Below are 72089 nucleotides of genomic sequence, written 5' to 3'. Positions count from 1 at the left end.
CGATTTATGTTTTGTAAGTGTATAAGACCGTAAGATCCGTTCTATATATTACCTGTAAAGTGCATGGAATTTGTCTGATTTATCATATAAAATGCCCTGTCTATTCTGTGTCGGTATGATCTGTGGTCACAAGGTCACTGATGGACCGTGAGCGATCTTGACAAAGTATGCTCTCTTTCAGAGAGATTCTTATGCTACGAAAGAGAAGACCTTCATTGAACTCGCTCAATATTTTTGTCTCCTTAATTTACAAACATTGAACGTTAATCTTAATTTTATATATTTAACTTGCATGATAAAATACATTTAACATTTTATAAAACAAATATTTTCATATAAACCGTTAATTATTCTAAGATTTAGAATATATATTTAGTTAAACGATGTGTGCATCAGAATAAATCCATTCTTGATTCTTTCAACTTATGCAAATGTGTATAACACTTAAAGATTGCACTGATAGGATTGCATTTGTTTTGTTTGGTAACAACTGATGTAGAACCAACTTGTATTAAAGATATGGAAATTACGTCTAATACGTATTAAAGATATTGAAGTTCACATCGACTATGCATGTAGCATGTAATTATACAATTAAACTACCCTCTAGTATTTATGCATTGTTTGTAATAAGAAATGTAATGACAGGTAATTTAAAACATAGTAGATAACTAAATTACTGAAGACATAAAAAACCTCGTTCTAGTTTATAGTATAGTATTGTTAACTTGAAAAAATCTTATAAATGTCCATTCTTAATTGTACCTAATTTGAAAATCGATTATTACTTAAACCGACCGATTATGAAACAATTTTTATTTGTAACAACAGAAAATGTAACAACAGTTTGAGATGCTAAAAGTTTTCTTTTTATTTAAAAAGCAATGAAATCTGTACAAAGCGTCGTAAATTAATCATATAATCGGTATATATCTAATCTTTAATTGATCGAGTTTGATTAATTCATATGTCTACCGTATATACACACCTAATAACAATGCAACAATGTAAGTAACGAGACTCGTTAAACAATTACACCTCTATCACTGAAAAAACAGACTTATTAATATAAGTAGTAAGTACTATTTTCCTCGCTCCGTTGCTTAAACCGAAAAAAACTACGATAAAACAAGCGCATAGTGATAGTACTTCTAGTGTTTGCCTCGCTTATCTTTATGCATATATATGTCTTCTATAACAGTAAAAGTCACTGAACTTTCAAACACTAAATGGATTTTGGTAGAATATTTCGTATACATTTTTATGAGTTTCTGAATTGTTTAGATTCACTTCGAGTGTCAGTAGGTGCCGCTGTAACCGTTTTCTTAGATCTTTTTTTAGCGGGACGTTTATTCAATTTATTAAACTAAGATAACAACTTCGATAAAGTATTATTTAGTACCCAAGCCAGCTGGAATCCTGACTCAAAATACTAAATATTAATACAAATATTGTAATAATACAGACTATTTGTTTTAATATAAATGGTGTTAGAGTCCATAGATTACGACATTTTTAAGTCCTCTTCTGCATTATTCGATATTCCTCTTATGTATACATAGTTTTAATATAGTTCAGCAGTTAAGTTCAGCCTGAATATAACTATACTAATGGTCACAGGCCTCTGTCTTCATGTAGAAGAAGGGTCGTAGCTTAATCCACCACTTATTTACGTTGTTCCACGCTACTTCAGTTTGGCGAATAAATTCCCTACTTTTAGTAACGATCGCTATAAGGTGTGTAAGATAAAGACTGGGACCGACAGCTTAACGTACTCTCCGTAGTAGGATAGGGAGACCCACGAGGAATATATTCAGATCAAAAACAAATAGGTATTTATACAAATACAAATTTCCATCCCCTGCATCATAGACGCTATCAGAGTATTAGGTATATGTTCAATATTTTTTTTAATGTTTATTGTTATATTAAGTACTCATAAGCAGTAAGATTATAATATGACTACATGTTAGCAATTAGATGTGTTTAAATATATACCTTCATAGAGTATAATATTGATGTAAACAAATTAAGTCTAGTGTAATCATTACAGGAATTATTTTTATCGTAAAGACACGGAAAAAAAAAATCCCGTGCTTCGCTTTTTTTTGGACATGTGCTATTTTTTATAATCATTTATACAATATTGAATAATAATAGCTATCAGACTGTTATAAAGCACGATGTAATAAAAATTAATTTTTTACTCTCTCTTTGATAGTAGTGTAGATATTTTATTTTAAAATATTTCAACTAAAAGCCTAGTGCTGATTGATTACATCCATTGAATCTGAGTAGATTTCTTTTTCTAATTCCTAACCACTTATGACGTAAAATAGAATAAAAATCATTAAAATAGGAGAGCAGGTGAAAAAAAAACTAAAAAATTAATACGCAGTGGCTAAACTCGAAGCACGCCATTACACTCATCGGTCCGATAGCTCGATCGTGACGCGGCGACTGCGACGTTCCTTATCGCCGCATCGGTTCGTGCCCGTCGTAAATAATCCGCAACTTTTCCAGGCACGCCCCTCCAGAACAAAAACACTATGCAGTCTCGGTAAACGAAACTGCAAATCTATGATTTGACACGCGCCACAAACATATTAGGCGACTTCACATTTTTGTAATAAGTCTTTAATCAGTCTGGCTTGCAATGGTAATAGACAAGTTGATACTAAAAATTTTTATTTCCTAAAATATTAGCTTCTATAATAATAATTTAAAAACGATATTTTACATAAGACTAACTAATACACACAGTCATTGTCATGAATATGTCTATGTTTTGTTAAAAACAAACTACCACGCACAGAAACACTTAATTATTTTGAACGATCATAAAAAAATGTTTTTCGATAGTGATGACTAACGCATTTCTGTAATAAAAGTCATTCACACACTAATACACACGCACAATCATAGCACCGTGTGCCTAGATGAGTTTAACGATCTGTAAGGATTTTCACGCCTTTTAAAATCGACAATTTAAGTTTTTATTTTACATAAAATGTACGTAAATATAATTTAATTCATTCAACAATTGCTTTTGCTTAAATGTTACTTTAAAAAAATTGTGTTTAAGTGTATATTTTTGCAGAAAAGTCGGATGATTCTTTTGAATCGTCAAAGCGTATACTTAAAAGTTATGATTTTTATCATAATTTTATGGTGATTCTATTATGCATATTAGGCAAGACTGGGCCGACATTGCACTGAAATAAAAGTGGTGGTCTAGAAACTTTCTAATGTGTTTTTGAATCCGCATTTGAGTGGTCACAACGCTAACTAATGCGTACGAGAGACATTAGCGGTCAATCAACTGGTAGAACCAGGTGATGCTTGTTTGTTGCCTAGGCATATTATTAAATTAATTTAACATATTGTTAAATTGGAAACAAGTAAAAACACTCTGTCATTGTCTTGCCAATTGTTTTTAAAGATTATTCGGTTTAAGAACAACTAAGATATTCTGTTTACTTTTTTGTAATCTCATATATGCTCATGGTATGGAAAAACTTTACGTACAAAATGGAAGATTTTTTTTTATCGTTTAAAGCGCACTAAAATAGGTTCTCACTGGTTCAAACGTAAATAAATTAAACTTAAACGACTTAAATTAACATTAGAGTTTTTGTTTCATATTTTGAATTAAGAAATAAAACACGTTTAGAAATGTCTATATTATTGTTGTTGAGCTTTTCGCTTACCTAGTGATCATGTTGACATAAAACACTAATTTTAAATCATTTTGATATCTCATTAACGTAAATTATAACAATAGTTTATTAAACATTATACATATTTACAATTCACAACTTAAGAACCAAATATTTACAGATAGTTTTGGTACAAATCATGTCCGCATAGAATTGGGCCAAGAATGCTGGCAGCATTTCCCCGTTGAATCGCTACGCTGATTCTCTGTGCAAAAAAAAAGCTACAGCTCTCTTGTCACCAGTGGAGGCAATATGGCGAGGAGTTATCTCATTTAAAAATTTTTTTAGCACTGCTACTCCAAGGTCCAAGTGTTTCGACTGCGAACGGCACAAAGATGTAATTTGGAATAGGTGACGAATATTTGTGCCATTTAATCGTCTCAGCTTTTTCCACTGCGGCTCCCTCTTCTAAGGCTGTTTCACTGACATGTGACGGAGCAAATGTACGTAAATTGACGTCATATATTCACTACCCAGTGTATTCACGCTTCCAATAAGTATAAAAAATTTTTTGGATTCCTTTTTACTGTTTCTATAAACATCGTCGAGTTTCAAGTTACACTGCTTTAAAAGTCAAAATATTTTCCTAAATAACGTATCAGCATGAAATATTTCCGTTACGTTCAAATCTTTGCTTGTTTTTTTATTTGTTCACTCACATTATTTTTTTTAGGTCTATATGAATTTCTCGAAAAAAAAATGGTAATGTATTTTTAATTATACTTTAACCAATAGTACCAAAAAGATTGTTATTGTTCAAGATACAAACAAAATTTTCTAAAAACCCGCACCAGAAAATCAGATTCAATCTCATTTTTCTTCTCATCAGGTCTCAATTTTCGATAAAAATAACGGTAAAATCTTTTAAAAACGGAATACTGACGAAAATTTTATTTGAAATAAAATGACCCGGTTCACTCGTGTCATTTTGATTTTTCTCACTTCCAGGAACACTGTTTTAAATTTTTATGACTGTTATATTACAAGCCTACAACTTTACTTAATACAACTAAAATAAAATTCACCGCGTACATCAATCAGTGTTTATTTTACTGTAATCATAAAAGTAATGTATCTTGTATGACTAGCCCGTTGGCGCTGTGTGTAGTGACCATGCTTCCTGCCCCGAGACTGGGAGTAATATATATTATATATTTTTATTTATTTATTTATCATTTGTATATTGTGTATTTGTTTATCGAAAATATGAGTGCATAATAAGTAAAACTAATACGATTCTTATAAATGGTAAGACGTTAAAATTATTTATATTGATATTTAAGAGAGTGATATTTCATTATTAAAATATGAATAAACATGTTTTAATTTTATTTAACGACAATCATAATTATTATTTAATAGTATTTTTATGGTATAAAAAGTAAAATTATTACAAATCATTTAATTATTCAAGAAGAATACAAATTATTGAGACATAATAAATACGAAAAAATTGAACCTAACAATTATTGTAACTTATACACCTATAGATACATATAAATGAAAGTTAATTGTCTGTCTGTGATTTAAAAATAACTATGTTTTTTCAAGTGCATATATTTTTTTACACGATACTAAAACACAAACTAATGATTTCAAATTTTTGTCTGTCTATAAAACTGTCTCTGGAACGTCTAAAATAAGATAAACAAGGTCACATGGCAACATATACTTTTATCCCATATTCGCACGGGACCTGATCATGCCATTAAAAGAATAATGAGTATCCAATTAGAATCTTCCACGCGAACAAAGTCACAGGTACAGCTAGTTATTACGTACAACTCCGTTAGCCATAGCGTATTAAATTTTATTAGTAAAACCGTTACTTGAGTTTTAACATTGGATTGAAATAGCTGGAACTGAGGACCTACAGACTGTCGAAAACGTTGGAATTTACAATAGATTATCACAAATATTAAATTAACCTACCATTGATGACCTTAAAAGCAAATATATATAATTATACAACGTAGAACCTTTTATATGGAACTGGAACTTTTGGCTGTTACCAAAATGTTTACATGTCGTACTAATACTATAAATGCGAAAGTTTGTGAAGATGATCGGATCTTTGTTAATCTTTCACGTAAATACTTTTTTTCCGACGAGGTCATAGAAGCCTGCAACGCCACAAGCATCGTGTGGCTCCACACATATACGGACTTTTTATATGAAAATAATAATCGAACCTCATTTTATGTTTTTATATTTTTTATTAAAATATTTTTTGATAGATGTCAAGAATTTGCATTATGGATTCTTCTTCATAATTTACGTTTTACAATCTATTACGCAGGTTGTTTTGAATTATATTATATATTTTGCTACGTGAACATTCGTTTTGATTCTAATATTCATCAATTAAAAGTCGGTGGAGATATCGAAGATTTTATCATTACTTCATTCGTTAAATAGCTCAACCGCTAACATCGCGAGCGCGTTGCCGACCTTACGCCCGACCCTCCCCAGGAGCTCTGGCTACCTTACGAACCTTATAAACCACGGGAACACAAAATCACTTGAGAGCAGTACTATTTAGCTGTTATTTTCTGTAAGGTTGAAGTACTTCGCCAGACGGGCTGCTACAGATTTTGAGCAGAAGCCGTATAAACAATATTACAGTAATTAATAAAACAATTTTAATTATACTATTATATAATTGTGCGTATGAAAAAAAAGATAATGTTCTAGTCCTCTCCATAGACTCCAAAGGTCTAGTTTACATCGGCCTAACCACGTTAAAACTACCGCGGTCGTGGCGTTGCGTTGTTTTTGACTGAAAAAGGTGCACGCGCGCTTTATGCTTTAAAAGAGCCACGAAAGCAGAGAGTATTCATTTTTTACATATAATATAATGATTCTTTAAAGATAAATTAGTAAGAGGAGATTCTCAATTCGACTCTATTTTTAATATTTTATGGTGTGTACTAATTTTAACAAATCTTTTTAATCAACAACCGGTGCTTGTGGTATTGGCCATTTAAATGATATTCATTAGATTAAACAACATATAGCACATATCATTTCTAAGCATATACAGCTCAGAAATAATTTAGTCAAATAGAAACAATAATTTAAATTCAGTGTTACACCTCTCTGTAGCCTTAGTACACAAAACTACCGTTTCTATTTTTAATGATATTTACAATCTGATAAAATAAAAAAGTGTTCTTTCTTTCTTTCTTTTCTTTCAATCTGTATATTTCATTTATTTCTATAATTACTTTTAGTATTGTATTCGCCGGTTTAACGGTTACAGCCTAACCGAACAGCGTTGTCTAGTACACCTTTGGCAGAGCATGAGCAACTAACGAATTGATGTTTTCAAAATATACGTACATCAGTACTACCAAGATTTCACTTGTTGCTTTACAGTCGAAGACCTCTAGGAATATGTTAAATGTGTCGGGAGCTCTGAAAGACAAAACCCAGCCCCGACTATTATTTATTCCATTTTGTAAAGAATTTTTCATATGTCTTTACACATATGTGTATCGATCATGCTACTATTATTTTCATCAATGGTGTAGGCAACATTCTAAACTACTAGACTTATTTATTTCTTTTTAGTTTTTTTTAGTAACAGTAAAATAAGAGAACATACATAGATACAGATTGTAATATTAGGATCAAAATGTTAACTTTAGTCGAGAGAAATGTGGAACCTGATAAAAAGTAACAACAACAATCCAAAATATTTTAATTAAATTCATCAGTATTATTAATTAGTTCACAGTTTTGTTCGGTAGATAATATCTATTATTACATTTTTAAAGCAAAAAATTAAAACTTGTTGCGTAGTAATTGATATTTAAAAGTTGCATTATTTATAAAATAGAACTTAATTAACGTAAAAACTTGAACAATAAATATTTTATAATCTTAAAAATTTTCTAAATTAACTGAAATGAAATTAACAGCAAGATTAAATTTTTCAGAGAATATGACGTACAGTAAAAATGTAAAAAAGTTTATCATTACATTTATTTTACAATACTAGCGACGCGCCCCGTCTTAGCACGGGTGCAATGCTGGTACTAAATAAACTACAGAATATCTTTATTTATAGTGTGAAGCTAGCTTTTAGCATGGTTATTAACATAATAACAACAACATTCAAATATGCGTCGTTAGATTAAACGTTGTTACAGAATGCGTTAAAGAAATAAAGGTTCACTGCTCGTTCCCCGTAGGTGATAGCGTGATAATATGTAGCCTATATGTTGATCCAACTTCGCCAAATTTGAATTAATCCACGCAGTAACCGCACCGCAACCGCAGTAAACAGTAGTTTGAGTTTATAACAGACATACATACAGACAAACAGCCTAACAGACTAAAATTCTAAAAACCCCAAGTATTAGTTTTAAAAAATATTCAATGTACAGTTTTAACTTTCCTACCATTTTCTTATATGTATAGATTATATGTATAGATTATATAAAGGAACCTTTCTATCTGTCTATTAAACCTTGAGATAAATATAATAAAAAAAATACGTTATATGCTTCCTAAGAAAAATCACTAACTAAAGCAGCACGCTACAAACTCATAAAAATTTAATTTTATAAAATATATATTTTTTTTTATTTCATAAATTAAATTTCCGATAATAACAACAAGTAATACCGCAAGCTGTGACTAGTTTCACGTAATGAATGATGCATGAGCTCTACTTTGGGTAGACGCACTCTACTTCGAACTAGACGCGAAAAAAACCTGAGATAAATAATTATACTTTAAAAGTATATTAGCCATTTCCAAGACATTCAAAAAAAATAAAAGATGACTAATCAAACAAGTTATTTTTTTTTAAATAGTCATAAAACCGTCTGCGAATGTTAAATACATGATAAAATAATTATAAATAAAGTAGAGTGATCTATGACATACTTTAAATATTATATTGATTAAATTAAACGAAAAAAATTATATTGAATTTTAAATTAGTATATATTTTTGTTTGAAGTTGTAAATTGAATGTTTTGCAAAGTGTTATAATAATTGGTAAATTAATAAATACCAATTAAATTATTAAACATTTTCTCTATAAATAGACAAAGAAACGTTTATTAGACAGATAGCATGTGTGATTTTATTTGCCAGTGGTAAACGCGTATGTTACACACACACACAACACGCACACACACTTTGAATTCTCTTGAAACATCAAATTGAAGCCACTTAACAAAGTTTTTACTATTTAAAGTATTTAAAAAATATTATGCAGCAGTAATCAATTGTGCAAATTACTTATTAAAAATGATATTTTACACGTACGTCATAGTATATCAGCTCTTATTGTTATTTTTAAACACAAAAAAATAATGTTTTCCAGTTATATTCTCTTAGGGTTTAAGTGGTACATCATCATTATCATTACAGCCTATACGGTCCATTGCTGGACATAGGTCTCCACAAGTTTACGCCAAAAATAACGTGAACTCATGTGTGTTGTCCATAGTCACCACGCTGGGCAGGCGGGTTGGTGACCGCAGGGCTGGCTTTGTCGCACCGAAGACGCTGCTGCCCGTCTTCGACCTGTGTATTTCAAAGCCAGCAGTTGGATGGTTATCCCGCTACCGTACGGCTTTTTAAGTTCCAAGGTGGTAGTGGAACTGTGTTATACCTTAGTCGCCTCTCATGACACCCACGGTAACAGAGGGCGTGGCTATATTCTTTAGTACCGTAGCCACACAGTACAACGTGTACAACAAGTGGTACAACGGTACCTTTATTTAGTTCCTTATAGAATTATTTATCTGACAGATGTTTTACTTGTGATATATCCATATACAAATAAGTACAATGAAATAAAAAAAAAATGATTTTTGAGAGATTAAGTTAGAAAGTAAGAAATCCTTTTTTTATACCCCCCCCCCACCCCGTTTACCAACTTTAATAAATTATTAATAACCAAGAAAAATATATTAAAAATGAAATAATTACTTTAAAATTTTGATTAAGTAAATATTCATTATACTACCCCTTTTACTTGAAAACTACAAAAAAACTACTACATTTAGACTACAAAAAAACAATATCAACTTGTTTCCTTATTATATTACTCGATTTCTTCAAAATGCTTTTAAGTCGTAAATTTTCCATTATTCATTTTTATATTGTAATATATTAGAGAAAATAGTGTTTAATTAGAATGTTAAACTAAACTTGTTCTTGAAACATTTTTAGTACCAATTGTTTTGGCTGATACGATGCGTATGTCTGCATATCTTGGGTCAATGCTCTATTGTATCTTATTTGAATATAAGTAAAAACTACGTCGCATATGTGAGAAAGTTTAGTTTTAAAAAATGTTTTTTTTTTCACATACATTTTTATATTTTATGTCAGCCTTCTATAGAACCAGGTTTCCCAGATGACATCGCTCTTAACAAATCTCTTACGATTATTTTTAAAAATGTATTAATTAGATAACTTAGGTTACATAAATTATCATTTAGGTTATTAATGACATACATAGTTATAAAAAACTGCGTAAGAACTGTTTGACATAAATTATTTTTTGTACCAATTCTGGACAAGTTTTTCATAAAAATAATTAAACTTAGTATAATTATATACGCGTATTTTAAATAGCGCATTGGTGTTGTTTACAGTGACTCTGCTTTTGGTTTGGGTTGTGAGTTCGATACTTGCTCTCTGGGTGTTATATATAGGTTATCTGTGTTAACTAAAACACAGACATTAATATAGTAACATTACCTCAGGCACAGACAGACAGATCTGTAGGTTAAACATTTTTATTTCCAAATATTTTAACTTCAAATTATTAGTGTAGTAGGAAGTGCATTAAGCAAGTCTAGAACGACGAGAAAAACCTTCACTTAATGCGATAAGACTGATAAGACTGTCTAGCTTGGAGTAAAATCTCACGCTCAGAATATGAGAATCTTGTATCCAAACAGAATGTCACGGTCAAGCGGTAGACTAAACTTCATAGCCGAACTAAAGCAGTCACTAACTAAGAATTGTATTTATTTTCCTAATATAAAATGAACAATAGTCAGGATTTTAACTATAATTTTTACCCTTACAATTCTAGAAAAACATACATTTTTGTACTGATTTTAATGATTCGTTCACCATTAGTCATATTAAAGGTAACATTGGAACGTGCATAAAACTGCGTGTAGACGCTTGTCATACACAAATACATATATTTTTTATAAATAGATTTAATTAATAAATAATGAAATATCAATATGCAAGTGAAAGTAGAACGTAATTTGGTTAACACGTTATATTTTAAAACATTTTGGTGTAATAAAAAAAGCAACAAAAAAACTTGCTCCAGTTATAGTCGAAAACCAGTTTGTTGATTTAAACTGCATCTATCTTTTACATTATCAATATATTTAAATGTCACGCCAACGCTTCTTGAATTCAAAAATTGATAAGTGCGATTGCTTTCATTTTTTTTTTTAAATATCAGTAATATTAATTCGAATTTCAAATTTATTGAGTTGTATTGAAAACTGCACATATATCCATACATGTTTATAGTTTTACTATAAAAAATCGTAAAACACGTTCAAATGATTAAAATACTACCAACTCTAGCCTCTACGCTCATTAAGAAGCATCTCTCCAACTGAAATACTTTATCATCTTTTAATGTCGAACTCTGGCTACAATATTTTCTTAATAGGTGTTAAAACTTGAAATTAGCAAGCTTTCAACTGGTATATATCATTATGCAGCGCTAAAAAACCACATTCTTAACACGCAATTGTTTCTTTAAATATAAGTTCACAGAGGTATTGTCATAAATCAACCGAAGCCTTAGTTGGTACGACGCGACTACTAGCAATCGAATACCCATAGTCGTTTTTCCTATTTTCATAACAAGCAGATGTTTCGAAAGGGCACAGCCCCTGGTACGAGGATGACTATTAACAGTTTTGTGCACACCCTTATTATATAAATGTTTCAATTATACGATCAACCATATTTGGTTAGATTCGAACGTGGCATGTATTGAGATTCCCTATTAAATTTTACGTATAAATACTTCTAAAGTATGTTATAATGGTTTATTTTTTATCGGCAATTGTTATAATTACTTTAGTGGTTAATATCGACAGTTTAAACGTCTTGTACATTTTTGGTCTAAACATTCTTTCGAATAAATATATATGACTCTCATAAATCGATACAATGGATCATTTGTTTTTATACATGTTAGTGGATCGTAATATTTTATTACGTACATTTCAAAGCACATGTTTTTTTCATAGGTGATATGAGGAAGTACACAGCTTACTGTAGTCTGTTAAACAAACTGTCCGATTTGAGAGATACATAAAAAGCGACGAATGAATTCTTTTTGTTTTTATTTTTTGACAATAAGCATACGGCCCGTGTGATAGCGGTTACTGTAGCCTACAGACGCCTGCAACACCAGAAGTATCACAAGAGTATTGCCAACCCTAACCTTGACCCTAACTTACTCGCCGTAGGAACATAACACCACTCGAGAACAGTGTTATTTAGCTGTGACCATCTGGTGGCAAGGTGGAGGTACTTTTCTTCTACCTCAATAAAACTACTTTTGAAATTTGACTACGACGTAGTTGTATTGTACTCGTATTAATCGCTTACTTATTAACCGACTTCAAAAAAAGTAGGAGGTTACTCAATTCGACCGTATACATACATACATAATATATATATATATATATATATATATATATATATTATGTTTGTTCGGGGATAACTCCGTCGTTTATGAACCGATTTTGATAATTATTTTTTGTTGGAAAGAAGATATCCCTAGTTTGGTACCATGATAAGGAAACCAGGATCTGATTGATGATGGGATCCCAGAGAAATCGACAGAAACTCTCGAAAATCCGCATAACTTTTTACTTTGTGTACCGATTTTTATGATTTTTAATTTAATCGAAAGCCGATGTTTATCATGTGGCCACATTTAAATTTCATCGAGATCTGATTACAACTTTTGGAGTAATCTTTGATAATGCGTATTTACTTGAATATTTTTTCATCTACCTACGTTATATTACTTTTCGATATAATTGAAGTCGGTTTTTCTTCGTTTGCCTGCAAACACAATTATTTTAAATAAATAATCACTTTGTAACAGTCACGTATATTTAAAAGAGCGAAATAGAAATTATTGGCATTGTTCTAATTTAATGAAAACGTAACCGGCATTAAACTGTACTATAGTAAATGTAACCAAGTATAATATATTTTTTTATCTGCTTTTTTCTCTTAATTACTTATCGATAACCTTCTAGTAACTAATTAAACTAATATGACAATAGACTTACAAATTCATATTTTCATACTATTGTATGGAGTTGAGCCTTTTAGATTTTGCTGCCTTGTGTGTGTTTTACCGCTTGTATAATTATTTTTATTTCAAGGAATTATTTAACATGGTGTCAACGGCTACGTTTCGAAATGATTTCGCTAAAGAGGTTTCCTTGGAGTGGAAACGCGCTCTTGGTGCTTCTAATAGGCGTCATCGGCTACCATAACCGCTTATATCAGGCGGATTTTACGCTTGAATGCCATCAGAGATATACATACATAAAAATTTAAAACTATTTCAATTAATTTCTTAATTTAATTTTAATTAATTTAGTATGTATTTTAAATTAGTACTATTTTAAACGACGACGCGTAAGCGACACGGTCACAGCACTGGTTTGTGCCTGTTTCACTAGCGTTTGCAGGTTCGATCCCCGCATATGTCAAACATTTGTATTGGCCATACAGATGTTTGGCGTGGTCTGGGTGTTTATGCAGTCTTTGTGGGTCTCCCATTCGTGCCTCGGAGAGCACGTTAAGCCGTCAGTCCCGGTTCTTATCATGTACACCTGATGGTGATCGTTACTCAAGGTAAGAAAATATTATTTATTTGTCGGGTTGCAGTTGAAAATTGTTAGTTCATGTGTCAATACATAATTCAGTCAGAACGATTAGTGCTAATTACAAAGCAATTATGTAATTAAGCAGTTGTATAAGTACTTGGCATTGTTAACACTGAAACTTTAATTAGCATATGTTGTTATGTTTTAAGCACATACTAATTTAAAATACATACTAATTTAAAATAGTCGCTCGCTCGCTTCAGCCTGTAATATCCTATTGCTGGGCATAAGCCTCTTTCCCCATGTAGGAAAAGGATCAAAGCTTAATCCACCACACCCTGATCCAATGCGGGTTGGCCGATATATTACCTACTATGGCCAATGTGAATGTTTGTCATGTGCGGGGATCGAACCCGCAACCTCTAGCGTAACAGCCACAAACCAGTGCTGTGACCGTTGCGTTAACACGTCGTCAAAGTGTTTCAAATAAAGTTTAAAAAACGCTGTTGTACTGGGGATCGAACTCTAAATCTTCGATCGGTTCGCAATGTTTTGCAACACGGGACTAAACGATCTACTGGACAGATAATTGAAATTGTCCAACACTTACGACTTATTAGATCGAGAAGTTCATTAATAGTTTTAGAGGTTAGAATCACATAATTTCACAATTATTTAGAATAAACTATTATAATACTAGCAGTAATAAATTCAAACTTTACTATTATTAACTGGTCCTTTATTTACCTTAACGCTGTTACACTTAACATTAAATTTAACAGTTACTTTAGTGAGTGGAACAGATTTCAAAGGTCAAATGCCACTTTTACTATTATTTTCAAAATAAAATGAGTGGAAATACAAAATATCTAAGTCTATCTCCGATGTACAAGAAATCATAAAATTAATAATACGTTAATAAATAAATATTAGGTCCAGATTCGAGGAGAGAACTGGGAATTGAACCCTAGAGTAGAAAACAATAACCTGTAAGTACCAACGGCCATGATTATGTCAGAAGTCATAATAGAATCTTCTTTTTCATTATTCAATTATTCCTATATTTCAAACATAAAATGATAAAATGTGAGACGCCAATTCTCACGGTGCGTCAGCGAGGATTTATCCACAAAAACGCACATCGTGGGAAACGAACACAAATAATTATTTATCTAATGGTTACGTTTTCACAGCAATTTTACTGCAACGATTTTAATGAAAATAGCAAATTTTCTCAAACTCCAATGCAATTCATTTCATTATAATTAATTATCCGAAGACAATGATTTACTTTAGAACGTTAACACACAACTTAAACGGTAATTCATAACTTAATAAATAATACTTCGATTAAAATGCGATTATATCAAGTAAAATTATTGTTTGGGAAATATTTAAATTAAATACATCATTTAAAACAATGTAACAAATTGATATCGAAAGAATAAAACGATAAATTATTTTCAAAAGTTATTAAAAAGAATACTTCATGTTGATTTTTTGTACAGTTTGCATGACAGACATTGCCGGACTAGCACGCAGTGACATATTTGCGTGTGCCTAATGCTTGCATTTAACTTGCAACCGGGTCAAAGATGGATATTATTGTATAATTGTTCGTTCATTTGCTATTAGCTACGTAATAATATCTGTAATCAGATGGAATAATTGATTTATATCTCTACAATTTTTCATCTTTAATGTCTGTATTAATTTTAAAATACACCAGTTCAGATTGTTTAATATTACGTACGTGGTAGGGCACAGCAGGAATCTCCTGCTCAAAATATGGAGCAGCCCGATTGGGGTAGTACCTCGACCTTACAGAAGATCACAGCTAAATAATACTGTTTTCAAGCAGTATGTGTTCCTGTTGGTGAGTAAGGTGACCAGAGCTCCTGGGGGATTGGGGATTGGGTCGGCAACGCGCTTGCGATGCTTCTCGTGTTGCAGGCGTTTATAGGCTACGGCAATCTCTTACCATCAGGTGAGCCGTACGCTTGTTTGCCGAACTAGTGATATAAAAAAAAAAATATCAAACAATCTGAACTCCGTGTTGTTGAATATTATTTACATACATCAAAGACGTTTCTAATTGGATACATTTTCATACTACAGGCCGATACAGGTCAGACACGGAACTATCGATCTGTAGTAGAATTTGTTAAAATCGCCTGTATGATAAGCGTAATCTAAGCATGATACTTTAATAATTTTTAACAAAAAAAAAAACCGACTTCAAAACGGAAACTAAAAAGTGAAAAATAAATTTACTTAGTACAAAGTAATTCGCATTTTGATTTAGTTAATCAGAAATGATTAAATAAATATTTTATAATTTTGAAGTCGGTGCCAAGTAAAACAATAACTACTCTAGTATCTACTCGTAAGTTGTATTCAGTTTTCTTTCATAATTTGTTTCATTGATTATTAGGTTGAATACTGTTATCATTCTATTATTGTTTTGACATATCTAATAATATTTTTTGTACTTTATTTCACAAACTTAGAACTATATTACAATGATAATGTGGCAGCCGAGATACAGGCTATGCCTAGTTCGGTTACAGATGCTAATCTCATTACTTCTGATATTGTTGCCACATTATCATTGTAATATAGTTCTAAGTTTGTGAAATAAAGATATTATTATTATTATTTTTTTTTTTTTTTTTGTACTTGTTTGTTGTGTGTGTGTGTTGTTTGTATTTGTTATTGTAGCCAGGTTGTTGTAGTATTTACTTGGCACCAACTTCAAAATTATAAAATATTTATTTAATCATTTCTGATTAACTAAATCAAAATGCGAATTACTTTGTACTACGTAAATTTATTTTTCACTTTTTAGTTTCCGTTTTGAAGTCGGTTTTTTTTTGTTAAAAATTATTTTATTTTACAATTTTTAGTGATGGGTAGACCTATAACAAGGATGCTTTTTCTCTTATGTCGGGGGTTCGGAAACATAGAAAATACACAAGCACAAACACCCAGATCACGACAAACATCTATATGGCCAATACAAATGTCTGTCGTGTGCGGGGATTGAACCCACTAACGCCAGCGCAACAGCCGGTGCTGTGACCGCTGCCCTAACGCGTCTACATACTATGAGTAAAGTTCGCTATCAGGTGTACGTAATAACAACCGGGACTGACAGCCTAGCGTGTTCTCCGAGGCTAGGTTGGGAGAACCAAAAGGATTAACAACTAGACCAAAAATAAATATTTGTATAAACATAAATATCCACTCCGAGCGGGAATAGAACCCGCGACCGTCGGTGTTTAGGCGCCGCCGACACGGCACATGCACCATTATATCAAAGCGGTCGTCAAACAGCAACAGGTAACTGCTGTAAATTGTTGAGAAATTCCCTCGAGTGTTTATGTGCTCCATCATCAAACCTGGTCCTGCGACACAGATGATCACACAGCAGGTAATTGCTATAAATCGTTGAAAAGTTCCCTCGACTATCTTTCGTCTCCATCATCAGACTTTAATGGCACTTGTAACTCATATAGGTGCAAAGTTCTAATCAATAGAAACGAATTAAGTTCAAACAGTAGGTAATTTCTATAAGTCGTTGAAGAGTACCCTCGACTATCTTTCGTCTCCATCATCAGACTGAAATGGCACTTATAACTCATATATATGCAAAGTTCTCATAAATAGAAACGAATTAAGTTCAAACAGCAGGTAATTGCTATAAATCGTTAAAGAGTTCCCTCGACTAACTTTTGTCTCCATCATCAGACTGTAATGGCACTTATAACTCATACGGGTGCAAAGTTCTCATCAATAGAAACGAATTATGTTCAAAAAGAAAGTAATTGCTATAAATTGTTGAAGAGTTCCCTCGACTATCTTTCTTCTCCATCATCAGATCGACTCCAGACCTTTATTAAATAGTAGTGCTTTATAGTGCTTAATGAAAACATGATTAAATTTACTAGTCACCCTTACGATTTTTGAAAGTTTCCCTCGATTTCTTTGGGATCCCATCATCAGATCCTGGTTTCCTTATCATGGTACCAAACTATGAATATCTCCTTTCTAACAAAAAAAGAATTATCAAAATCGGTTCATAAACGAAGAAGTTATCTCCGAACATACATTAAAAAAATATATATATATATACGGTCGAATTGAGTAACCTCATCCTTTTTTTGAAGTCGGTTAAAAAGACACAGACAATAAATATTGTGGATGCTATTTTATAGAAAAAAAAAAAATTGTCAATCTTGAAATTGTTTTATATGATCTCCTAACATTTTTCAGCTACAGTGATGATGTTACCTAAATAAGTTCGATTGTGACTCCAAATTATTAAATTATGTTAACAAACTTTATTCGTATCTTAAATATTTATTATTAAAAAATTATTCTTAAAAAATTCTATAATAAGTATTTACTACAAAAAATTGTATAGAAAATGGTTTACGAATATTTATTTTATTAAACAAATACAAAAAAAAAATCATAAAGAAACTGAACCGTATCTTTTACACATTAATTAGTCAATGTTGTGTTGTTTATACAAGGTATTATCACCTACGTGTTGTAAATGTTGGTATCGATAGTATTGTTAATTAAATTAAGATTAGTAACTGTTGCGTTGGCGGTTGCGGGTTCGATCCCCGCACATGACAAACATTTGTATTAGCCATACAGGTGTTTGCCGTGGTCTGGGTGTTTGTGCAGTCCTCGTGGGTCTCCCCTCCGTGCCTCGGAGAGCACGCTAGGCCGTCGGTCCCGGTTGTTATCATATACACCTGATAGCGATCGTTACTCATAGAAAGAAATATATCCGCCAACCCGCATTGGAGCAGCGTGGTGGATTAAGCTCTGATCCTTCTCCTACATGGGGAAAAAGGCCTAGTACCACTAGTGGGATATTACAGGCTGAAGCGTAATAAAAATCATTGACTGTTTAGCAAAAATGTTAAGTCCACTGTGTGTAACACTGTAACACATATAATCATTACGCCTCCTTGTTTCTACCACTACAGTTAAAAAACATTGAAGTAATAGTCGAGCTTGGGACTTAGCTTTACTATATTATTCATTTATACAAATAAAAATGAATCCCTGAAACTATATATATATAACTTACGAAAGGCTGCGCCAAAAATGAATAATTTTTTTCTTGACTTCGTTATTTTTAAGACTAGGTTTGTATTTCAAATTCAAAGAAATCGATATATTCACGAAAAAAGAACTTGACTGGTCGGCTAGTTAATTAAAGTTATTAAATACTTTTTACGTGATACTCGTATTAACAATGTAATAAAAAATAAAGAGAGTTGTATTATTTGAATGTTTTTGCGTTTTTGTCTCGCTACTGATAATTAATTTGCTTGATTTGAAAAACCTGTTCAATTAACCTGTCATCTTCGTTTCGCGTGTTGGATTTTTTTTTTTTTTAATTCAACAGCTAGGCGTTTAGAATCATACATGCATGAAGCCGATAGACATAGATGGCGTTAACAATTAATTATAATTAAGTGCTGTCACGAACACTGTTTATATATTTTTACCCGTAACCTAATAGTAAAAAATGAGTCACAATTTTACTTATATTAATACGTAATATATTTACGTGTCAATAGAAAATGGCTGTCATGTTTTAATACAACTTAATTATTTTAAATCGACTTTTTGTAACTTTTTATTTTGGTCGAGAACTGAAGTGTGCTTTTTGAATTGTACCTAATATTGCATAATTATGATTTAATTATTTATTAATTAATTGACAAATTTTTCGCCTACCTACGTTATATTACTCGTTTGTGTAAATTGAAGTCAATTATTTTCTTTTGCGAATTATCGCTAAAGCTACTTTTAAGACGTAAAACGTGATATTTACAAATATTGTTACAAACAATTTTGTAATAAAACATTTTAAGTTCCCTATACTATGGCGCTGTTTGAAGCCCTCCGTACCCGTGACCCTGTATCATTTTGACTGTTATTAAAGATACTTAGAAAATACGAGTATATTGATTCTGTAATGACTTCTAATACAGAATTCATAGAACAGAAATATAATTGTCAAAGTTAGTTTATAAAAAATTAGCAGACACTATAATTCGAAGAAAGTTTTATATCTAGCACACCACAATGCACTTAAAGAGAAAACTTTCTTCAGACGAACATTTAATAAAAACGACTACATGCCGTTATCAGCGACCGTGAGAAATAAACATGTGCAATATGCAAATCTTGTACGCTATCAGATCAGTTCCAAAAATAAGAAAATTAAAACGAGGAGAGTTTCTCATCAGGAGGCGGACATAATGATGCAAGTAATTGCGTCGCATCTCAGTTGCATCGGTCCTCATCGTACACACGAGGCCAATGTTCACGAATTAGACCCAGAACACATAATGTTCAATATTAGTTCCCAGAAAAAACTAAATAAGCCAAGAATCACAAAGTTTGTAATTTAAATATCACACGTAATTATTTATAACCCCCAGCATCAATGTTCTGGTTACTTACGTATATACTATTATACGTAGCGTTAGAATATTTGTTATTTTAAGATTGTCATTAGCAGTGTGTGAAATGATGTTATATGTACGATGTTACGCACTACCTACTCCTACTAACTACTGCTACTCTAATAATTATTAATTCTTTTCAGTAAAGAGTGACGACTAGGGTAAAAGCCGGATAGTTGCCACGGACGGATACATGCCCCAGTTTTTAATACACTATGTTAGGAATATAAGTTGAGTCAGCGCTTTACTACAATAAGTAGTGATCCCCCACAGGCCTCAGTGCGATGTAAGCCATCGGAATAGGCGCACGTGTTTTGTCCGTGTGAGCAAATATCTTCCGCGGCGAAACTTCGACGGGCGTTATACTTATATTGGTAAGTAATTTTTATTGAATATTTTTATTACTGATCGTGGTTTCAGTCAACTTTTTGTTTGTTCGCATGCATTAGAGTTTAAATTACATTGTTTGTTATGTTTTATTGCAAAATAATTTTTATTTATTTTGCAAATGTAAAGGGCAAGTATCCGCATCAAAAAGGATAGTCGCCCTACTTACTTTCGCGGATAGTTGCCCCTAGAGAAACTAAACATTTTTGAATATCATATCAAAAATTGACCGCTCCAGCGGGGTTCGAACCCGCGTCTCCGACTTGCCGTGTCGGCGCTCTACGGCAAGTCGGAGACGCGGGTTCGAACCCCGCTGGAGCGGTCAATTTTTGATATGATATTCAAAAATGTTTAGAATTCTTAATGTGGGTAACACAAAAATAAAAATCTTAGATATTAAACATTTTTTAACAAGTACAGACGAATTTCATTTTTTTGTTGTTTTTTCGAATTTACTGTGACTCTAACTTGTTGTAATTAAAATAAATATCTACTCAACTGTTTTATATATTTATTCTAGATAAGCAAAATGCCTCGTAAATATAAGCGAAAACCAGGCGTGGTGCCACGCAACATCAACTGGACAGAAGATACCTTAAAACTTGCCTTGGAAGAATTGAGAGAGAAAAAAAAAGGTATCAATGAAATTTCTCGAACATACGGAATATCCTCTCGAACCTTAAGAAGACGCTACGAAACAAGTAACCAGCAACTACTTACTCAAGGTATATTTTCGATTCAAAGGTGTATGCCCTGCAGTATAAATACAAAATTCTATCTTCTTAGCTGACGCAATTGTATTTTTTGCCACTTCTAGGAAAATATCCTGTTCTTGGCTTCGAAAATGAAAAAAGACTGGTAGCTCATATATTGAAGCTCGGAGACGCCGGTTTTCCTCCTGACAGAATTGTGATTCGTCAATTAGCTTATCAGTTTGCCGAAAAGTTGAAATTAAAGCACAGCTTTAACAATGAGAATAAAATGGCTGGACCGCAATGGCTAAAAAGCTTTCTTGAAAGAAATCCTGAAATAGCTTTGAGACAAGCTGAGGGCTTATCAACTGAAAGAGCGAAGGGTCTTAACAGAACAGAAGTTGCAAATTTTTTCAAACTCTTAATAACTACTTTAACTAAGAATAATTTGCTGAATAAGCCAGATAGAATATTTAATATGGATGAAACCGGTGTCCAACTAAATAATAAAATTGGTAAAGTATTAGCTAAGAAAGGCGCTAAAGCAGTTAAATCAGTTACTTCCGGTGAAAAAGGAGAAACAATTACTGTTGTTGCTTGTTGCAACGCTATTGGCAATTTTCTCCCACCGGTTCTGATTATCAAAGGCGTAAAAAAGAAACCAGAATTCGAAGAGGGACTTCCGCTTGGTTCTCAAGTTTACATGCAAAAGAAATCGGCATACATTACCTCAGATCTTTTTTATAAATGGCTGACTGAACATTTTATTCCACGCAAACCGCCAGGGAAGGTATTACTGATTTTGGATGGTCATTCATCGCACTCAAGTGCTGTCAATATGCTAGAAACTGCTCGAGACAATGATGTGATATTACTTTGTTTACCTAGTCACACTACTTCAGCTTTGCAACCATTAGACGTATCAGTATTCGGACCATTTAAAAAATATTATAATGCTGAGACAAACAATTTCATGCGTACCAATCCACAAAAAAAACTGAATCGGTACAACTCGGGTCAGCTAATATCCAAGGCATGGATTCTAGCAGCTGTCCCCGCCAATGCAATAAGTGGTTTTCGTGGCAGTGGAATCTACCCAGTCGAACCAAATGCTCTATCAAATGCTGAATTTGCTATATCAGATTTAGCATTGGGGGAACTTGCGCAGGAACGAGAATCTAATCATCTAAATGATCAAGTACCGGGCGTTTCTGGAGTGTCTGCGTTAAAGAATTGCTCACAAGATTCTGAGCAAAGTTTTGCGTCAAATGAAAGAGACCAAGTGACATCCCTCAGCAAACAAGTACCAGGTATTTGTACCGTACCGGAATCTGAGTCTAACCAAGGTCTACATCATCGAAACGAACTGCTTCCATCAGGATATCAAGTTCCAAGTAATGCTAATAATCTGGAAATTGTCGTACATGAATCTGAGCAGAATAACATGAACCAAAATCACACGCCACCGAGGCCGCCTTCAAGCCTATTAAATTTGTCTCAAGATTGTTTAGCCTTAGAAGATTGCGACATGGAAGATTATATCTTTGATATTATATCTTTGACCACAGAGACAAAAAAAACTAAACCAGCTGGGGACAAGAAAAGCATTAAGAAGAAAAAAGGGCTACAACAAAAGAACAAAAAGAGTAAAAAATATATTGATATGACTAGCAGTGAAATTGAATCTGATAACGCAGATTTTATGAAACAGGAAAAAGTAAAAACATTAAGGAAGAGAAGATTACAAATTTACAGTTCTGACAGTTCCGACCGTAGTGAAAGTGAAGAAAATATATTCAGTTCAAAAACGCTTAAAGGAAAAGCCACCATAGGACTCCTAATCAAAAGAAGCAAGGACGAAAAATCGATAAGAGACACTCAAAAGATATTAAAAGTCAAAAATGATAATTTAATAGTAAATACGAATAAAAAAGTTTCTACTAAAAAAATTGATGATTATTGCGTAGAATGTTATGAGAATTACAATTTAACGAAATCAAAGTCAGATTGGATTATATGTGATACATGTCAGATGTGGTTGCATGAAACATGCACCACATTCAAGAACTATTGTCAAAGATGTGGAAAGTTGGAAACCTTAGCTGCTGGCAAAAATTAAAGTTAACACCAAAGTTAATTACCAAATTATTATATCTTTAAGATAAATGCTAATATTTCATAATAACGTACATAAATTTAAGTTTGAATAATATTTTTATAATTAAAATCATTAAAAATGAAAACTTTTTGATAATGTTATGATTATTATATCACATTATACTTAATAAAAGATCTCAGTAAATTATAAGGAATGTTAAATAAATAATAAAGACTAATTTAATTGATATAAATTTGTTTCTATCTAAACTAAAAATTTTACCGAGGCTACTATCCCCGCACGAGGCAAGTATCCCTCGAAGCATTTTCCACGCTAGGCTACTATCCGCCATAGTAGGCAACTATCCCTTTTCTGAGAGGTGAAATAAAACAATATTTATTCAAAACCATTGTTAATTATGTACAAACAAATAGGCTATTATAGAAGATAAAAGACCTATGTTTTGAGATACATACTAAATAATTTTCAGCAAGTTCATATTTTTAAAACATCAAGCTTTTTCGAAAAGTGGGGCAACTATCCGGCTTTTACCCTAAACGTTATGAAGAAAAGAATATATTTGAATTACGATATCGATCAACATTCATTAAAACGATCTTGGTTCTGAATGGAAACTGAATTTCATTACATATTTTATTATATTTAATTTGTTGACAGTTTCATTTAATGAAAACTATATTATGAAAGATAGTTTAAATTTAACAAATACGGGTAAAATAAATCCGCTATGTGTGTAATGTGTACACAAATCGTCGTATATCTCGGGCTCTCGTGCGCGGTTCCCATGGCGCATGTCTCCTGCGCACGTTCGCGCTCATTATCAATTAGGCAGTGCGCGCGTGCGGCCTGTCATTACGTTCAGCGCACGACCACGCACTCGGCTGCGCGACAGCAATGTACTACGAAATAAATATTTTTATTAGATTTCCTTTTTTTTAAATTTTTTATACTGTTAATAAAAGTCTTTTTTCTTTTAAAACAACATCCATAAAAAATTGTCCAAAATATTTTTGACATGACCACTTCTAATAAATCAATGAACGCCAGCTGCATGCACGAAAAAGGGTGAATCATTGTCCCGTTACGCTCATTATACACATGCGCCGCATCTATCTCTCTTCCCCACGATTGGCCTATGCGTCCAAGGAGATGTTTTGTTATGACGTTTTCACGTTAATTTATCGTCCGTAAACCAACTTTACAGACAACCATTTTTTTTATTACTTTGCACTATAGTAGGTACCTATACGTTTTAAGAAAGTAGTGAATCAATTTAGCTTAGCCACGCCTTTAAACCAATTGTGTCGTAATAAATTAACACGAGAAACTCAAGGGCTGTAATATTACTTCAAACAAAACCTATACCATCGTACATATCTCATATTGTGTCGACATATGCGTACCATATTACGTTAACCATTTTCTGTGCCTCTGTATTACAAAAAAAAAACGTATTTTTTTATAACTATGCTTAAATTTGACAAATATGGAAAGTTATTAGTATGGATATATTAAAAAAAAGGTGAAATATGTTAACTAAAAATCAAAAGTAAAATAGATCAACAAGTTTTAAAAATAAAAGCCCTTTTAAAGTCACAAGTAAAATGTAGTTTGTAAATATGCAACCGAGAATGTCATTTGCATCGAGTGCGCAAATGCGAGATCTCTAGATACAATCCGACCCGCAACAGAAAGTTAGCGGTGGCCCTTACGGACCCGCGCTGACATCTGATACCGCCTACATTAGTTAGACACATCCTAACGTTTCGACGGCTAATTTCATTAATGCCTTAATGAGAGAAAAACGTTTAAACTTTCAAGTTATTTGATTTATTCACGAGAATTTCTTCGTAATTATTAGATTTAAATGCATTAATAAATTAAGATATCGACCGTTTTTTTGTTTTAAATGTTTTATATTCAGGCTTTTAATTTAATATTTTTTAATATTTATATTCTGAAGTTTCAAGTGAATTAGCATGGGTTGGGGGTAGGCTACTAATCTTTCACGTAGCTTTCATATAAACGTGACCGTAATGTCAAAGCATGCTCGTATATATATTTTTAGTAACCAACTTAATTCTAGTGTTATAGGTGACAGCTGACTTTTATAGCTAATAGTATTTGTAATTTCGTCAATAATTAGACATATCAAAACAACTATTAAAAAGAAAAGTATGAACTGCACTTGAGTGTGCAAACTAATCACTTCAGCCTAATACAGTTTACTGCTGGACATGGCCTCCACAAGTTCGCGCCTAAAATGGAGTGAACTCATGTGTTTGGCCCATAGTCACCACGCTGGGCAGGCGGGTTAGTGACCGCAGGGCTGGCTTTGTCACACCGAAGACGCTGCTGCCCGTCTTCGGCCTGTGTATTTTAAACCCACCAGTTAGATGGTTACCCCGCCATCGGTCGGCTTTTTAAGTTCCAAGGTGGTAGTGAAACTGTGTTATCCCTTAGTCGCTTCTTACGACACCCACGGGAAGAGAGGGGGTGGCTATATTCTTAATGCCGTAACCACACAGCACGTGCAAACTAATAATAAGTAGTAATAATTTCAAATTAACATTAAAAAATAATCCTGCGTTTAGTAACCAAACCACGATAACTACGATTCATGACGTCAATACAAGTTTTTAACCGACTTCCAAAAAAGGAGGAGGTTCTCAATTCGACTGTATTTTTTTTTATGTATGTTACATCAGAACTTTTGACCGTGTGGACCGATTTCGACAAATGTTTTTTTAATCGAAAGGTGGTGTGTGCCAATTGGTCCCATTTAAATTTATTTGAGATCTAACTACTACTTTTCGAGTTATATCTAATAATGCGTTTTTACTTGACGCTTTTTTCGTCGACCTACGTTGTATTATACCACATAACTTTCTACTGGATGTACTGATTTTGATAATTCTTTTTTTGTTGGAATGGAGATATCCCTAGTTTAGTACCATGATAAGAAAACCAGGATCTGATGATGGGATCCCAGAGAAATCGAGGGAAACTCTTGAAAATCCGCAATAACTTTTTACTGGGTGTACCGATTTTGATAATTCTTTTTTTGTTGGAAAGAAGATATCGTTAGTTTAGTACCATGATAAAGAAACTAGGATCTGATGATGGAATCCCAGAAAAATCGAGGGAAACTCTTGAAAATCCGCAATAACTTTTTACTGGGTGTACCGATTTGATAATTTTTAATTTAATCGAAAGCTGATGTTTGTCATGTGGTCACATATAAATTTTATTGAGATCTGATCACTACTTTTTGAGTTATCTTTGATAACGCGTAGTTACTTGACTATTTTTTCGTCCATCTACGTTGTATTACTTGTCGATGTAATTGAAGTCGGTTTTTTTTTTCGTTTGTGAGCAAACACAATTATTAATGTTAATAAAGTTTATTACTTAAAAATTTTACCAACCCAACTGTAAGCTCTCGCAGAAAATCCGCATTGCTTCGCATCGAACTGCCTCTAGCTACCAGTACCAACACAGTTTATAGGCTGCTATGACCACTCAACATCAGGTGAACCATTGCAGTTTGCTTCCTATTATATCTTTATGACGTGTTTCATGATAGTGCAAAACGTAAACTTTAGAGCAGCAGCACTCGACGTAGTAGTGAAAAGAACATTATTATGTAGATCTCGTCTGGATTTGAATGTGTGTTTGAGTGCGCGGTTTGTGTGTGTGTGTGTGTGTGTGTGTCTTTATATATATTTATGTACGATGTTGCATAGATAATGTATATATTATATGACGAAAAAAAACGGAAACGATATAATAATGTTTGTTAATTTTTAATGATTAGTAAAATACATTTAGCCACTCCAGAATGTCCTCAATTATTAGTTGAGAAAAGAAAAGTTATAATATGCATACAAACTGTAGTAAATTAACTTATAAATATAGATAGGTAAGGTCTTATTTTAAAACCAAGAAAAAATAATCCATTGTTCTTAATAAACTTACTTAACGGTAATACAATAACTTTGCACACACTTTACATATATGCAATAACTTTGTTTTTTTTTTAATTAAAAGATTTGTAGTGATACCATATAAGGCGAATTTTAATACACAGGAAAGAATAAAAACTTAAAAATCAATTTATTTTTATTTTTTCCCAAAACATTGTAATGAGCCAATTTCTTTTTTAAAACTAAAGATAATTAAGTATTTGTAAAGTTCAAACTACTTCAAAACAAATAATTAACAATTAACTGTTATTAATAAAAAAAGTAAACGATCATATTATAACCAAGTGCTTAACACATTTTTGTTACATTTTAAGTTAAAGATGATTAAGAACTTAAATTTTTGATTTTTTTTTTTCTTTTGATTGCACATTTCTTTATGTATGCTTATACAGTTGTAAGAAACATAAATAAATATCATGTTTTTAATAATGTTTCAAATGTTTTTTTTTTGTACCGTAAATTAAACTTATGCACAAAGAGTGATGTATACCTATTATTACGCTTACACAAAACCGCTGCATGTTATTTTAAAAGGTAACCGTTTTATTCAGCCACAGACAAAATATTCTAGAAATATTTAAATTAGAACACAATCACAACTCAGTATAAAAACTTTTTGCAAAATAATAGACAGAATTTCATTAAAAAAAAAAACGCATTAGGCAATGCCGTTACCTCCGTCTGCATACCAGCAGACCGGTTTCTTTTATTACCCACGAATCTTAATATGCCTGTATAGACTATTTTTATCTATGCGATTTATCACGTTTTTTTTTTCATTTATACCATTTTTTTTAATTTTATTAATGTAAACTTTAGCAAAAATATTTCATTGTTATAAATACATTTAAATTTTTAACATATTAATACCTCCGTTATCCTTTCTAAAAATTAAAATAAATTTCCGAATCTTTCCAAAATTCATATTAAATTTATAACACAGCTAAGTAATATTTAAAACTGTAGTATGTGTGTTTGAGTATTTTCGTCATAGAAATAAAATATAACCAACATTCTTTGAGATAAAATAAATAGTACCTGTAAATGCTATTTACCAGTAGAGAAATATTCGCATTTTCGCAATTAATAAATAACCAATTTTGTTAATAAAGTATTTAAGTAAATTTACCGCCTAGTCCCTCGAACCAGGAACCCAGACAAAGCCTAATACAAGACACGATTTTACAAACTTGCCATGTTCACACTGATCAATTGCCAGTGAGCGGCTCATCACAACCAACGTAACCCTTAAATCTATGGCAATATAGCTTTATTTTGTTTGAATAAATAGACCCATCATAGTGTACACATTACGATTTTGCTTACCTGACCTTGAATCTTAAGGGATCAATAATATCAGCTTTATTATTTTTCTGTCTAACTTTTTGTAACACTACGTTTTTTTATCAGTAATTTTATTTTAATTACATATGTGTAAAATTATTTTTACACGCACAATAAAACTATAAAATATTTAAGGCCTGTTTCACCGGTTGTATAGTTGTGCCGGATGACGGTTTCCAACAGATGTTGGTTTTATGTAACGTGCTTCAGCCTGTAACATCCCATTGCTGGGCATAGGCTTCTTTCCACGTGTGTGAGAAGGATCAGAGCTTAATTCAATGGTTTTATGTATTTTTGAGATATTTCTATTGGCAAATATGAATCTAAAAGTTGTAGTTTATGTATGAGGGAAAACAGGTCCTAACGGCCAAAACGGGTTGGCTGCGTCGACGTCTTTTAGCTGGTATCGTGTGAACTATGACACTGGTCGGTGTCCCTATGTTCACAGATGCTCTAAAAAGTGTTTCCCAGTAATTAAAAAATGAATGACCTATTCTACTTCCTACCTCTTTTCGCAACTTATATGCACGATAATCAGTATATCTACAATTAAAGATTTGAAATCAGATCTCATTTTAAATCCGACCGAATCTGGCCCAATGTTCACCAATCCAGCGGATGGTGCATTGGTTCATATGTATGTGCGTACCTTACCTACATAAATTCTGATTATTTTATATTAATACAGACAAAGATATAAAGATTATTAATAATGAGCATAATAATAAATAAACTCATTAGAGGCAATAGAAATACTTCAATATAATTTTTACGATCTGTACACGGCCCTTAACGAAAGCAGCGTAGTCGTGCTCGCGCTGCGTGGTCGTGAGAGCTCCGGAGATAAGTGCGAGGTCGCGACGTCACGATCGACCAACCCTCACCGAACGCGTACGCAGAACGTTAATTATTCAACATGTTCGATACTTAAACAATGCGACGCCAAAGAGGTTAGACCAATGAGGTTAGCATTGCATAACCTCCTTACAACATACTTCCTTAGAGATGTTTTTTTTTCTTCATAATTATTTACCTACCTAAAGTAGTTTTTTTTAATATACAGTTTTTTAGCAACACGTAAATATACCAAATGTTAAGAAATATTTCAAGTTACGTTGGTACTACAGTATCGTTGAATTAGTTACCGTTTTAATATTTTTAAAATTGAAATACCGTACATTATACCTACATTACTATATTTTCCACAGTTACAAAACTCGAGCCATTAGAATAATATCTTATTTAAATATATTAAATTTTAATGATGTAAAGTAAGCATTATTTGAAAATGAAAACTTAGATAGCTACATAATTGCCGTGTTATTAAAATGAAAACAGTGATCATATATCTATCTAAACGGTAGTAATTTAAAAAGACCTCTACCTACCGAGAGTAATTACTAATTAGTACAACTAGTTATTTTCTACGGACAATAAAAAGTACTATGGGTTTCCGTTTATAAAAAAAAAATGTAATTAACAAGCATTCACTGTTACGACTATATAAAATGCGAAAAGGAATTACCGCAACGTATTTACTTATATTTATATATTAAGTAAAATGAAACATGTAACGTGTAAAGGCAATAAAAGAAGCTATTACTTATTTTTATTGGACCTCCGATATCGACTCTTTGTACATTTAAAGGTGAGCACTGTAAAAAGGTCGATATATAATATTTTTCTTCATTCAAGACAATTATGCGGTGTTGCCATTAACCAAATTGCAGATCAATTATGAGAATTAGATCTATTAATATTTTAAACATAAACAAAAGGTTGTTACACGATAAATTAATTATCTTTTTAACATTTTTATATAACCGTGCGTCCGTAGCGGTAATCCGATTCATATTAATAACTGTTGGTGCTTATTGCGTAACTAGCTGTGTCCGCGATTTCGTCCGCGTGGAATTTTCAAAAAAGCTGTTTTTCAGTCCGCAGAGCTATTCAATAAATAAATTTCAACAATAAAAGTAATTTAAGTTACTCCTTATTACATTAGCTATCTGCCTATGAAAGTCCCGTCAAAATCGGTCCAGCCGTTTCAGAGATTAGCCGGAACAAACAGCCAGACAGACAAAAATTGTAAAAAAAATTATTTTGGTATATGTACCGTGTATACATACAAATGCATTTAGTAAAAAGCTTTTGTTTTAATATTACAAACAGACACCACAATTTTATTTATTTGTATAGACAACAAACGGAAATAGTACCATTAACAACAAGTCTCATGTGCATTAAAACGTTTCCTTTCAATGAAATTAATAAAGTTTCCAATGGCAGTGTCTATTAATATTTGAAGTTGCCAAATAATAATTAGCGATATCGAATTCGAAGTCATCACGTATCAAAGATTTCGATATACCAATAAGGTTGCGTCTGTCAGCTTTCCAATGAATTCAAAGAACACTGGTCGAAATTTATAAATCGTTTAATATACATTTCTCTTTTAGAGCATTTGTTACAAAATCAACACAGCGCAAAAAAAGTAATGTATAAAACAATCTTATTTTCTAGAATTATCCGCCTGTTGAATTAAGCGACTAAGTCGTAATTAAGTTTGTTTGTTGATATACTGAATCAAAGTCCACTGGTTATGACTTCGTCAGAATGTGAACATACTAAAACTTTGTTATCAAAAAATTTTGACTTAATAATTCATGATATACAAAAATAATATAGAGTTACTAGCTGACCCCGCAAACGTTGTTTTGCCATACATTTTATTAACCTTCTCAATCCCCCCCCCCCCCCTATAAACTAGGGGTATGAAAAATAGATGTTGTTCGATTCTCAGACCTACCCAATATGCACACCAAATTTCATGAGGTCAAGCCGTTTCGGAGGAGTTTAACTACAAACACCGCGACACGAGAATTTTATATATTTGATCATTATATCTGTTCTACCCGTATTTGTATTGATAGTCCTAAAGGTATTTTGAGACATATAGACGTATGTATATAGAAACACTTATTACCAAACAATATTTTTAATAATATGTTAAATTTATTATTAGAAGAAATATAGTAAAAATATTTAAAAATATTATAACATCATCTTAAATCTAGATATTTTAAATTAACAAGTTAGGACAAGTTCACAATTATTATACAAACCGACTAACATCAGCAACAATATGACGATTGGATATCGAAGGTTCCCATCTCTTAAGGCTTTTAGTAATGAAATACCAAGCCATGTATAGTGTACAAAATTTATATTTCTCCTAGATGTGATAAAGGTTGCACCTTTAAGAAAAGCGAATCTGCATACAATGCCTGGTACACGCTGCGTTATTCCATACCGTACTTGTCTTGTATTTGTATCAACGGCTCTTGTAAATTATGCAATTTTACACATGTGTACATGTTGTAACATACAACATAATTACGGAAACTAAAATTAATTCAGCTTTGAAGTGAATTGGTTTTTATTGACTACAATTTATTTATTATATTGCAGTTTGAGTCGGACGTGTACAAAGTTTTATAATTGTAGAATTATAATTTGATGTAATAATGTGTAGCCTTTATATGATCAGCGTATAAATGGTTTTGATATTTATTTCATTGTAATATGTCTAATATTTTATATAACCAGGTGTATTCATTTTAATCGTAGGAATTAAACGTTATAAGTTTGAAGACTTATTGATGTACACTCGCGAGTAATTATGGTACCCTGTATTTTTTGCTTCTATATATTTTGAGACATAGTCAACGATTATCCTGCTGTTATCATTTAAATTATTTTTTATATAGTAATAACAAATGTCTCCTCATTACATAATGTAGCATTTTTCATATTAATTAATTATTTATTACTTACTTATCTCATCAAGACCCAAAAATATAAACTACGAAAAATATTGGTCCCAGGAGATGTATTTTTTTTATTGAAACTTTATTACACAACTTAACATTATATGTTGCGCAAAAGGCAGACCACTGCCTTACACTTACAGCCTTATCTGCAAGTCAACCTTAAGACTACCAAAATAAAAAAAAATCACGTCGAGGTAAATTTATACAATAATAAAAAATAAATAAATAAACAAACGGACGTATCAAGGAATAATAAAAACAATAAATTAAGAGTCTGCCTGTAATATATAGTACGTTTTTACTTACAGGCACAAATATACGAACAAACACATACATACGTACATACATACATCAAAACAAAATAAAAAATATTCACACAAGAATGAACATATATACATATTTCATAATATGATTACAAACAAGATAAGCCTAAGACTTTTTAATCCAAAATGAAAAGAAGAGAGATAACAAGAGGGTAAAGAAGGGCTATGAATTAAGTTTACTTCCGTACAACGTTTTAACCTGGTTCTTAAAAGAAAATTTAGGAGTATTTCTGATGCTTACCGGTAATTCACACATTCCGCAGACTAATTTGACATTGACTTCGAAAAAATTTCTGGGAAGGTACGGAAAGAATAAGGTTTTGAGAGGAACGTAGGTCCCTATAATGATTGTTGGAAAGGAAATTAAATTTAGATTTTAGATAAGAAGGTTAAAAAGTGCTGGAAATACTCGTAAATAAATAAGGGGCACAGAGAAATCTCAAATTTCGCTGTTCTCTGATGGGTAACCATTGGAGTTGAGAGTGATCGGTTAAACGAAATATAGTCGTATTTGCGCATCCCGTAAATGAAGCGTATGCAAATATATGGCAATTTTTCCAACTTGGTTAGAAGCTCTTCCCATAAGACGACTGATGAAGTCGCGGGCACAGCTAGTATGACATACATTAAAAATCGTCGAACTCAGTACATCGCCAAGAGAAAATAAATTGTTGCTTGAATTTGGACTTATGGAAGGCTCATCGAGAGATTCAACGGAGTAAAAAGAATCATCACTCGATGTCATGTATAATGTGTTCGTATTTTTTAACCGACTTCCAAAAAAGGAGGAGGTTCTCAATTCGACTGTATTCTTTTTTTTATGTATGTTACATCAGAACTTTTGACCGGGTAGACCGATTTCGACAAATTTTATTTTAATCGAAAGGTGTTGTGTGCCAATTGGTCCCATTTAAATTTATTTGAGATCTAACAACTAATTTTCGAGTTATATCTAATAATGCGTTTTTACTTGACGCTTTTTTCGTCGACCTACGTTGTATTATACCGCATAACTTTCTCCCGGATGTACCGATTTTGATAATTCTTTTTTTGTTGAGGATCTGATGATGGGATCCCAGAGAAATCGAGGGAAACTCTCGAAAATCCGTAATAACTTTTTACTGGGTGTACCGATTTTGATAATTTTAAATTTAATCGAAAGCTGATGTTTATCATGTGGTCACATATAAATTTTATCGAGATCTGATAACTACTTTTTGAGTAATCTTTGATAACGCGTAGTTGCTTGACTATTTTTTCGTCGATCTACGTTGTATTACTTGTCGATGTTAATTGAAGTCGGTTTTTTTTTTCGTTTGCGAGCAAACACAATTATTTTTATTTTTATTAAATTTATTGAAATATTATCCATATTTACAATTCACAACATGTTCATTAATTCACACATTTTCATTTATTGTTTGTATTACAAAAATGAAATTAGCAGACTAATTAAATAATAAAAAAGATTTAATTGTAAATTAAATTTAAATATAGGTATACGTATATAGAAAAATAATAATAAAATTATACTAAAAAAGATTATGTACACCTGATATTATATTTGAGGGTGATATTATTTAATTCTAAACCAATACATGATTACAGAGTGGAGACCCCGACTCTTTGCTGTGAACAAAGATTTATAAAACGATTATTAAGATTTATAAAACGATTGCAATTTATAAAACTGACTACTTTGGGAAATAGTACCTAATAATGATTAGTTCAAAAGAAATTTTGCGCTTTGTAACTTTACGATTAATCATGCAATTGGTCACGTCATTTTAATTCGCCACTATTCACGTTAGGCGTTTATATAGAAGTGTTTTTAAAAACAATACACAAGTCTAACAAAATCAATTAACAAATACAAGATACTCGTATCACAATCGTTCGACAACACGTTTCACACGTTGTGAGTCATCTCGCGCGGTTCACACACGAGCGCTTCGCGAAATAACCCCGCTGACGGTCGCATTCCCCGCGCGGGGTCGGGTGACAAAACACCTGCATCTGATTCATTTGTTGTAAGTTGCAACCATCAATCGGTACCGCGTTATGATAGTTTTTAATAGGTATAAGTTTTTTATAAGTTTATTTAGTACTAGCGACCCGCCCCGGCTTCGCACGGGTGCAATGCTGATACTAAATATACTACAGAATGTCTTTATTTATAGTGTGAAGCTAGCTTATAACATGGTTATTAACATAATAACAACAACATTCAAATATACGCATATTTGCATCGTTAGATTAAACGTTGTTATAGAATGCGTTGAAGAAAGGTTCACTGCTCGTTCCCCGTAGGTGATAAGCGTGATAATATGCAGCCTATATGTTGACCCGACTTCTTAATAATATTCGTGCCTAATTTGAAGTAAATCTACGCCGTACTTTTTGAGTTTATCCCGGACATACATACAGACAAACAGACAAAAATCCTAAAAACTATATTTTTGGTTTCGGTATCGATTGCAGATCACACCCCAAGTATTCTTTAAAAAATATTCAATGTAAAGTTTTGTCTTTCTACCATTTTATTATATGTAATATAGATAAGTTTATTATATAAGGTAACTAAGAGAAATTCGAGCAAAAAACTAGGGACAGAAAGATTCCTGTATTCTATGTACGAGTTTGTGGCTCGACGCGTTACAGAAGATTTGTAAGAAAATTGCATGTATTAGCAATAAATCTGTGACGTTCCATGAAGTGTGGAGCTCCACCACTTTTTTAATCACATACATTTTTGAAGTAAAACTTCTTTACGCGCGCTCGACTTGGGGAGTAAGGTGGTGAATGTACGACAGCGTTACGAAATGTTTGATCGGGTCAGGCGAACGAAGCAAAAGACATAGATTAGACAAGAGACAACACATTCTTCATCTCTTTCTCTCATAGCCAGTTACGTTTCGTATATCCAAGACACAGTGCGGGCCTATTGTGCAGGCCTATTGCTAAAGAAGTTTTACTTCAGTCATATGGTCTAAAGCAGCGTTTTTTTTTTTTTTTATTTACACCTGTTATTAACAGATTTCTAATAAAGAGACAAACTATTAAATTTATTTCAAAGTATAATTTCATACAGTTATTATGTGATGTACAATCTACCAAACGGCTGCCGTTGCTTCACTGAAGAGCGCGTATGTCAGGTGTATAATATTATTGTGAATGAATATCAAAATTCAGGGTCGATATAATGGACAGTAATTGGTTATTTCGATTTACTTTTCTATTTCGACCTTTAAAAAAAAAGGTGATCAGCAACGAACTCTATGAATGGGCGTTATTGATTTTGTAACTATATAATTTACTGTTTGGGTTTATCTGACTTTTTTTTATCTTACTAACCTCATGTTTCGCGGAGTCTTAGTGCTATCGTTTGTTTATACGTTAATTTGTTTATTAGCTTACGTTTTAAATCCTTCAGTACCAACAATGGGTATAATTTCAAATTCAGATAAACGTTTTCAAATAACTAGTTAAAAAAGCCCTGGAATCAAATTATACAAAAAAGCTTCAATTACATTTACATTGTAATGCTTGCTTATGTATACTCGTACTAATGTTGCTTACTTATGGATACTAAAGTTAATTACGCCTAGTAAAACTACATACAATATCAAACAAGATATTTTTAGAATTTATTATAATAACTATTTTTATTACTTACTATTTAACATTATTACATGGTTTAAATTGTACAGAAATTGAGGTAGTTAGAACGTCGTCAGTTGGGACTGTAAACGGTGTAAGGAATACATTGTATCTTTGTTTATTCTTATAACAAGGCTTTTAGTGAGAATGCAAGGGAATTTTATATGAGCTTGTAAAAGAAATGTTTTTAAAGAGTTCTGGAATAATGAAAATTGCACCTTCTTACGCTTTTACTCGACTACGACGCAGAAAATTAGGATGCATAACCTATTTTTGTAAAATTTTGCAACGCATATGTAGTGGCTTGTTGATTTTGAAATTGTTGTTTGCAATGATTTTATCTATTAACTAAAATATAATGCCATATACGTACGTGGCAGGGCGCAGCAGAAATTTCCTGCTCAAAATATGGAGCAGCTCGACTGGGGTAGTACCTCGACCTTACAGAAGATCACAGCTAAATAATACTGTTTTCTGTGTTCCTGTTTGTGAGTAAGATGACCAGAGCTCCTGGGGGGGATTTGGGATTTGGTCGGCAACGCGCTTGCGATGCTTCTGGTGTTGCAGGCGTCTATAAGCTACGGTAATCTCTTACCATCAGGTGAGCCTTACACTTGTTTGCCGACCTAGTGATATAAAAATAAAAATAAAAACGTTAATTAATTATAATATATTATATGTGTGTATATATTAAATACACGCATTATAGTCAAATAAAAATAAAAATAAAAACGTTAATTAATTATAATATATTATATGTGTGTATATATTAAATACACGCATTATAGTCATCATACGATGAAGATACAATTTAAGAAGTAAAAATAACCTATACTATTTTATAATTACTGCAACTAACACAGAATACTTTAATATAATTCGATTACCGAGAAATAGCAACATTAAAATACAACTTCTAACTGCCAATAGTCCCATATTACGAGTCGCATTATCTATTTATCTGGAGCATTTTTAAAAACAATTAAATTATCATACAATAGTGAGCGTCACAAATTGTTTACAGTTGATATTCAGGCGTTGTGCGTACACATTTTAATTACAATTCCTATTAAATGCAAAGGTTAAGCCTATTAGGGTTAAACTAGAATGTTTTTGTTACATTTTTAAACACTCGTAAACAAACCGCGTGTGTTTTAAGTATGATAGCGTTGTGTTATTTAACTTCAGTTCTTATTACGATTCATCACGAAATAAAAATACTTACATAAATTTCTATATATAAAAAACTTACGGCCTACATGATGCTAAGCAGTTGCCGTGGCCTATAGACGTCTGCAATACCAGAAGCATCGAAAAATCGTTGGTGATATTCTAGTACAGTTTGTTAGAGTATAGCTCAATTGTAGTATAGTTTTTACGTGAAAATTGTAAAGTAGCAACTACTGTTTGTCCAAGTGACATAAATAAAAAAAACACAGTAAAATTATACTTATATATAATTGTCTTCATTTAGTCATACTTCATTAATGTTAAAAAGCTTAAAACCGGAGTTACTGAACTCCACTAAATTATGAAAGCTTCAACGCAAATATAGGATAGGCGATAATTTACCAGTTGCCAAAATTAACTGCACCGCTTTCGAATCAATAAACAGAGTCAGCCACTGACCTACTGTTGCAAACTAGAACGATTCTCTTTAAATAAATCTGTCTGGCATTTTATAAAACTGACAATTTGTATTTTTAGTCTCCTACCTGAACAAGTTAAAGCTTTTATTTGCAATGAATTTATTTGTATGAACTTATTCGATCACACGAAAGTTATTTTAATAATAATGTATGGTTTAATATTCCGGTGTGTTATAATTATTTATTATTTAAAAAGAGTTTGAAGCTAATTTTGAATAATTAAAAAAACGTGTGAGTAAAACATCTACATGACATTATAAATCTATACATATATTAAAAAAAAACTAATAAAATTGGAGTGTCTGTTTGTAATATTTAAATAACCGCTTTTCATTAAATACATATGAATGTACATACATATACCAAAATGTGTATGTGTACAAATATGTCTGTCAGTCTGTGTTTCTGTCTTGCTGGCTGTCTGTTTGCTCCATCTAATCTCTGAAACGGTTGGACCAACTTTGACGGGATTTTCACTGGCAGACACCTGGTATGTAATGGAGAAACTTAGGCTACATTTATTTTAGAATTTTATTTATTTTATAACACTGCGAACTTAACAATAGCTTTTTGTTAAATTCCACACGGTCAAAGTCGCGGGCACAGCTAGTTAAAAATAATATTGATAATTGAAATTACTAAATTATTTATATTAATTAATAAACTCGTACTACATACTACAACATGAACTTGCTTGATTTTTAATTAAGTCTTAATAAGCAAAGATTTTAGTGAAGTAGCCATGACCATAATTGTGATGACGTCAAAATAACATAGACTTGACAACTAATAAGACAGCACAAGGCATTTAACTGTGATCGATACCATTAATGTTTCAATAATATGTCAATTAATACATCAACATTGACGAACCTTAATCCATAGAACAGACCAGTGTGGTCACACATACGTTCAACGTGGTCACCTATTAGTCGGACGTAGCCACGCGAACAGTATAAAGCGATCGGGCTCATGCATTATTAAACACATCAAAGGAGAAAAATCGAAATGTGCACCGGCTAGTGAAGTGGTTTTCCACCCGATTAGCGGCGCGAATGTATCAATTATCATGTTCGGACGTATCGCGTCAGTCAACAAAAAAAAAAAAATGCCTTTGAAAACGTTGTAGGCGAACGAAGTTATAGACACTTGCATAAAGTCAAATACATTTAATATTAAATATTACATTTTATTTGTTACTGCTGTAATCATTTCTATATCTACAACGATAAAATAAAAGTAAGAAACTTTGAAGTTAGATTGTTAGTTTTAAGGCGGTAAACGTTCACAAACAGATATAGGTCTTATGTTAAAGAGTCTCTTTATTGACGGAAGAAAACCCCGATCTAGAAGTCATAAGAATATAAACTACTATAGCCCAAAAGCCAGTGAGGGCCAGAAGTTATTCATTAGTCATTTTATAAAGGCTGCTTCTCAGCTCGAATAAAATGTATAGTGGATTTTAATGCACTTTTTGAAAAACTACCAATAGCCTACAACTACAAGTCATTGTCAGGTAATAAAATTCGTACCAGTATCTTCTGTAAGGTCGAAATACTTCCCCAGTCGGGTTGCTTCAGATTTTGAGCAGGATATTACGCTCTTGCTGTGCCCTACCTCAGTATTTTTCTAGAATTTATTGGTGAACTGAGAGAAAAACATACTTCAGAAAAATTTTATTCAACATTGTTGAATAAATTATTCATGTTAGTTAAATAAACTCATTATAAATCTTATGGTATAATATTATCATTTTCTAGGCATCCCGTGGCTTTAAAAATATTCTTTATCAACTTTTCTTAATATTTAAATATTCATTTCGATTTTATTTTATTTTTTATATTTCCAGTCAAATTTTATGTAAGTCATTTATTATCAAAAAAAAATTCGAATGACCAAAAGATAATATTTGTATATTTATTCATTTTTTATTCGGCTTCTCAGCAATTTTTTTAATAAACACTATGTTCTTTTCTGACCTATGTTCTTTTTTTGAATGACCTTTAAATCTCAAATATTTTACTATCCAGTGGTCGAAATTCGACCATAGATAAAAATTTAAATTAAAAAACGTACAGTGTACGTAAACGTAAAGTGTACGAAATTTCATACTCCTCCGTCCGCGCAATTTTCGTAAAAAGGGGTACAAAGTTTTTGCTTTGCATATTAATTTTATTATTATTAACGTATTCGTACCCTGAAGATGCTGACATGGACGACAATGAGTATTAAAAAGATGCATTAGGTGAAAAATTTAATTCTATTGAAAAAATGTAATTTTTTTCAGCTTTACAGTGCAGTACGGTATTTACCTACGAGTATATACTGTAATAATAACTAATGTTCTTACTGTTTTCTTTTAGAACATTTCACTTACATCAGTTTTTATTGAGTGTACTATGTATGAGATGATCACAAGTGTAAACTTTTCAAGTGTGCATTAAGTTTGCAAGTTGAGTCGCACGGCTCAGAAGACTTTACTTAACTAACACGCTAAGATACTTGCTTTATCTAAAAATTACTTTCACTTACATTCTCTGTATGATTCTTTTTTAATTTACTTATATTATGTAAACTGTTTATATTTACATTCATATCCAAATAAACAAACATTAAAAAATATTTTGTTAAGCAACTTTATTTTACTCACTATTTTTTGTACAACAACATGTTTACAACTCATTATAAGAAAAATACTATTTTTTGTGTACCTAACAGTAAATTTTACAATAATGTTTTATACAATAATATTCTCGGTACATAAAAAAAAAATCTAATTTTTTCATACTATAAAGTTCGTATAGACTGCATGGTACCATAATACCTTTAGAAACATCTTTTATGAAAAAAAATTTTTTAGAAAAGCGAAATATTAATATGAATGCGTTATGAACGTATATAAAACAAAAACTATAGTTACCTACATTTAAGTTATTATTCTTTAATAAAATTACCAACCAGGCAAGATAATCGGTCAGAACAAGTGTCATACGAATAGTTAAAATTCCATCACCGACATAGTCATAAAAACTTAAACACTTAAGGCTCACTCAATTAGTTGTATACATTTAAACAATTCATAAAAAAATAATAGAATACCAATTATTGCTGTATAGCTTAGGTATAACTAATAGGTAAGTTAGTCAAGAATAACTTCAACTATCGATACGTTAAAATGTAGTGACTAGGGGCAACACACACAAGTTCTAATAAGTAGAAAAATATAAAGTAGCATTAGGTAAATTAGTAAGGGAACTCACCCTGATCGGCGAAAGATGATGAATGACAGAAGAAATTAGTATGAAGAATGAAAGTACGAGAGGCATGATTGATAGAACTGGTATGAAAGAGAACGTAGTAGATACAGGCTCCGACCACAATATCGGGGGTTTAGAGAAAAAAAAAAAGAAAAAAAAAACACACACACACACAAGTTCACGCCATTTTCGGCGCGAACTTTTGGAGGCATATGAGCAGCAATGGACTGCGATAGGCTGAAGTAATGAAGTGAGGGTTACTAACAAGCCTATCTGATGAGAGATGAGCCTGACAACGATCTGTCTGATGGTAAAGACTTACCGTAATCTTTGGACAACTGACTCACAGTCACGGTCAGTACAGCCCATATGGAACTCTGACTACCCCACTTACCACAAGAACACAACACTGCTTGAACGCAGTATTATTTGGCGTTGATCTTGCAGTTTTGATATACAACCCAAGGTCGGAGTGGTCTAGATTTTGAACAAAGTATTCCCTGTCTCAGTAAGAGAGTCTGATTATCAAAAAATCTAATTACTAGAAGAATACAGGACAATACATAATTTTTATTGCCCAAAGGCGGGATTAGTACTAAAAGCGAAACATAATATCATATTATCAAATATTCGAAAATAAAGGTAAATATAGACAAACTCAGGGGCTCATTTTAATAACATTGCTTTACTCTTTGATTTAGACATTACATATTTTTATCACCAGCTTAATTTTTTAATTTTGTTCCACGCGAATAGACTAGCAGTTGCCGGACGTGCAATTTTAATTCTAAAGAAACAATTGTTATTCTACCGACGCCTACAATAATTGTCTGTCCATCTTACTGTATATTAATAAGTCTTTTTTACGCACTTCTTGAGAACCTTCAAACTAACAGATGAAAAAAAACAGTAAGCAGATGAATAAAATTATAAAGCTAGAGTCGCGTGCGTGCTGAGTGCGTGCGCGTGCGCAAGCCTATTCAATTACGTAAAGGTCAAGCCACACTAGACGCAAGATAATCGCGTCTCAGCTGTCGTTGGACGCGCATTGGATTAATGCATATGCTACATTTTCACCCTTTGTTTTATTATTATTATCATTAGAAAGAAATAAGCAATTACCTATATGCAAATGACCAATGACATTTACATTAAATGTCTTAAATTAAAGCCCACCCGGCGTTTATTGCTGTTTACTATAAGCAGTTTTTTTCACACTTTGATGTAAAAAGTATAACATGTCATGTACTAAAAGACTAAAGGGTGTGTGTATATAGAATGCGATTATTTATGGGTGTCGAATAATTATGGTTTTGCATTTGTTTTGTTGAACATAGTGGAGTGAAAATGTAAGGACCTATCTACGAATAGGCAAAATCACTTAATCAGTAGAAAACTACTAAATTCCTTGTAAATTCGTCCTTATATCAAAAAGTTTCAACTTATTTAGGTGATAAAATAAAAGTAACACCACCTTGAAATCACTATTACAACATCCTGAAGTAATTAAACTATTTTTATGTGTATTTCTATGCAAATTGCAATGTGCAATGTAAAGTACAAAATACGAATGTTAGTTTTTAACAGCTCACCTGATGGTAAGCGATTACCGTAGCTTATAGACGCCTGCAAAACCAAAAACATCGCAACCTCATTGCCGAGCCAATCCCCAATCCGCCCCCCCCCCCCGGGGGGGTTCTGGTGCCTTACTCACCAACAGGAACACAATACTGCTTGAAAACAGTATCATTTAGCTGTGGTCTTCTGTAAGTTCGAGGCTCTACCCCAGTCGGGCTACTCCATATTTTGAGCAGGAAATTCCTGCTGTGCCCTACCTCAGTCGAATGTTCCTGGTGCTGCAGATGTGTATAAGCTACGATAATCAATTACCATCAGATGAGCCGTACAATCGCTTGCCGACCTAGCTGTATAGTTGTATATACAACACACGTCTGATCGCGATCAAATTTAAATGCGACCACAGCACCAGCTTTCGTTTAAAATAATGTCATCAAAACCCAGTTAAAAGTAATGAGGTAACGCATGTATACATTACATACAATTACATACAATACATACAATTTAATTTTTTTTAATTCGGCTAATCGGAATAGCCGTTACTATGATTGTACCATCGAATTAGTAATGGCGAAATATTTTTTATACCCTTTTTTGTACTCTTTCAGAAGTTATTATTTCAAATATCTATTTTTTCACAGAAAATAACAGAAACAATGATATAAAAATTAACAATAGTAGATAAATATATTTAATCGATAAACATATCTATAATATATAAATAATTGGTATAGGAATAGTGAACTATGAAATCTCAATTGGTAGTAATTTTTGTTCCAAGACACGTTTGAGATTTTTTCCACTACAATAATAACAATATTATTCTTTATTATACACCATTAAAATACACAAATAAAAGTAATACAATTAGAGGAAGATGTACGAGAGCGATCTTATCCCTAACAGTACGATTTCTTCCAGACAACCTTTGGGTATGGGACAAGGCATAGAAAAGCGGTTATATAGTGTACAAATAATTGTACAATAAATTAGAATAAATTACATTATAATATAAAATTATACATAGGAACATACATACACACAAACACATACATATGCATACAATTCAAACACATTTATATCATCCAAAGATAAAAAGATAATTATGACGGATTTAGTAACAAAAATTGAGTCCACATCTTTCTCCTTAGAAAGAAGTATTTGATTGGATTTTAATATGTATATGGTTTAGAAGGTTACCTACCCTAAAAATAGAATTCAATTAAACGCGAAGATAAATGAAGTGTTATAAGTTCCGAGGAAGTTAAGATATACTTTTAGTTTACTTTATTTGTTGTTTAACACTTTCATACAGATATATTTTAATAAAATATAATGTGCAACACTTTTTTCCAAATACTTGAAAAATAAGCTTTTTGATAATAAATAATACTTTATACTTTTCACATAAAGTTTAATAACAAGTTCATTTTAATTTAAAATTTAAATTTACTAATCGTATAAACGTTTAATTTTTGTTTTTGGTACGCGTTTCTCCTACCGTATTCCACAGTCCAATGGTCGCTCACTCACACGGTAAGTTTTTTCAACGGTATTCCAAAAAAAAAAGATTAAATATTAATTAGTGTATACAATTACTAGGGAGATAAATATATTTTAAAAAAAAAACGAAAATAAGATAAAAATACTTCACCTATGACTTAAATTTATTAGTCATTGATGTGCAAAGTCTAACATTATTTCAAAAGCAGGGTCCATCATCGAATGTAAAAAATAGCAATAATAATTCCTTAGTCGTAACAACAAAACCATCTAACATCTCAAACGCAAATTAAGTCAAAAGAAATGTATACGTTGTATAGCGCTGGTCCACTATACAGGCATTGATAATTAATTATAATTACAACTGTACTGTACTGAACTGTACCTACTGGAGAAATTTAAAACGATGATTTAATAAAAAAAAATTGTTACGTGTTGTGATGATATAAATATAGTGCTTTTTATCGAGAAAATAAGTTTAATATAAATATTAATAAATAAATATAAATCTTCTCACATAAACACACGATCGTCTGTTTCACGGTGATTATCTTAATGTTTGTGTTATAGGTTACAGCCGACTGTTATAGCTAAATACTTTTTTAACCGACTTCAAAAAGGGAGGACGTTACTCAATTCGACCGTATATATATATATTATGTATGTTCGGGGATAACTTCGTCGTATATTAACCGATTTTGATAATTCTTTTTTGTTGGAAAGGTGATATCCCAAGTGTGGTACCATGATAAGGAAACCAGGATCTGATGATGGAATCCCAGATAAATCGAGGAAAACTGTCAAAAATCGTAGTGACGACTAGTGCGTTTGTTATTTTTTTTTTTTCGTATGCTTACGTTGTATTACTTGTCGATGTAATTGAAGTCGGTTTTTCTTTTCATTTGCGAGCAAACACAATTATTTATAAATAACCGTAGACATAATACGTATATAAATAAATAAAGACAAATATTACACCCATACACAGGCGGGAATCGAATACACCAGGGCCACTGCAAACTGCGGCAACGGGCTAGTCAACATTCAAATTCATGTAATTAACTATTTAGTCTTTTTAACAAATATTATAAAAACATATTTAATCAGAGTTTCCAAAATGTTCTAAAACGTTTAGAAGAACTATATTATAAATAATAGCAAATTGTTCAGTTGAGTGGATCAACTAAATATTCACTTACAAAGCTCAACATTACGTTACTTGAACCAGTTGCCTCTAATTCCTACTTCATCTTCGATAGCTACATCTAGGCTGGTAACATCGATCGCCCTAGGTCAAGCTGCGGGTCAGATCACGCACCGAGTGCTCTCGTGGATCTCAGAGCCTGCAATTTATAGCTATTCAATCAAAAGACTATCACGGAGATATGATCTTGATCTAGAACAAATTCGTCGGCAAAATTATCTTTCGTTTGTGTGTGTATATTATAATTGACTTGAAATTTTAATTCGTGTGATCTAGTTTCGATTGTAAATAAAATTGTTTGATTTTAGTTATTTACCGAGCCACTCTTGCCCACGTGTATAGTTGTAATAATTAAATATTGTCATGTACGCACAATTTGCATACGTATGTATTCTGAAGGTTAGAAGTTACGATAAATATTGTGATTTTTACATAATCTACATACACATATTATTCGTCATCGCCGTGCATAAATTAATGAAAAAAAAAAAATTTAATAATATCACGACTTTTAAAAATCAATCTTTTAACATTCAAAAGTGATAAATAAAGAGGAACGAGTGTACGAAAATATTGAAATTCCCGAAAAAGAAACATACAATAGTTTTTAATAATTCTACTTCATTTATTAACAATTGTTTTAAATATATTTTCTGTTAAATACGAATAAGGTAGAATTATCATCAATTTGACTTTCGTAAATTCAGTCAGGTTCAGAATATCATTTTAGAGGGATATAATGTAAATTAAAATAAAGTGTCATTCAACTATTACGTATCTTTGTTTTGCTTATTTTTTATGACATGGGGATCGGGCGGCTTAAATGGTGGTTACTCAGCAATATTTATTTTTTATTTCTTGCTTTCTTTTTGAAAAATTAAGTATATTTTAATTCAAACAAATATGGGTACGTACTTGTCTATACTAAAAACAGCAAAAATGGATGAATGGAGCGGAGTGTTAGAACATGTACGAAGTAAAGGAATGGTGAAAGAGGTGAGTATAGAGGAAGTGGAGATGGCAGTGTAGAGTATGAAGAATGGAAAAGCAGTTGGGCCAGATGGTGGTATACCAACGGAAGTGTGGAAGTTTTTGAATGCGGATGGATGGATGTGGTTGACTTTATTTTTCAATAAGTTGCTGCAAGAAGAGGCTATACCTGGGGAATAGTGCAATCACTGTTGCCCATTTTTAAAAATAAAGGTGACATACAGGATTGCAGCAGCTATCGGGGAATAAAGCTCATGTCACATAGCATGAAGATATGGGAGAAAGTGATAGGGCGACGAATGAAAGAAGAATGTGAGGTTACACAGAACCAATTTGGATTTATGCCGGGCCGGGGAACTACGGATGCCATATTTGCACTCCGCCAACTCTACAAAAAATACCGACTCGTACAAAAAGACTTGCGTATGGTGTTCGTAGATATGGAAAAGGCATACGACAGAGTCCCCCGTAAGGTTCTGTGGTGGGCTATGAAATGGAAATGAGTGCCAGAGAAGTGTGTACGACTTGTTCAGACGATGTATAGATGTAGATCTAGCACCCACGTCCGGTCCGAAGTAAGAGTAACTGGCAAGTTCAGTGTGGCTGTAGGTTTGCACCAGGAGTCGGCTTTAAGGCCGTATTTGTTCCTCCTAGTAATGGATGTCTTAATATCAGACGTACAGGAGGAAGCACTCTGGTGTATGCTGTTTGTCAACGACGTTGTTGTTGTCGGAGATAATACTCTTGAGGTACAGAGCAGACTGGGAAAATGGCAAGAAAGACTGGAGGGCGCGGGATTGAGGACAAGTAGATCTAAAACCGAGCACTTATTCTGCAATTTCAGCGGTTTGGGCGGGTTTTCCCGTATTGCCTTGGATGGTGTATCCCTACCAGTTTGATCCGACTTTCAGTACCTTGGGTCATTAATACAAAATGACAGCAATGTAGACCGTGACGTGCAAAATAGAATAAATGCGGGATGGATGAAATGGCGACAGGTCTCTGGAACAACTTGTGATCCACGAAGGTCCCTTTTAACTTAAGGGGAAAATTTATGGATATTATATATTATATGTATGGATCAGAATGTTGAGCAACAAAAGTGACGGATGAAAGAAGAGTGCGCGCAGCCGAGATTAGAATGCGTGGAGTTGTGGGATGCATGGATGTGTGGAGTGACGAGGAAAGATCGGATTAGAAATGAGTACATAAGGGGAAGTTTGAAAGTAGCACCCGTGACGGAGAAAATGAGGAGCAATAGGTTAGCGTGGTAAGGGCATGTAATAAGAAGGGATGAACGCTATGTTGGTAAAAGAATGTTAGGGATGAATGTCGAAGGACGAAGAACAATCGGCAAACCGAAAAAGCGATGGATGGATTGTGTGAATGAGGATATGAGAAAGAAAGGAGTAAGCGCTGAAGTGACGAATAATAGAGGAATGGAAGAGGAAAACATGTTGTGCCGACCCTACATAAATGGGATAAGGGCAGGAAGATGACTAAAAATAGCAAAAAGACTAAACATAGCTTACTAGCTGTCACGCAATCTTGAGTTACAAAGAACCAAAGTAGGAAATCCCCACACAATTATGTGTATAATACAAATTTGACACGAACATCAAGATGTTGAATTGTTCGAAGATAATGATGTCGATATCCTGAAAGAACATGAAAGTGAGCACACACATAACATCGAACAGCAGACAGGCAATGTCATCGAAAACTTGGATTCAAGTGTAATGGAAATAGAACAATTAATTTAAATTTATCAAATTTTAAATTAAAAAAATATATCTTTTAAATGCTAAGAATAAATTATTATATTAAATATGTTAACGAATGTTAACCATTTTCTTGAATAAATATTGGAATATGAATAACAATAAAGAAACCTGAATAGATTTAAAAGTATATACCAATGCTTGCAGAAGCATACGGGGAGAGGGTGGTTTACTAACTTTATCTGACAAAGGAAGGAGGCGGTTAAAAATTACTAAAATTCTGCTTACGTAATATTTGAATGATGCCGTGTGATGTCGGCCGAGTAGAATAGCACCACCCCCTTTCTTCCCGGGGGGTCTTAAAAGGCGACCGAAGGATAAACCTGGCTCAAAATCATCAGGGTCCTGGAGAAGGAAAACTTCATTTGAAACCCGGAATGGGGTCTCCGTCAAGCATTCGTGGCATAGCTCTAAAATTCGAAAGACTCCTGCAGCCGAACTAGCTCCACACGTATCGACTCATCGTTCCTGTGGGCCTAGACAGTGAGTTCGAGAGGGTTGCCCAGAGCTTAGTCAACTCTGCGTTTTCCTGAAGAGTGTCCTAGGCAACACAGTGTCTCTCTGGCACTGTCTAAAGCGTCTGCAATAGATGGATTAAGGCCAATGATTGATTGATGATGATTGAATTAAATTGATGAGTAAATCCAAAGTGGGACGAAATATTTTATCTACAAATACAAATATCTATCCCGAGCGGGAACTGAACCCACCGACCGTCGGTGTTTTAGGCGACTACATGTACCAGAGCGGTTGTAAAAGATATAGTTTATAATTTTATATTCAATGTTATCAGTATATTTATATAAAAACAAAATTTCCAATAAAAACGTTAAGAATATTATTATATCAAACAATAACACAACAAAGGAATTGCAAGTTTCTATATCCTTACAAATTTTATATTTTTTAATACAATTTACATAATTGTAAAGCAGTTTTTATAATTAATTATTTAGAAAAAATACCTTAAACCTTTTGTACGCTATATGTATTAAAATAAAAAAGCATTTGTTTTATATTGTACTGTCACGCATGTTTGTAAAAATGTTAAATGTCAGCCGAAGACGTAATATACAAAAGTATAAAGCGAATAAATAATATATCAGGAATAACAGACAGTGAAGTAATCCGAAGCACCGTTAACTTACATTGGTAGAGTTACCAATATCTTCCAATCGCTCCCACCGTTCAACCGCTGTCATAGCGATACATCTTTTTTATTGTTTCCTTGTGATATATGCTTCAGTTAGACACAGTATATTTTACAAAGTCACGTATCAATAAAATTAAAGATCCTTTCTGTAATTACGAAACAACAGTATTTCGTAAAACCATCCGCTTAAGTTCCCGTATGCATACACATGTAATTGTAATCAACCAAAATACGATTTTCAAAATCTAATTTCCAACAATTAAAATCACAAGATATATGACTGTTTAATTATCGTTTACAACCGCATAGTCAATATTGCTTCCAACAAAAGCAGTTAATAAACTATGTCTTCTCGATAGTATGTTTTACTAGAGCCTTATAATATTTAAATATATAGTATTTTAGTAACTTAACTTTCTAAATAATTTTTTTTAAATGATTATATTATGACTATATTTTATTATGACTAGCCCGTTGGCGCAGTTTGTAGTGACTATGTTTTCTTCTCCAGGGGGTTGTGGGTTCGATTCCCACCCCGAGTCTTGGTGTAATATATATATTTATTTATATATGTATACATGTAATATTTGTATGTATATTTAAGGAAAAGAAAAATATATGTAGCTATACCAGTCGGTTGTTAACACAATATACAAGCATTAAGTTGCTATGTATGTTATAGATATTTATATTTATTTATTTATTCCAAACTAAATTCAGGACTCACTACATATAAAAATACGAGTGTGTTTTAAGACCACACGACTTAACTAAAACTTCTTTAGCTCCATTTAACTTATATCTCCCTTAAACTTCCGTTCGCATCGCCAGATCACACTTTTCGTAACGCTCTCATAGAAGATCGTGCGTAAAGATGTTTTAGTTCAAAAGAAACATAAATCACAAATTGAAGCTATTGATTCTAGGCGCGCTGGACGCCAGCAATCGTGTTATGTTGTCATTTAAGTACACACTATAAACCTCTGTGGTTCTGGTTGAATTGTATTGTTGAATATTATTTATTTTGAAATTTGTTGATACTCAGTGATAAATAATTCCAAAAAAAAAATCAGAGAATCAGAGAACGACTGATTCATATTTTACTGTAAACTATTTGTCACATTTACTCTTATCTATGCTAAGAACATAACTATACTCTAGTTACATAAAAAAAACTATTTTCAAAAAAAACGGAGAAGGTATCTACAGCATATTTTCGTAAAAACACAAAATCGAACAAGGATCTCCTCCTGTTTTGAAGTTGGTTTAAAATTTTACATAACAACTAAACTCAGTCGCACATAGTGCGCTCTATTCAATAAATATTCGTCCATTTACATAAGTGCCAATGCAGTATTTCATTCACCCCATACACGCAAATCGAAGTCAAAGTTCTCATTTACCCTGCATACTGAATTTCGTTGAACCTTTGTTTCGCCTTTATAAGTCAACACTCTCGATATGGTCTAACTTACATACACACTGAGACAATGTCTCTTAAGATTTTAGTACACAAATACCAATACGATCTTCCATATCAAAACTAAAACTAATCGGAATATATGCTTAAACCGATATTAGATGTAATATTTTTCTGTTATTCATCGCGCTGGAAGAAAATCACATTCAAAATTAAAATGTTTTGTTAAAATGGTTCAAAAACTTAAATAAATTTAAAAAATGTATGAATCATTTAAACTATTCGAAATGCATAAGATTTTTTATATGTATATAAAGATATGTCGAGTACTCACAACATAACATTTAGTGATACTTAAGTACTGAATAGAATTCTTTCTCTCTGAACTTTTTTGTTCAAAAAGTTATTTATGCTTGTAGGTAATTGTAAATATAACTTACAAAACATTACATTCTGTGAATAATTAATCTCTTTATTGTACACTATCAGAGAAAAAAAATTACACCGAAAGAAAGAAAATATAGACATATACAAAAGGCGGTCTTATCGCTAAAAGACCGATCTCTTCCAAACAACCTCTAGCATGAAAAGGACATGACAAAAGAATTAAACGCCCTGGAGGTGGAGAAGAAACAAATTAATACGTAATTTTTTTTTATCCAAATAGGCCTTAAAATAGCGCCTCAGAGAGCACGTTAAGCCGTCGGTCTCGGTTGTTATCATATACACCTGATAGCGATCGCTACTCATAGTAGGAAATATATCCGCCAACCCGCATTTGAGCAGCGTGGTGGATTAAGCTCTGATGCTTCTCCTACATGGGGAAAGAGGCCTATGTCCAACAGTGGGATATTACAGGCTGAATTCAAAGTTGTTTTTTAAGGTCTCGCCTTAAAAAACAACTTTAAATTTTCATTTTACAAATTAAAACTATACTTATCCTTGATTATTTAATTATGGTTGAAACTGATAATTAATCATAGTTAAAACCTATCCTTTTACTAGATCCTTTCTTGTTCTTCTCATTTCGGATTCCATTCTTAGTAATCATATCTTTGAAAATTTCTGGCATAATATTACTAGAATACTACATACATACATATAATCACGCCTCTTTCCCGTAGGGGTAGGCAGAGACCACTTCTTTCCACTTGCTACGATCCTTACATACTTGTTTCGCTTCATCCACTTTCATTATTCCCTTCATACATGCTCGTCGGTTTAGGGTACTCTTGACCTGGCCTTTTTTCAAGACGTCCCCGATTTGGTCTTGAAATGTCCGCCTAGGTCTACCCCTTCCAACACTTCCACTCACACTCGCCTTATACACTTTTTTCGTCAGTCGTTCTTCATTCATTCTCTCGACATGACCAAACCATCTCAGCATACCTTTCTCAATTTTTGTCACTACATCTTCTTTCAGACCACACCGTTTCTTTATCTCACTATTTCTCATCCTGTCACTCAGTTTAACTCCTATCATACTTCTTAACGCTCTCATCTCAACTGCATTTATTCTGCTTTCATGTCTCTTCTGCCATACCCAACTTTCACTTCCGTACATGAGTGTCGGAAGCAACACCCCCTCATGCACAGCCAAGCGAGCCTTTTTAGACACCTTCCGACTGCTCATAAAGGAGTTCAAAGCTCCGTACACCATGTTTCCTGCATTCACTCTTCTTTCAATATCACTCTCACACTTTCCATCTCTTGTAAACTTCGAACCCAGATACACAAACTCATTCACCTGTTCAATTTGTTCATCTCCAATCACGATATTACAGTCTGTCACTACCTCATCTCTTTCAAACACCATCACTTTCGTCTTCTTTACATTCATCTTCATTCCCTTTCTAACAAAAGCTCCACTCATAGCAGTTACCGTCTCCTGCAACTCCTCGGCCGAGGACGCAAGTAGTACTTGGTCATCAGCATAGAGAAGACATTTGACGAGTAACTCACCCATTCTCAACCCACTTTCACTCTCTTTTAACTCTGTCAAGCAATTGTCCATGAACAAGTTAAACAGCCACAGTGACGCTACACATTTTTTTTTTTTTTTTTTTTTTTTTTTATTACGATATGGGCTTACTCTTGACCTCAGTCTAGCTCTAGAGCACAGACGAGGTCGAAGATGGAGCGAGTTCGCCCAGAAGAAGCCTGTTCACTCGCGCTTTAAATATGTTCGGGTTATATGAACTCGGAAATACAGACGCCGGCAGGGAATTCCATTCCTTGGCTGTGCGCATTAAAAAAGATGATTCGAAGCGCTTTGTACGTATGAAAGGTATATTAATCAGGTAGGAATGAAAGCCTGCGGTACGTCTGAAAGTCCGATGGAAGAAAGGAGATGGGGGTATGAGCTCGTGCAGCTCCAGGGCACACTCTCCAAAGTACAACCTGTAAAAGACCGTTAGACTGGCAACCTTTCTTCGGTGAGCCAGAGTATGAAGAGATTTCACCAAACTGGCATTACCGATAAGCCGCTTGGCTCTGCGTTCCACTGAGTCCAGTGTGGCGAGTTGATATTTAGCTGAGCCATCCCACAAGTGACTACAATATTCCATGCACGATCGGATTTGAGCTTTGTATAGCGTAAGAAGCTGTTTAGGCGTGAAATATCGCTTAACCTTATTTAAGATGCCAAGCTTTCTGGCCGCAGTTTGCGCTTTGGACTCAATGTAATTGCCAAAGTTGAGGTTAGAATTCAACTCTATGCCAAGGAGGTCGAGGGTATCGGACACAGGGACAGGTGTACCACGGAAAGTAGGAGTCAAGTTGAAAGGACTCCGTTTGGTGGAGAATAAACAGGCCTGCGTTTTGGCGGCGTTGAACGTGACCAGGTTGCAATCACCCCATTGGGATACTTGCTCCAGTATTGAATTTGTTCGTTCCACCATGGCCTCTCTCTGAGAACGTATTACGTCCCTGCTGTCTTTTGCGCTGGACAAATATCTCTCAACAATCGTACTGTCATCTGCGTATCCAACAATGCCTGGTCGTAGCATGTCGTTAATATGGAGCAGGAAAAGAGTTGCAGAGAGAACAGAACCTTGAGGGACGCCGGCGTTTATATCCATCAGGTCAGAGGAGCAGCCGTCCACGACCACTCTGATCGACCGTTCACTCAAAAAGTCTGAAATCCAGCTACAAAAGTCAACAGGGATGCCGTAAGCAGGAAGTTTGCTAAGGAGACTTGCGTGCCAAACCCTGTCGAAGGCCTTCGAGATATCTAGTGATACAGCGAGTGCCTCACCATGTTAATCAAATACACATCCCTGTCTAACACCTTTTTCGATATTAAACCATTCAGTGTATGCCCCGTTTATCCTCACACAAGCACTAGAATCCCTATAAAGAGATTGTAGTGCTCGCATGAGTGCGCCGCTCACACCGTACACGGACAATGCTGACCACAATTCATTCCTCACCACTCTATCATAGTCATGGGATACTCATCCCAACTTACCTGTCCGGTAGTTGTGGTATGGTATACGGGTATGCGACCCCGGCTTCCCTAGCTATTACTGCCCTATCCCTTGCACTCCTGGGTGGTAATATCCTACATTTCCTATTTTCCCACTCTAACTTACCAATCTTCCTTGTTCACACCACCTATCCTTTCCCTTTTCCCTATTCCTACCCTCCCCGCCAATCCAACGTCTGCCGCGCGGATGGATGCATGGCTAGGGGCAAGCCTAGTCGTAAGCGTGCCATATTGCCCTGGGACCGGGCGACCCAGAATAAGGCCAGCCTTACCCTGGCATGCGGGGCTCTGCCAGGGTGGACAAACTTTTCCCTAGCTACTCGTGGGAACGCAATGGATAACCGAAAAAATTTTATTCACAAAAATGGCGGCGGTGTGGTTCGCCACCCATCACGTCTCGTTTCTCGCGGGGGCGAAAAGCGGCCCATGGAGAGCCGCTTTGCTACGTTGAATGTAAGAGGAGGAATGGATGGTAAGGTAGATGAAGTATGTCAGATGATGGATGAAAGATTCATAGATATTTTGTGCGTGAATGAAACCAAGAGGAAAGGGTGTGACACCACGGTACATGGACCCTACACGGCATACTGGTCGGGAGTCCCCCAAACCAGCCGAGCCTGTCAGGGAGTTGGTGTGATCCTTTCCTCTCGAATGGTTGAATGTGTGATGCAGCATGAATGTGTAAGCCCAAGACTCCTCTGGATTAGGTTGAAAGTCGGACTCACTCGCTTGTTTATCCTTGGGGTCTATGCACCGACGGATCTGCGCGGAGGTGGGTCATTAAAAGACCAACAAGAGAGAGAGGAATTTTGGGATAGCATGAGAGAGGTCTTGAATAAATGCGGAGAAAATGAACGGATCGTAATGTTAGGGGACTTTAATGGGTGGGTTGGAGTAAAGCGTGATGGGTATGAAAGAGTTCTGGGTACGTTTGGGGACGAAAGAGTGAATGACAATGGGAGAAGTCTGCTTGAAGTATGCTTGGAATGGAATCTTTGCGTGGTCAACACAATGTTTGAACACAAAAAGATCCATTTGTATACAAGAGATGAGGGTGAGTCTAGAAGTATGATTGATTTTGTAATTGTGGATGAAAGACTGAGAAAGAAAGTGCTTGACACACGGGCATACCGCGGTGTTGGTCTCGATACAGACCACTTCCTGGTCATAGCCCGAATACGTGGCCTCTTTAAACGATGGCGCCACCGAGGGGCCGAGCCTACGAGTGTTTTAGCCAGAATAAAAGTGGAAAATCTACAAGGAAAAGAAAAGAAAGATGAGTATGTAGAGAAACTGAAAGAAAGTTTTAAAGGCATAGAAGAGATAGGTGTGATTGAGAATTTGTGGGAGACTTTTAAGAAAGGGGTCGTGAATAGTGCTATTGAGGTGTGCGGGGTAGCTAAAAGAAGGAAAGGAAGAAAGAACTATAATGTGTGGATGGATAAAGATGTACAAAAGGCTGTGCAAGAAAAGAAGAAAGCGTGGTTGGATTGGTTAGCAACAAAAGCTAACCAAAAGGTTCAAAAGGCAACGGATGACGAGGTAAAGGAAGCAAGAACGAAGTATAAAAGATTGAAATCAGTAGCGAAAGAAGTTGTGTCTAGAAAGAAAGAAGAACGAAAGGATGATTTTGATAGGAGGCTCACTGAAGATTTCCAGTCAAACATTAAGTTTTTCTGGAAATCCATCAAAACAGCCAGAGGAAAAATTTCTCCCTCGGAGCTGAGCACAATCAGGAGTCAAGATGGGAGCGTTATAAATGGAGAAGAATGTGTGTTAAAGAGATGGAAAGAGTATTTTGAAAGTGTGTTTGAAAGAGAGGAAGTGCAGGTACAACATCCGGCACCTTCCATTGAGAGTAGTATAAATGTCGATGAAAGTGAGATAAGCATGGATGAAATAGTGAAAGCGCTAAAAAGTATGAGATTAGGTAAGGCTGCAGGGTATGACAGGATCACCGTCGAGATGCTGAGGGCTGGACAGGGTATAGTGGCTAGCCAGCTGTACTGCCTTTTCAATTTGTGCTGGCGAAATGGGCAAGTACCGGAAGACTGGTGCAAAGCCGTAATCGTGCCGTTGTATAAGGGAAAAGGGTCACGGCAGGACTGCATAAATTACCGCGGTATAAGCCTTCTCAGCGTCGTCGGTAAATTGTATGCGAAAGTGTTGATTGAAAGGGTTGTGAATGAAACAGATGAAAAAGTATGGGATGCACAAGCGGGATTTAGAAAGGGAATGGGATGTACGGATCAGGTCTTTTCCTTGCGGTGCATAGCCGAAAAGTTTTTAGCAAAAAACAAAAAGGTCTATTGCGCGTTCGTGGATCTGGAAAAGACTAGAATACTAATACTTATAATAATATTTTAATACTATTTATGTAAGGAGATTAATTATTTTTTTTGGCTTAATTACAAAGTTGACGAAGACGAAGTTACAGGCGAAACATAGTAAAGAATCATCTTTGAAAGTTCAATTAAATCAAGTGACATAAACTTCGCTCTATTTTATATAATGACTAGCTGTGCCCGCGACTTCGTCCGCGAGGAAATTAACATTCAAAATTGGTCCAGCCGTTTCAGAGATTAGCCGGAACAAACAGACAGACAGACAGATAGACAGACAAAAATTGTAAAAAATGTTATTTTGTATGTTTACCGTGTATACATCTCTATGCATTTAGAAAAAAGCGGTTATTTTAATAATACAAACAGAGACTCCATTTTTATTTATTTGTATAGATTACGTATCGCTTACGTTAGTCTTAAAGTATGATGATCGCTTAATCTCGTGCACAGTAAGAACTTACTAACCCTTAGTAACCCTCGACCTGAATAGATGTTTCATTAAATTAGCGTTGACTAAACTTTGTTTTATGAAATGTTTATCTTTAATTACATTTTCAAAGCATTTACTTTATCAGATTTAAACATAAATTGTATTTTAAATTTATATTTGAAAAATGTTTTATTCATACTATTATTTAATATTTTTTCGTTTTTAAACTGGAAAATTCCATTATGGCTACACATGCAACGCCTAACTTCAGAGCATAAATTAGAGCAAAGCAAATAAATACAATTTGAAAAAATTAATTAAATAATCTAAAAAAAATTGTTTACTCAATTCTGTCTCTAATTAGCAAAATCATAATGTACATATGTAAATTAAAATATTATAATTAGGCATTGCTAGGTATAAGTAGAATTAACAGGCTAGTGACTAGAATTATTATGCAATTTATAAATGTATACGATAATAACATACAAAAATTAACAAAAATAAATAGTTCATAATCCTTTGTCCTTTCTTTAAAAAGCTGCGGTTAAAGGTTATTATTTACTTTAAAAAAATATTTTTTTGATAATCATTACTAATAATTAAAAAAACCGTAAATTTATTTGCTATATCAGTTATAATCGCTAACCCCCAGGTTGAGCCAAGCTGGGCGCGGTCGTGAACTGAGGTCCGCTACCCTTTGCTCCCGATCCAGGTTATCAACTCCCTGTCTGCACCCCCTCGAAACGCTGCAGGGATTTCTAAAACATAATATAAAACCGAAGTGCGTTGACTTCATTCAGTTGTGTGCTATCGCTATACTTCGGTTAATGCACTTTGAGAATAGACTACCGAGGATAATTGACACGGAATTATGAAACGTATCTTCTTTTACAACAATTTAACAAAATGGGTTTTGTTATTTATTTTATTTTTATTTTTGTATCTTTTGAAATAGAGCAATTTTACATCTTCATTATTTTTAAACAAGCGTTATAAAAATAAATGGCCAGTTAAGATTTAATTGTTAAAAAACGTTACAGTTGTAAAAAAATATAAATTCAGAATAATTTGAAAAAAAAAATCTTATTAGAAATCTTTAAGTTTTAGTTAATTATTTTATAAAATTCTTTTTCATTATTTATTTCTTTCACTTTCTTTGTCTACTTAGATGCAGTTTTAGTGTAATGATAAGCTTTAATATAAGTAAAAAAGAAACTATTAAATGATTAATCTATATTATATATAAAAGCGAAAGGTCACTCATCAAGAAATCTCCGAAACTATAACTCCATCCATCCAGGATGGACAAAGATGAAATTTGGCAGGGAGGTAGATTATAGTTAGTAGACGTCCGCGAAGAACGAATTTTGCGATATTCCATCGCTAAGGGGGTTTAATTGGGGTTGATACTTTGTATGAAACATATACAGCAGCTATAAGTTTGCCTGATAGGTTATTTATATTGCAGCCTGAAAATAAAACTAAAAATGTTGTGTATAGAGAGTTTTTATAAAAATAACTATTAAATTATACTAAATTGTGCCTTTTAAAAAGTTACTCAGTGTGATAAGCACTTCAAGTGACTGAAATAAAAAGTAATTTGCGTTAATGCATATCTTCATAACCTCGCGGACGTAGTCGCGGGCAACATTTAGTGTATTATAAAACAAAGTCACAAAAGTGTATGTGGTCGATTCCCTCAAAATCTACTGAACGGGTTTTCATGCGGTATCACCAATGGAGAGAAGACTTCAAGAGGAAGGCTTACGGAACGGGTAAGCCGATTTTGATGACAGTTTGCTGGAAAAACTTTGTGACACACTGATTTTCTACGCGGGCGAAGCCACGGGCACAGCTAGTATATGTATAAGATTTAGATGTATAAGGTTTAGAGATGAATAAGATTTTCTTCTTTATCACGATTTTTTTCTCCAATGCGTCTTACCGCGTAACTAGTCTTAACTAATATTTTATTACAGCCACTTATCATTTTAAAGAGGTAAGTAGACGTACTTTTTTGTACGCGTCAATCCCGTATTTACCTCACGATCCCAACCCGATTAGTTATCTCAGAGACCTAGCAACACACGGTGTCAGCGGAAATAAGACTTGAAGGCATTGTAAACCTGGCTTGAAGTAAAGTATTATACTTACGATTTTAAATTACATCATCAGAGACAGTTTTTAGAGGATTCCCCTATATTAGGGATTTTTTTTCTGATTCAAAGATGAAAAACTTACATTACGGTCATTCTCCAATTCGGCGTTCTTTGCCTAATTACCGTGACGTTTTTTATTTTTCACTGATTTGACTTAAACACATTAAAATATGAAACAAATCAAAAATACGAATTCAATAATTAATTTGGCATGTAACAGTTAATTGTGGTTTTCTAGATAATGAGACTTAAAAAATTTATGAATACGGTAATTAGAAAATTTTTATATTTAATGTAACGGTAATTAGAAAATACGCTGTGTGGTTACGGCAATAAGAATATAGCCACTCCCTCTCTTCCCGTGAGTGTCGTAAGAGGCGACTAAGGGATTACACAGTTCCACTACCACCCTGGAACTTGAAAGTGCCAACCGATGGTGGGATAATCATCCAACTACTGCTTTTGAAATACACAGGCCGAAGACGGGCAGCCGCGTCTTAGGTGCAACAAAGCCAGCCCTGCGGTCTCCAACCCGCCTGCCCAGCGTGGTGACTATGGGCAAGACAAGACAAGACACATGAGTTCACGCCACGTTTTTCTTGAAATATATTCTCTCTTGCCAGGACAAATGCGACTGATCTCATCTTGCTCTACAAAAATTTGGGCGTCTTGTTTGGTTATCTCTACAGTAGTCCCTATATTATTATTATGTAAATACTTTGGTTCTATTTCTTTATCATGACTTTGTTTTGGTTTTGGATGTAGCGTGTTTTATATTTCAGTCTTAATGCTTGCTTCCTGTACTTTTCTTTTGCTCTTCTTAGCTCTATTGTTTTGTCTCAAATATGACATTTCTTTATTTGTTTTCTATACATGCCTTCTAAATAACAATAAGAGTGAGATTTTTTTATGTATCGGTTTCTCGACAGTTATCTTTGAAGATGGTGAAGTTGGTGAAGTTGGTGTTGAACACAAGGAAGACGCTCGTTCCGTAATATTCACACTTGTATCTTTATTTTCGGTCAAATGCTCATTATTGATTAATAATAAAATAACATACTTTCAGTAGAAGATGATGACAGAGCACTAGATGGACGCGGCGTTGATGTGATTAAAGTAGGTTTAAAATTTGGTGTCTTTTTCAAGGGAACTAATTCTTTTTCAAAAGAACTCGACTGCAGAAAAATTTCGTCTTGCTGATTATCTTATTTTTTTTTGATTTGGGATTTTCGGGACAATTTTGTACTCTTTTAGTGTACTTTTTAGCGCAGCGAATATGATAAATCATTGAGATGTAGTGTGACAGAGTTTCAAGAGGATCTGTTATATTGTTATCAAGCACCTCTATATCTAAGGTCCCTTCTTCCTCGATTGTTTTCAATTTTCCCTTTTCCTTTTGTCTTTCATAGTAAGTTCTGAAATTTTCTCTACTTCTTTTTTGAGTTTTCTTCCGGCTTTTGGTTATATTTCGCAGATAGGCAGTATTTTTTTATTTTTTTTATTGTACCCTTCTTTCTCCTTTATTTTTTCTTTGATTGCTAATACAAAAAGGGGCATTTTTAATTCGTTCTCGGCGTTGTCGCGCGGCAAGCCTTCTATTTTCTTTAACTTCCTCTTTGGTCTTTTTGGGTTTTCCTATCCTATAAATTAAATAATTTGATGAATGGTCAGCATATAATATAGACATATTTACGGACAATGATAATAATAATCTACAAAAACCGCGGTAAACAAGTATTACTTTTTCATACAACGGTAATTATAAACATATGGTAATTGGTATACGGTAATTAGAAAACGATACATTTTCACAAAAATGTTTAAAACCGACGCAGTATACAAATTCTAGCTTATTACAACGTACGGAGGCCAAAGTACTGTCTCCATTTACATGATCAACTTGGGTCTATCTTAAAAATCTAGTATTAAAATAAGAACAACGGTAATTAGAAAAGTTTTTAACCAAGGCTACGGTAATTATATACTCACGTGCTTCATTGGTGGTACACTAACATGAGAGTCATACAACTGCTGATGGACCTCGGCACACACTGAGGAGACGCGATGCGTACGGTAGTGATGTGCCAAATACTTTTATTTAGGGATGTGCACTCGAGAACAGCAGATGTTACGGTAATTAGAAGTTTCCATTGGACATACGATTACTTCATAATAATTATTAGTAGACTGGTTCTATTGAGTTGATATTTTGTTATGCGATACACGCTGCTTAATATCGTTTAAAACGTTGAATGGATCAAAGTAAATCTATACGCTATAAAAATTACAAGCAAGTTTTAAGATTAAGTTGGTGTGCGGACACGTCACGGTAATTAGAGAACAGAGGTTTTTTGAACATAAGTTAAATTAATTTAGTCTTAATTACTTAAAACAGAAGCCAATATTTTTTTTACAGCTAGGTACGGATGCTATCTAAAATATATAAAAAAGTGCATTATTGAATATGATGATATTACGGTTTAAACAAGCCCGGACACGAAAAATTTGCTAATCGGAGAATGGCCGATTACATGAAAATAACGTGCTCGTAAATAATTTTTTGCTTAGAAACGAAAAAAAAACTCCAATTTATATTACCAAGTATTATAACTTATAAAGTAGTAAAATAATCAATTAAATACTTATTATTAGACAAAGCTTAAAAAGTACTCGTCTCTACTTGATCACATTTAAATTAAACCACATGACAAGCACAAGTTTTCAAATTAAAAAAATTTAATCTTCAAAATCTGTAGACCCGGTAAAAAGCTATGAGCCAACGCACATAAAAATACAGTCGCATTTAGCAACCTTCTCCTTTTCTTGAAGTCGGTTAATTACTCAACAAAAAACAGCTACCGAAAACAGGAAATGTAACGAAAATATCAACTAATTTGACAGTTAACGTGATTAAAAATTAAGTGAAATGAAATTCACACTATATGAAAGTTACTTGCTCTTTGCTTAAACTATAGGCGGTCAAGAAACACCCAATTAAATTAAGTTAATTTTTAAAAGATATGGCATTATAATAATTTTGCTTAAATTGTATATTTATTACAAAAGTTGTAACCAGTTCTTTTTTTTAGTATACTAACGCCGAGTTGCACTAAACAAAATTAAAATTTAAGTAGAGATTATATTCTAATCAATAACTAGAGTGCATTTCATTTCATCAAAGAAATATGATAAGATATAGTAGAATTTTAATTTTAATTTACAGTTGCGTTAAATCACTACTTGGGTTACGTCCAATTGTAAAAGAATGTATTTCATATTTATTTAATATTTTAACAATATTAAGGTTGTAGTCATGTTGATGCGTTGACGACCTATAAGAAAGACAAAACACTAAAACCAACAGTACTAACCATTGCACAGTGGTGGTGGGTTCAAATTCCAAAGTAAAATAACTAGTGATCAAACTTTCAGTTGTAGATGGTGCGGTGCCCTATTAAATGAAATGAGTTCAAAAACTTTGTTGAATAATTTACAGCTTAATAGTTTGTTGTTGTTTTATATTTTTCAGTGCCCTGTCCATACCTCAAGCAAATGTTTGTGTGCCATAGAGCTTTCATCCCATATGATAATTTTGCATTGCTTCAGCACACGATTGATTTTTTATTTTGCACAGTGGGTCGAACTCGGAAGCATTTCGAATTCTTAGTGTAACTTAAATGCTGAATGAGCGGTTCAGCCTCTATTAAATTTTTGCTGAGTTAGCAGGAAATATTCCGCTCAAAATTTAGGGCTGCCTCACTGAGGAAGTACCTCAACCTAAAAGAAGATCACAGCCGGAGCTCCCGGGGAGGGTTAGCAGTAGTGTCTGCAACGCGCTTGCGATGCTTATAGTGTTGCAGGCGTCCATAGTGTACGGTAGTCACTTCAGGAGAGCTAGTTTACCATGCCAGACGATGTAATGGAAAATGCGATGTTATCATTTCATTATAATTCAGTAAGAATTAGCAAAATGAGAAATGTTTTGCCGATTCCACCGGGTGTATTCAAAAAAAAGAATTCAAGATAGATTCTTCCTGCCAAAATACCGGCATAATGCGGTAAATAAATCTTCCTTCATCAGTCAGAAGTGGAACATTGCGAGTAACAATCGCTGCCATTTCTACAGTATTGTGCTGCGGTTCTGGATTCATTTCAGCGTTCATTAATCATATGCGCTCTGATTTGGTGAATGCATACCAAAATAACCGATTGGTGAATTGGCAACGATGAAGCAGAAATCCTCCAGATGAAGATAGTAATCAATGCTTCATTACATACGTATCGGTGAATGTTTTCGTTTAATCGTGGCACCGTGTACGAAGTCGATGCAATATAATATCAGTCATTGAATATTGAAACAACCGCTCTGTTAAGGTGGTGCGCCTAAACACCGATGGTTTTCGGATTCGATTCCTGCTTGGGATGGATATTTGTATTTGTACAAATATTCCTTTCTGGTTTGGATGTCTGTATTTGCACGTTAAGCCGTCTGTTCCGGTTGTTATCACAAAAACCTGATAGCGATCGGTACTCATAGTAGGAAATATATCAAATATTTACTACACGACTATGATTAATTCTGGTTGGTTTTGAAATAAATTGAAAAATGATGTCCATAAAAAAGAGCTTGACCTTTTCAGATTTTGTTGTAAAAAAAGTCTACCTTCTCAGACCTACTACAAAATATGCACAGAAAATTAAAAGGAATCGGCAAAGACGTTTTATAGTTTACTCCTTAAGAAACGATTTAAGGCCTTTGACATGAAAAAAAATATGTGGATATTTTCGCGTACGGCACGGGGCACGGTGAAACCGTATAAAATAGTAACGCTGAACAATGACGCATCCTGCTTTAAGGGTAACGATTTACCAAGCAGCGTCATTTGCGAGGAAGAGAAAAATATATTCTTAAATAGCAAGAGTTCGGGGCTGACACTCACTTTTATGATGTGACTTACAAATAATAATTTCTTTGTGTAAAACATCTTTTAGAAGTTGAGCTATTTTATTGCCTTACTTTCGCGTTACTTAATTGCACCTTTACTACTTCTGCAGTAGCACAATTTATGATCTTATAATATCGACGTATATTAATATCTTTGAAAATAATAAATAAAGAACAATGATATCTATCCAATCAAACGTATGTAAAACTTTAATAAAAGAATTATTGCAAGGATATAATTTATAACACAATTACTTTACAACATTGTGTAAAAGTTCATTTAAATTTATTCTTAGTTTTAATCAACGCACGTACACCCTGTCAAATAAATTATACGAAGCGACAACGGAGTGTTTTATTGTGGTTTTTGAATAAAATAATACGAGGTTTATCGCATAGTTTCACTTTCGTTTTTAAAATAGAATTATTTTAACAAAAAAACTAACTACTCACGTATATAATAATTGTGTTTGACTGCAACCGAAAAAAATACTTCAATTACATCGACAAGTAATACAACGTAAGTGAACGAAAAAAATTAACAAACGTACTATTTTCCACTACTATTTTCGAAGATGCCCCACGATTTCTATGGGATTCCATCATCAGATCCTGGTTTTTTTATCGTTGTACCACCATTGGGATATCTCCCTTCCAACAAAAAAATAATCATCAAAATCGGTTCAAAACATAAAATAATTGTGTTTGCAGGCAAACTAAAAAAAACCGACTTCAATTATATCGACAAGTAATACAACGTAGGTAGACGAAAAATTTGTGAAATAAATACGCATTATCAAAGATTACTCCAAAAGTTGTAAACAGATCTCGGTGAAATTTAAATGTGACCACATGATAAACATCGCCTTTCGATTAAATTAAAAATTATCAAAATCGGTACACCCAGTAAAAATTTATGTGGATTTTCGAGTTTCCGTCGATTTCTCTGGGATTCCATCATCAGATCCTGGTTTAATATGTACGATTTTTATTTTTGTGTTACCCACAATTAGGAATTCTAAACATTTTTGAATATCATATCAAAAATTGACCGCTCCAGCGGGATTCGAACCCGCGTCTTCGACATACCGTGTCGACGCTCTAGCCAATTAAGCTATGGAACGATATACCCGCTAGAGCGAAACTTTTGATATGATGATTTTTACTTTCGGTTTAAGCGAACCGTGGCGCCGTCTATAGTGAGTTCTTTACAGAGACTCGTAACTATTCAAAGTTTCATATTACAATGAAAATCTTTGACAGGAGACGACACCATGCTATTTTTAATATGTACGATTTTTATTTTTGTGTTACCCACAATTAGGAATTCTAAACATTTTTGAATATCATATCAAAAATTGACCGCTCCAGCGGGATTCGAACCCGCGTCTTCGACATACCGTGTCGACGCTCTAGCCAATTAAGCTATGGAACGATATACCCGCTAGAGCGAAACTTTTGATATGATGATTTTTACTTTCGGTTTAAGCGAACCGTGGCGCCGTCTATAGTGAGTTCTTTACAGAGACTCGTAACTATTCAAAGTTTCATATTACAATGAAAATCTTTGACAGGAGACGACACCATGCTATTTTTAATATGTACGATTTTTATTTTTGTGTTACCCACAATTAGGAATTCTAAACATTTTTGAATATCATATCAAAAATTGACCGCTCCAGCGGGATTCGAACCCGCGTCTTCGACATACCATATTTTCATAATTCATAATTTTTGATATGATATTCAAAAATGTTTAGAATTCCTAATTGTGGGTAACACAAAAATAAAAATCGTACATATTAAAAATAGCATGGTGTCGTCTCCTGTCAAAGATTTTCATTGTAATATGAAACTTTGAATAGTTACGAGTCTCTGTAAAGAACTCACTATAGACGGCGCCACGGTTCGCTTAAACCGAAAGTAAAAATCATCATATCAAAAGTTTCGCTCTAGCGGGTATATCGTTCCATAGCTTAATTGGCTAGAGCGTCGACACGGTATGTCGAAGACGCGGGTTCGAATCCCGCTGGAGCGGTCAATTTTTGATATGATATTCAAAAATGTTTAGAATTCCTAATTGTGGGTAACACAAAAATAAAAATCGTACATTTTAAAAATAGCATGGTGTCGTCTCCTGTCAAAGATTTTCATTGTAATATGAAACTTTGAATAGTTACGAGTCTCTGTAAAGAACTCACTATAGACGGCGCCACGGTTCGCTTAAACCGAAAGTAAAAATCATCATATCAAAAGTTTCGCTCTAGCGGGTATATCGTTCCATAGCTTAATTGGCTAGAGCGTCGACACGGTATGTCGAAGACGCGGGTTCGAATCCCGCTGGAGCGGTCAATTTTTGATATGATATTCAAAAATGTTTAGAATTCCTAATTGTGGGTAACACAAAAATAAAAATCGTACATATTAAAAATAGCATGGTGTCGTCTCCTGTCAAAGATTTTCATTGTAATATGAAACTTTGAATAGTTACGAGTCTCTGTAAAGAACTCACTATAGACGGCGCCACGGTTCGCTTAAACCGAAAGTAAAAATCATCATATCAAAAGTTTCGCTCTAGCGGGTATATCGTTCCATAGCTTAATTGGCTAGAGCGTCGACACGGTATGTCGAAGACGCGGGTTCGAATCCCGCTGGAGCGGTCAATTTTTGATATGATATTCAAAAATGTTTAGATCCTGGTTTCCTTATTATGGTACCACACCAGGGATATTTCCTTTCCAACAAAAAAAGAAATATCAAAATCGGTTTATAAACGCCGAAGTTATCCCCGAACATACCTAAATATATATATATATATATATATATATATATATATATATATATATATATATATATATACGGTCGAATTGAGTAACCTCCTCCTTTTTTGAAGTCATTTAAATAATATATATACGGTCGAATTGTGAAACCTCCTCCTTTTTGGAGTCGGTTAATAAAATACTATTATTTACATGTGCTATCTACTCATAAGCTTGAAATCGGTGCCAGGCCATAAACAAAATAAAACTTATAATACTTATAATATTAAAAACAGTTTAAATTAATAATGATAAATTACTGAAATGAAGCTGCTGAAATGAACGCTTAGGCTTCACTCTCTTATCTCCACACGTAATCGATTTGTTTCAAAGTTACCTTAGAGGGCGTCAGCAACGCATTCAGATCAAAGGGACTATTTCGACTTGGAGAGATGTGAAAGATGATATACCTGAGAGTGGCGTTCTATATCCTCTACTTTTTTCGCTATACTACGTAATATTGATAATTAAGCTTCTGCACCTACCTTTTCTATGCGTATTTTAGTCTATCTAAAGGTTTTCTAGAAGAGATAAGACCGCCTTGTACATTACAACCTGTATGTTTATATGACTGTAAATATATTGTGGTATGCAATAAAGTATATTTTATTCTATATATAATTCGACTTATATCACTTATCACAGGAGGTACAGATTAATAATGTACATGTCATGTAAAAATTAACGAATATACTTTTTGAAAATTAGATCCATCAGATCAGACATACAGCTGGACAGGAAACCAAGTCTTCATAGAATCGGATTCATCTCATAACTTTTAAATCAAGACCTCAAAAAAATCTAATCGAGGTCTAGTTACCGTTACTCAATCAGGAAATCAGACCATAAAGTAAGTAAAATAAGTTCTAATCTGTAAACATTCGAATAAATTAAAAAAAAAAACACATAAGTAAGTGTTCGTATAATCTATTGCATTTAATTCCAATGTCCAGACCTTTGTAGTTTAATTGCTAGGATAATCATTATAAATACAAGTAACAAGCCTTTTTTCATTGTGCTGAGCGATCATGTATGATAAAATTACCACTTTGCATGTCAGTTGCCAGTGAATGCGTGACAATCCATCGTCTATTATGCGATAAAAGGCCGTAATAAGTTCTAGCTGCTTCTAGTCTATCGAAATTGCAGGTTTACGATTACCTACCATTTAATACAAGTTAAGAATCAATGTTCGCACATAAGACGCTACTGCCCGTCTTCGGCTTGGGGGGTGGCTATATTCTTTGGTGCCGTAGCCACACAGCACACAAGCACACAGCTAAATAAATGAATAAAGATAATTATATCTAATATAAACAAAAATGTATGTAAAAAGAGTTGGGAGAGTCTGGCACGTCAAAGACCGGAATGGCGTCGAACCATTCACAAAAGTGTCGACCATTTTGAATCTGCGCGTCTAGAAGACCTTGATGCGAAACGCCAAGTACGGAAGACTAGGCCAAAACCCTCCTACTTTTACACATACGATTCGGCTGGTCAACTATACTGTGCATCTTGCAACCGAGTCTTCAAATCTAAATTCGGTTTCGCTAGCCATATTAGAGCCCACCAGCGTAATTTATAGGAGTCGCCGTCACCGGATACGGTGTGGACGACATCATCATCACTTTTTCCTACGGTCTAGACAATAACATAAGAATTCAAGAGTGTGTCAAGATAGAGATTACCGATACATGTAAGAAATGTTCTTGATATAATAAATGAATCGCTTATCGCGGTATCTTCGAAGAACGCTTTCAACTTTTTCCTCCTTAACATTAAAATCGTTATGTTAAAAATAACATTAAGACAGTCGCGTGTTGTTGAAACTTAATAAACCATATTTTTTACAGTATTTATTTACATATTATTTCTTGTGTGATTATTTATAAGTTTTATTGTACATCACTTCAACCTATCACAGTCCACTGCTGACGCGAGTCTCCACAAGTGGCGCGAACTCCACTTTGCGCGGTTTTGCCCATTGTCACCACGCTGGGCAGGCGGGTTGGTGACCGCAGGCCTGGCTTTGTCGCACCGAAGACGATGCTACTCGAATTCGATCGATCGTGTTTCAAAGCCAGCAGTTGGATGGTTATCCCACCATCGGTCGGCTTTGATGTTCCAAGGTGGTAGTGGAACTGTGTTATCACTTCGTCGCCCACCCACCCACGAGACGAGAAGGGGTGGCTATATATATTCTTTACTGCCGTAGCCACACAGCAGATTGTAGATATAACGATTTAATCAATAGTATTTCTATTGCATTATACAATATTTTAAGCAAAGTTAGTTATACACCCCTAAGCATGCCTCAAAAAATTAAGTTATTTTATCAGACCTCTTCCTGCCTGTACTAAATTTTAAGTTATTTACAGTGCCACACATTGTGTCTGAATATAAATCTAAGCCATTCCGGATATTTTTTAACATTTCAAGCTATATTTCGCCTGTTCCAGTCGCGAAGTAGTTTGAGTTTCGCAGCAGCCGTTCTACGACGCTTTCGCAGGCTCGAGTTCTAAGTTTCTTAGCCAGCGAGTTGAACAACCGGCACTGCAAGTCTTTCTCTACGTGGAGAGATCTTTTGACCTTTTGTTCGTCGTTTTTAAAAGATCGCAGTTTCCATATCTCATTTGAAAGCATAGATTGTCAACAGCGCTTCATAAAGGCTAAAATATCCCAAAACAACTGTTTGTCATATATACACACGTACGACATACCATCACCCTACCACCAAATCGTCACCATCAATAAAATTCATCTGGAAATGCTACCTAAGTGACTTAAGGATAGTGTTGAGATAATAGCCGCTTTGCTACAAACGCATGAGATAAATAACTTAGACCGAACGGTGGGCGTGGACTCTATCAATCAGGCGATAAATAATCCATGCAACGGCTACGCAGTCAAATCTCCACTCGGTATTCGCATATATATAGTGGGTATGATAGAACCAGAATGAAATATACCAGACCTCGGCCTATTGGGCCGTAAATAAGTTACCTGCTAGTGCTTGATACTACAGATGAACTGCCTGGCAGGTAGGTGAACCTGGGCCTGGAAGCGGAACTTATCCCGATAACACAACGGTCCAAGGTTTGCCAGAAAGACAACCTACCTAATTGCAAAAAAATAATAATAATAAAATACATTTAACATATTGTAATAAAAAACGTTTAGAGTGGAGCGTTTATTTATTTATTTATTTATTTATTTACATTTAATTTATTTAAGAGATTATAGCATAATTATGTACATATACCAATAGTAGAATTACTTATTAGTTATGTTATAAGTCATAATTCCTTTTTAAAATATTTGGTTATGTAACAGTAAAATCCGCAAACCCGCATTGGGGCAGCGTGGTGGATTAAGCTCTGGTCCTTTTCCTACATGGAGAAAGAGGCCTTTGTCCAGCAGTAGGATATTACAGGCTGAAGTATAACAGTATTACAAAGAAACTGGTATAAAGGAGGTTATTATAAATAAATGTCATATAAAAAATAAAAAAATTACATTCGATTGTCTCAAGTTACTCAGCTGTTCTATACTGTAATATTAAACAGATAAAGAAAACATATAATAATTCTGCAAACTTGTTTAACATATTTTCAGGTGTACCTATTTAAAAAAAAATAGCTAAGACTTTGAAAACACGGTGTCATTTCAATTAACATGTTTGTCTAAAATATAATACAACATAGGTGTTTATCTAACAAACTATTTGGAGTATTTTTATCTTTTAGTTCATCGTCGAAAGATCAGTTTTGAGCTGAAACAGTCAATGTGAAATACGGCCACATTTTTCACAAGACTGTAACACGTCGCGCCGGCGTGCTCACGCGATGACAACGTTGCGTGCTCCGCCCTGCGTGACTCAGTTGCACTTACTGCATACGAGTACAACTCCAATGCTTTTATTGAAAAAACCTTAGCTGATACCATAATTTTACTATCTATGGGCGAATATAAAGTTCGTTTTTTAAATAATCGTTTATCGTTTTTAAATGTAACTATTAATTCTAAAATATTGTCATGACACATATTATTGGTTGATACATGTAAGTATAAAAGCATGTTTCATACTTTGTGCTTTAAATCTAACAATTATTTATTTATCCTTCCAGTCACAATAATAGAACGTTTGTAATTATAAATAGATGGACATATAGATTTATCTTCGTTACATTTCATGCAAAAACTATATACTAAATTATGGATAAAGGTGTGAAGGTAGCAGGAGATTTAGGAAAAAGTTATAAGCTATTTTTAACCCGATTCTCACGGGAAAATAATATCGTTGTGAATTGGAAATATTTTTTAATCGACCAACAGGACTAACACTATTCTTAATTAATATAGAATGTGTGTACTACAAATGTCGTTATAAAATAAGGTAAACGTTTTAAAATTAAATTATTATATTCTGAAACAGTGCCCGAACCACTGTTGTAGGCGAAGGTGGCTAACACGCGCACGCCATGATTGCAGTATTGCATGGCGCAGCACGACGCCCACGTCGCTTGCCGATCGTACTAACTTTGAGCACTTATAAACTGTAGTAAATTTATAAAGACATTTTTATGTTTTTGATGTAGTTCTTTATAACTTTAATAAAGGTAACAAAAACTGTACTGATTCAGTCTGTAATATCCCACTGCTGGGTAGGCCTCTTTCTCCATGTAGGAGAAGGATTGGTGCTTTATCCACCACGCTGCTCCTATGCAGGTTGACGAAAATGTTTTCTATCATGAGTAACGATCGCTATCATGTATCCATGATAACAACCGCGACCAATGGCTTAATTTGCTCCGAGGTACTTATAGCAAGACCCATAAGGACAGGCATCTAAATCGGAATGAAATACAAACAACACAACGATGCACAAATACAAATATCCATCCCGAACGGGAATCGAACCCGCAAACCGTCAA

Source organism: Melitaea cinxia, chromosome 7 (genome assembly GCF_905220565.1).
Source record: "Melitaea cinxia chromosome 7, ilMelCinx1.1, whole genome shotgun sequence".
NCBI classification, from domain to species: domain Eukaryota; kingdom Metazoa; phylum Arthropoda; class Insecta; order Lepidoptera; family Nymphalidae; genus Melitaea; species Melitaea cinxia.
This window is presented reverse-complemented; position numbering follows the sequence as displayed.